Source organism: Barbus barbus, assembly GCF_936440315.1.
Source record: "Barbus barbus genome assembly, chromosome: 25".
In the NCBI taxonomy this organism is placed as follows: domain Eukaryota; kingdom Metazoa; phylum Chordata; class Actinopteri; order Cypriniformes; family Cyprinidae; genus Barbus; species Barbus barbus.
In genome coordinates, this window is record NC_136753.1 from 29938939 (window position 1) to 30003938 (window position 65000).

At 35.1% G+C, this 65000-nt stretch overlaps 3 protein-coding genes across 3 annotated transcripts in view; all 3 read right to left on the reverse strand.

Annotated features, from left to right (window-relative positions):
* Positions 1–3618: 3618 nt before the first annotated feature.
* LOC306845301 (zinc finger E-box-binding homeobox protein zag-1-like) lies at positions 3619–17683 on the reverse strand (the record flags this gene model as incomplete). The annotated part of the gene is made up of 8 exons (XM_079377998.1): positions 3619–3980; positions 5623–5967; positions 7999–8182; positions 12424–13442; positions 14564–14672; positions 14752–14948; positions 15840–16022; positions 17662–17683. 8 exons carry the CDS (start codon positions 17681–17683, stop codon positions 3619–3621), a joined length of 2421 nt encoding a protein of 806 aa, XP_079234124.1.
* A 1222-nt stretch (positions 17684–18905) lies between these two features.
* On the reverse strand, positions 18906–24114 carry LOC306845303 (uncharacterized protein; the record flags this gene model as incomplete). The annotated part of the gene is made up of 2 exons (XM_079378000.1): positions 23992–24114; positions 18906–19213 (listed from the first exon to the last, which is right to left on the reverse strand). The coding sequence occupies exons 1-2, from the start codon at positions 24044–24046 to the stop codon at positions 18906–18908; spliced, it is 363 nt and encodes a 120-aa protein (XP_079234126.1). The 5' UTR covers positions 24047–24114.
* Positions 24115–52241: 28127 nt separating this feature from the next.
* The window catches only part of LOC306845024 (zinc finger protein GLI1-like), a 56695-nt gene continuing 43936 nt past the window's right edge, over positions 52242–65000 (reverse strand). Inside the window, exons 3-13 of the mRNA XM_079377522.1 lie at positions 64594–64745; positions 64377–64475; positions 63286–63484; positions 62222–62336; positions 61172–61279; positions 60906–61043; positions 59060–59209; positions 58806–58970; positions 58318–58554; positions 56817–57120; positions 52242–56455 (exon numbers count right to left, since the gene is read on the reverse strand). Coding sequence (XP_079233648.1) covers positions 54036–56455; positions 56817–57120; positions 58318–58554; positions 58806–58970; positions 59060–59209; positions 60906–61043; positions 61172–61279; positions 62222–62336; positions 63286–63484; positions 64377–64475; positions 64594–64745 — 4087 coding nt within the window. The 3' untranslated portion in view covers positions 52242–54035. The remainder of the gene's footprint in view (positions 56456–56816; positions 57121–58317; positions 58555–58805; positions 58971–59059; positions 59210–60905; positions 61044–61171; positions 61280–62221; positions 62337–63285; positions 63485–64376; positions 64476–64593; positions 64746–65000) is intronic.

Below are 65000 nucleotides of genomic sequence, written 5' to 3' on the forward strand. Positions count from 1 at the left end.
TATAACAATTATATAAAGCATCCAAACATTCCATATTTTTAATTCCTCTTTCTTCAACAGGAACAATAAAAAAAATAATAATTATATTTTGCATAAAGAAAATATATTTTTTAAGATCATTAAGATAACATTATATTATTTTAATTACAGTTAAACATATTTCTGCAACTAATTCTAAAAGCATCCAGACATGTGGTTTTATTTATTGATATTTTTTGTCAGTAATAATTCTTTTCAGGTCTAAAAAATATTTCTGATAATTTTGCATGAAACAATATACATTTTTAAGATCATTAAGATACTATTATGATATTGTAAATGTTTTATTTATTGACAGTAATAATTATTTAAGGTTCTAAAAAATAGAAAATATATATTTTGCATTGTATTATTTTAATGACAATTAAACACATTTTTGCCATCATTTCTCAAAGCATCCATATGTTTTTTAATTCTATTTAAACAATAATAATTCACTAAGGTTCTAAAAAATAGAAATTATATTTTGCATAAAGAAAATAAATTTTTATGATCATTAAAATAACATTATAATATTCATTTACTGCCGATTAAACACTTTATGCTTGGCAAGACCTGCCGTTGTTGATTTAGTTTAAATTGACGGGCATCAGGATCGGTTCATAAGACAGTTCACACACATTATTAACAAGCAGCTAAATTATAAACCACTCGTCCCTTGTTCCATGTATGATTTATAGTTATTGAACCGTTTACTGGGTGACTTTCATTTCTTTTGTGTCGTTTGTGTTGTTTTTTGCTGTAGGAACATCATGTCTTGTTCTCAGAGATGCAGATGAGCAACATCTCTGAACCCAGAGATCATTATATATTATTAAAAATGTAAAACAACATCCGTTGGCAGCCTCTCTGTCTTGAAGCGCATGGTTTAGGCGGAGGCCTGAAATCAGAGCAGATTTGAGTCAGTCGTGTAAACGGGCTTCCCCGCCGCACCACGGTAATGCCACTTACCTCAACACCACTCATTTCATATCATTAGAAAGAAAAGCAGCAGAGTTCAAAGAAACTGACGGTGCTCCTGCTGTTAGATTTATGATCTGAAGCATGAAATATTGTGTTTCCAGAGATTCGACTTTGGTTTAGAGTGAGAGATTCAAAATGCTACCATCTAAAATAATGCTTTTTTTAAAAGCACAATAAAAACTCCAGCGTCTGTATTTTCCAAAATATGTACAACTTTATTACAAAGATTATGTATTAACATTTTAACAAAGCTTAAAAATTTTGTATAAAAATAACACTGGTGAAAATAGAGCACCGTTCTGGTGTCCAAGAAGCATTTGGTGCGACGTTCACGTTTACAGAGAGTTAATAGCAGAAAAGTCAAGCACTAAATGAATGAAGGCAGATTTAAAGCACCGTTTGCATTCTGTTAATTAAACTCTTGCATGTTTAAAGAGCAGACATTTGCATAATTGGCAGTATTATAAAGCTTCCCGGCTCATTCAGTGCAACACATGCTTTCTTTCTGCAAAGGACACTTTATGAATGGATTGCATTGCATCATGAACAGATGATTTGGTGCATCAGAGTTTGTGCAAATATTTGAGCTCGTCGGCTCTGAGCGCACAAACAGGGCAAACTTCAGTTTGAGGTTGAATGTCTGTCATTATCATCCAATTTTGCCGTTTTCCAGTTTATTAATATCACATCTGTGTTTAATCTTGATCTGAGCTATAGTGCAGATAATTATGACAGTCATTATGATCATTAACTAACCCTCGATTACTGCAGCTACACAGCGAATACTGTAAATAGCTATTATGTTGAAATATTTAATATTTCAACTATATACGGTTGTCTCGTGTCAATAACTGCTCCTGAGCTCTTAAAATGCATCAAATTCATGAAAACTTCTAGGTCATATTTCACTCCAAAATAAAAATAAACAAATAAAATGAAAACAATAATAATAATAATAATATACATAGCTATAATTTATTTTTATAAATATCTTACGGTAATGACAATTTAATGCCAGTGCGAAAAATCCTAATGGTTCTAAAAACAGGCATATTTTCTTTATGCAAAATATAATTTATTTTTTAATTATTATTTTGTATTATTTTGGTGTGAAATATGACATATACTTGGTAATGTAAATTATATTTTGTATAAAAAATTAAAGCTTTTGTTCAGAACCATTCATCATATCATATATATTTATATTATTGCTGTCAACGATTAATCATGATTAATAATTAATATAATGTATATAAATACACACACAAACACACACACAGTATATATTTAGAAAATATGTATATATTTATATAATTTATATTTCATTTATATAATTTTAATATACAAATATTACATATTTTTCTCACATATACATGTATGTGTGTGTATTTATATATACATAATAAATATAGAGTACACACACATATATTATGTAGACAAAAACTTTTATTTTGGATGTGATTAATCGTTTGACAGCACTCATCACAGTAATGAGATTGATTATTTCTGCTTTATGTTAATGAGATTTAATGTCAGTGCGAAAAATACTAATGGTTCTAAAAACAAGTATAATTTTCTGTATGTAAAATATTATTCCATATTTATTTTTATATTATTTTGGTGTGAAATATGACATTCTTGGTAGAATGTATTTTTTTAATTATATTTAGTATAAAGAAAAAAAGCCTCCTTTCAGAACCATTTCAGATTACTGCATTATGATATTTACGTAAAGCATTTTTTTATATCAGCATAATTTAAAGGTGGTCCAAACTTCATCATGTATATATATGCATTACAATAATGTACTTCTTATTTGGCTAATTTATTTATTTTTGCTTATTTAATGCCAGGGCAAAAAATCTTAATGGTCCTAAAACAGGCATAATTTTCTTTATGCAAAATACAATTTTATATGATTTAATTTTTGTTATTATTTTGATGCAAAATATGACTTTGGTAAGTTTTCTGAGATTATTCTTCTCTTCATTGGCATTTATTTATTTATTTAGTATGTTTTTTTTTTTTTTATCTAGTTTTAGGTAATAATTTGGTAACGTTCCCGACTTGTTTGTCCGTCACAATGATTTTGGGCGCTGTAGATTGTTGCTCTGGATTCTGGTGATGAATCAAGTCTTTGGACAAATGCGTGTTCATGTTTATGTGACCCTGGAGCACAAAAGCAGTCATGAGCAGCTATATCTGTAACAATAGACAACAATACATGGATTTCACTTCAATCCATGAAGATATTTTGTAAATGTCCTACCGTAAATATATCAAAACTTCATTTTTGATTAGTAATATGCATTGCTAAGAACTTCATTTGAACAACTTTAAAGGTGATTTTCTCAATATTTAGATTTTTTTGCTCCCTCAGATTCCAGATTTTCAAATAGTTGTATCTCAGACAAATATTGTCCGATCATAACAAACCATACATCAATGAAAAGCTGATTTATTCAGCTTTCAGATGATGTTTAAAAATGGACCCTTATGACTGGTTTCGTGGCCCAGGGTCAGATATTTGTGTTTGGATGTGTTTGTTCACAGTTGGGAGCTCTGAACACTAAAGAGAACGCGTCAGTGGTAAATGTGCGTTTCACATCTTTGGTCTCACTCTCTGTCAGGACTCTCCTGTTTCTGGCTTCCGTCTGCGGGTTTCTCCTCTGTTTGCTCCGTCCTCGCGCCTCCATCATAAGCGCTGTCCTCTTCCTCATCGTCCTCGTCCTCCTCGTCTCTGCTGGAGTCGCTCAGGTAAGCGGCGGGCGGCTCGGCGAGGTCCGGGTCACTGTCGCGGCTGCAGAAGGCGTAGCGGTGGTTCATGTGCTGTGAGTACGAGCCCGAGTGCGAGAAGCGTTTGCCGCATTTGTCGCACTGATAGGGTTTCTCTCCGGAGTGCAGGCGGCTGTGCTCGATCAGATGATGCTTGTGTTTGAACGCCTTCTTACAGATCTGACACTCGTGAGGTCTCTTCCCTGCAGCGAGCAAGAACAAAGACTAGTCATATTTCTGCCTGCTTATCTAATGTATATGAATATATTAAATTAATTTCATTTAGGATATATATATATATATATCATCTATCTATCCATCCATCCATCATCTATCCATCCATCCATCCATCCATCCATCCATCCATCCATCCATCCATCCATCATCTATCCATCCATCCATCCATCCATCCATCCATCCATCCATCCATCCATCCATCCATCCATCCATCCATCATCTATCCATCCATCCATCCATCCATCCATCCATCCATCATCTATCCATCCATCCATCCATCCATCCATCCATCCATCCATCATCTATCCATCCATCCATCCATCCATCCATCCATCCATCCATCCATCCATCCATCATCTATCCATCCATCCATCCATCCATCCATCCATCATCTATCCATCCATCATCTATCCATCCATCCATCCATCATCTATCCATCCATCCATCCATCCATCCATCCATCCATCCATCCATCCATCCATCCATCATCTATCCATCCATCCATCCATCCATCCATCCATCCATCCATCATCTATCCATCCATCCATCCATCCATCATCCATCCATCATCTATCCATCCATCCATCCATCCATCATCCATCCATCATCTATCCATCCATCCATCCATCCATCATCCATCCATCATCTATCCATCCATCCATCCATCCATCTATCTATCTTCAATATTTCAGTCTTTTAATTGTAAAGTTTAAAACATTTAATTGTAAAGTTTATAAATACATAAATGTAAACATTTAATTGTAAAATATATAACAAGTTGTGGGGAAGTCGTGGCCTAATGGTTAGAGAGTCGGACTCGTAATCGAAAGGTTGCGAGTTCGAGCCCCCGGCCGGCAGGAATTGTAGGTGGGGGGAGGGAATGTCCAGCGCTCTCTCCACCCTCAATACCACGACTGAGGTGCCCTTGAGCAAGGCACCGAACCCCCAATTGCTCCCCGGGCGCTGCAGCATGGCTGCCCACTGCTCCGGGTGTGTGTTCACGGTGTGTGTGTGTGTGTGTGTGTGTGGATTTGTTCACTACTCACTGCTGTGTGTGTGCACTTGGATGGGTTAAACGCAGAGCACCAATTTCGAGTATGGGTCACCATACTTGACAATACGTCACGACTTTACTTTACTTTACTTTACATTGTATGGCTCAAAATTATACATTTCTCTTTTATGACAATAATCATTAGGATATTAAGATCATGTTCCATGAAGATATTTTGTAAATGTCCTACCGTAAATATATCAAAACTTCATTTTTGATTAGTAATATGCATTGCTAAGAACTTCATTTGAACAACTTTAAAGGTGATTTTCTCAATATTTAGATTTTTTTGCTCCCTCAGATTCCAGATTTTCAAATAGTTGTATCTCAGACAAATATTGTCCGATCATAACAAACCATACATCAATGAAAAGCTGATTTATTCAGCTTTCAGATGATGTTTAAAAATGGACCCTTATGACTGGTTTCGTGGCCCAGGGTCAGATATTTGTGTTTGGATGTGTTTGTTCACAGTTGGGAGCTCTGAACACTAAAGAGAACGCGTCAGTGGTAAATGTGCGTTTCACATCTTTGGTCTCACTCTCTGTCAGGACTCTCCTGTTTCTGGCTTCCGTCTGCGGGTTTCTCCTCTGTTTGCTCCGTCCTCGCGCCTCCATCATAAGCGCTGTCCTCTTCCTCATCGTCCTCGTCCTCCTCGTCTCTGCTGGAGTCGCTCAGGTAAGCGGCGGGCGGCTCGGCGAGGTCCGGGTCACTGTCGCGGCTGCAGAAGGCGTAGCGGTGGTTCATGTGCTGTGAGTACGAGCCCGAGTGCGAGAAGCGTTTGCCGCATTTGTCGCACTGATAGGGTTTCTCTCCGGAGTGCAGGCGGCTGTGCTCGATCAGATGATGCTTGTGTTTGAACGCCTTCTTACAGATCTGACACTCGTGAGGTCTCTTCCCTGCAGCGAGCAAGAACAAAGACTAGTCATATTTCTGCCTGCTTATCTAATGTATATGAATATATTAAATTAATTTCATTTAGGATATATATATATATATATCATCTATCTATCCATCCATCCATCATCTATCCATCCATCCATCCATCCATCCATCCATCCATCCATCCATCCATCCATCATCTATCCATCCATCCATCCATCCATCCATCCATCCATCCATCCATCCATCCATCCATCCATCCATCCATCCATCATCTATCCATCCATCCATCCATCCATCCATCCATCATCTATCCATCCATCCATCCATCCATCCATCCATCCATCCATCCATCATCTATCCATCCATCCATCCATCCATCCATCCATCCATCCATCCATCCATCCATCATCTATCCATCCATCCATCCATCCATCCATCCATCATCTATCCATCCATCATCTATCCATCCATCCATCCATCATCTATCCATCCATCCATCCATCCATCCATCCATCCATCCATCCATCCATCCATCCATCATCTATCCATCCATCCATCCATCCATCCATCCATCCATCCATCATCTATCCATCCATCCATCCATCCATCATCCATCCATCATCTATCCATCCATCCATCCATCCATCATCCATCCATCATCTATCCATCCATCCATCCATCCATCATCCATCCATCATCTATCCATCCATCCATCCATCCATCTATCTATCTTCAATATTTCAGTCTTTTAATTGTAAAGTTTAAAACATTTAATTGTAAAGTTTATAAATACATAAATGTAAACATTTAATTGTAAAATATATAACACTTAACAATACTACATTTTACAAAATATTATATCTGTGTTTGTATACATAATTGTTTATATTTTTATAAAAAAATTATTTACTCATTTTATTTGTGTGTGTGTATTAATAAATAAATATTAAATATAATAAATATGATAAAAATATATATTCTATTCAATATTTTAATTATTAAATTTTCGTTTATTTTAAGTATATACAGTATATAATGCTTACGAATATTATAGTTTGTACAATATATAATTTAAAGTTTATATATATGTGTGTGATAATTTTTATATTTAAAAAAACTAATTTTAATTAAGTGACTTATTTTTTTATATGTATGTATGTATACACAAAAATATATGTACTATTTATAAATAAATATTAATAAAATATTACATAATATAAATAAAAATAAATATACTAAATTAAAGGATTAATAGAATAGGCGATTAAAGCTGCCATAAAACGGTGCATGCATGTAATGTGTTATATATGAGTTATATTAAGAACATGAAATGGTTTTCAAAACTGTCCTGAGCATCCTAGCACTGTCTCCTTCATCAAACACACTCGATTCAACTGGTCAGCTCATTAGAAGAGACTGAAACGGGTCAGAAAAGGTGATGAGAGAACATACGATGCGTGTCAGATCCGCATTATGTTCTGTAGCGGCAGCTCTTAAAGACATAGAAGCCAAAACAACCTAATAACCAGCTGCTGTGATGCCTGTTCATCAAGAACAAAAGAAAAAAGAGGATTCATCTGTATTTAGTTTAGAATTTAGTGTTTGATAACGTCATTCAATTTCTGTATATTTCTGCTGAGGGCCACAGGCAGATAAATATGACATTTATTATAATGGGTTTATGTGAAGATTGTTTTAAGTTCACTTAAATTAGAAGTTATTTTTAAAGTCTAATAAATGTTAAAATTGATGTAAAGTTGAATAGATATAGTCAATGGTTATATATTAGGGGGAAACATTTTTATAGGGAAACCAGTATTAATTGGTGTCAGTGATACTGGCCTTCAGTCATAAAAATAACGATGCCATTAAACAAATATTAAAAATATACTGTTTGTACATTAATTTGAAGATTGAATGTGAAATTATTGCAATATAAAAGTATATTTAAAAACTTTTTTTTAATCGTTTGACAGCACTAATATATATATTTGAAGTAAAGTGTTCTACTGAAATGAACTGATGTTGAGTTAGTGTTACTGTACCTGTGTGCTCATATTTATGGCGCAGCAGAGAGCTGCTCTTCTGGAAGGTTTTGTTGCAGATGTCGCAGGCATACAGTCCTTCCTCCGTCTTCTTTAGCCTCTTCCTCCCATGACCGATCTCTCCATCCATCCCATCATCCATCAGAGACAGATACTCCAGACCGCCGCGACTCAGAACTTCAGCCTGCACCGAGACAAGAAGAAGCACATATTAGTTAGATATGTGTTAGACACAGATATTAACTTAGAAATCAAGATTGTAGATTCAAATTAATATGAGTGAATATGGGGTATATTTCAAGATACAGTTTAATATTTTCACTAGTGCTGTCAAATGATTAATCGCATCCAAAATAAAAGTTTTTGTTTACATAATATATGTGTGTGTACTGTGTAAATATAAACACACTCACATGCATGCATATATTTCAGAAAAATATGCTATGTTTATATATTAAATATAATTTATATTATATATAAATATATGAATATAGACATATTATAGATGTAAATATTTTCAAAATATGTGTGTGTATTTATATATGTATATATATATACAGTATATATACATCATAAGTATACACAGTACACACACACATATATTATGTGAACAAAAACTTTTATTTTGGATGTGACTAATCACAATTAATCGTTTAGCAACACTAATTTTTTCTTTCACAGTTCACTTAAATATCGCAGGTCATTTACAGTAAAAGTGTTCATTAAAACCGTTTTATTATATAAAGTATTTTTATATATAATTTGCCATGTAATTTATTAAATATTAAATAAATACAATTTTAAAACCTGCCTGAAGTAGTTCAAACACCATAAATTCAGTTAATAACTAAATGCACGTATTTAGTTCTTGCACTTTATTTTGCATAGTTAATAAGCTGGTCATATTTATGCAAAATAGCATTTGCTATTTTATGGTTTTATCTAGAAATCTGACAGTGTATTTAAGAGACAATCACATGTATGTATGTTTGGTCCTTGTGAAGCAAATGCAAGACTATACTGTTTTCTTAATGTGACCCTGGAGAACAAACCCAGTCATAAGGGTCAATTTCTTGAAATTGAGGTTTATACATCATCTGAAAGCTGAATAAATAATCTTTCCATTGATGTATGGTTTGTTAGGATCGGACAATATTTGTCTGAGATACAACTATTAGAAAATCTGGAATCTGAGGGAGCAAAAAAATCTAAATATTGAGAAAATCTCCTTTAAAGTTGTTCAAATGAAGTTCTTAGCAATGCATATTACTAATCAAAAATGAAGTTTATGGTAGGAAATTTACAAAATATCTTCATGGAACATGATCTTAATATCCTAATGATTTTTGGCATAAAAGAAAAATGTATAATTTTGACCCATACAATGTATTGTTGTCTATTTCTACAGATATACCTGTGTTACTCATGACTGCTCCTGTGCTCCAGGGACACATGTATATTCTTGCATATTTGAAATATCCAGCATGCATGACTGTCTGCAGTGTAACGGTGAGATGCTGAGTGCAGATGTGAGTGTGTAGGCATGTGCTCTCGCTGCCCTTTGACATGAAGTGCAGGGAATTTCCCTGAGCGTGGCATGTTTGTTTACAGCTCAAGCAGAGGAAATCATTCACCTTCACATGGATGTCAGCGCAGCTGCTGCAATATGAGGCACTCTTGCATTATGTGCGTGTGTGTATGTGTATATATATATATATAGTTAACCTTTCATATTCTGCTTTTATGACTAAGAGTGTAAAATCGGTCTTTCTCATTCTAATATCATTTCATTTGACTACTTACTGACTACTAGCATTTCCAAAGAAGTTTGAAGATTAAAGCTGGATATTACATTAATAAAATGATTCTATTTTGTAATTATTGGCCTGTGCTAATTTACTGAAAGGTTTTAAACAACTGGTGCTCAAATCATCAAATACAAACTTTTTATGGCTTTTAGTTAAAATAACTTGTTTTTTAGTCAAAACTAAGTTAAATGTAACTTTTAGTAGATAAACTAAACTATATTATGAATGAATGCGACTATAAGGCATGAAGATATGAAGATATTATAAACATCATGGTTTTCTGTAAAGCTGCTTTGACTTTGTGTTATAAATCAATAAAACTGTCAATGTTGATAAATATTTAACAGTTTTCTTGCAATAAAATAAACAAAAATGTAAATCAGTAGCTACTAGGTATTTAAAAAAAAAAAAAAAAAAAAGATTGTTCCACCCCAACTTCCTGTTTCAACAGGAAATATATCTACACAGGATAGGAAGCTGCTTGTCAAGGTGTTACACTGGTCTTCTTTTTGTTGTTCTTCACATTTAAAACATAAATACATTTTATTATACATATTTAGAATACATTTTGTTATAATGAATATTGTATTTGTATTTTTATGTTTTATTGTATATATTTAGAATAATTTTTTTTTGTGATGATGAATATCCCATTTATATTTTTCATATTTTATTATACATTTTCAGAATATTTATACAATATTTGTATATTTTCTTTCACATATTTAGAATACATTTTAGTTATAATAAATATCACATTCTTTATTTTTATATTTTATTACAATATTTAGAATACATTTTTGCTATAATGAATATCATTTTTGTTTATTTTTCTTAATATTTAGAAAAATATTTGTTCTAATGAATATCATTTTTTTTATTTTATTACACATTTAGAATACATTTTTGTTATCTAATTTTACATTTTTATTAATCGTATTTAGAACACAGTTCTGTTATAGTGAATATCTTATTTGTATTTTTATAGTTTATTGCATACAGTGCCTTGCGAATGTATTCATACCCCTTCATTATTTTCACGTTTTATGTTGCTGCCTTATGTTAAACTGCTTTAAATGACTTTCAAGTCCTCTCCATAAGTATTCATACCCTTATCTGGGACAGTTGGAATTTAGCACAGGAGCATTCATATTGCTTAGATCTTACTAGAGTTTGAGTGAAAGTAACCTGTGGCAAATTAAATTGAATGGGTATGATTTGGAAAGGCACACCATCTTAATAAAAGGTCCAACAGCTGATAATGCATATCAGAGCAAAAACCAAGCCCTGAGGTCAAAAGAACAGTCTGTAGAGCTCAGAAACAGGTTTGCGTCAAGCCACACATCTGGGGAAGAGTTCAGAAAAACATTCTGCTTCATTGAAGGGTCACAGAAGCATGTCTCTGTTACCCTTAATGGAAGAAGTTTGAAACAACCAGGACTCTTTCTAGAGCTGGCCTCCTGGCCAAACTGAGCAATTTATGGAGAAGGGCTTTGGTTAGTTAGAGTGGAGACCAAGAACCTGATGGTCACTATAGTTAAGCTCCATGATCATATGTGGAGATAGGAGAAATCTACAGAAGGACAAACATCACTACAACACTTCACCGATCTGGGCTTTATGGCAGTGTGGCCAAACTCAATCCTCTCCTCAGTCAAGACAAAAGAACTGGGAATACACTTGGAATTTACAAAAAAGCACCTAAAGGACTCTCAGACTCTGAGAAACAAGATTCTCTGGTCTGATGAACCTCAGAGTAGCATCACCTGCAGAGCAGCATCCCAAAAGTAAAGTGTGCTGTAGCAGAAATGTGTGAAAATGTGTGTCTGCCCCCATCCAACCCGACAGAGCTTGAGAGGTGAAGAGATGAGGAGAAGAATGGCAGATAATTACTAAATGCTGATGTGCAAAGATTGTTGCATCAAACAAAAAAGACTCGAGGCTGTAAAGGTGCTTCAGCTAAATATTTAGTTAAGGGTATGAATACTTATGCAATGTACTTATTTTTTTTAATGCATTTACGAAGTTGTGACAATTCTGTTTTTGCTTTGTCAATATGGTCTATATGGGGTGTAGATTGACGTGGGGGAAAACATTAAAGCAGTTTAACATAAGGCAGCAACATCATAAAATGTGAAAAAATGAAGTTGTATGAATACATTCGCAAGGTACTGTATATTTAGAATACATTTTTATAAATAAAAAATATCATATTTTTATTTTTATATTTTATTATAGCATTTAGAAAAAACTTTTGTTATAACGAATATCATATTTTTTATTTTATTACACATTTTGAATATATATTTGTTATAATGAATATAATTTATAATATTTTATTATACATATTCAGAACACATTTTTGTTCAAATGAAAATTTTATACATAATAAATTTTTGTTATAATGAATGTCATCTTTTTAGTTTTCATATTTTATAATACATATTCAGAATTTTTAGTTATAATAAACACCATATTTTATTTTTATATAACATTACAAATATTTAGAATACACTTTGTAATAATTAATACCATCTATTTACAAAACATTTATGTTATAATGAATAACATGTTTTTAGCCTTTATTTCGAGTGTGTTCTGGTGTGTTTGCGCTTACCATGATCGAATGTCTTTCGTGTGGCATTCTCTTCAGCATCGACTCCGCCTCCACCATATACGCCACAGGAGACAGGAAGCCCGGACTGGGCGTGGGTGGCGTGAGAGGAAGTGATGCCAGACCGTTGTGTCCCAGACCAGCGGGGATCATGTGATTGAAGAGCGGGAAGCTGCCAAACACTGTGCTTCCGAACAGCGGCGATGCCGCATAGGCCCCGCCCACCTGCTGCCTCTTAAACATGCCCTTGTGATGCGTTAAGTTGCCGTTACACGCCAGACTCCGCGGCGTGACCGAATGCGCTTTGGGAATAGACAAGTCTAAAGGTTCGCTTTGGATGTGGTTTGGTTGCCGTGGCGACGTGTTGATTGACAGGTCCAAGCCGGGAGGAGAGCCGAAGCGCGAGCCAATGGGATGCTGGTGTTCGGGTAACGCGGGCGACATGGGGTTTTTTTTCAGATTGGCGCTTTCTTCACTCGGCCAGCGGTTATCCAGTTGCGCTGGTGTCGGTAAAGGCACGAGGATCTGCTGCGGCACAGAATGCCAAGACGCCCGGTGCGGTGACGACAGCTCTCTGTAAGGCGCGTGATTGGTTGTGGGTGATGTTTGGGTGTCGTACGGCCGAGAGAAGTTTTCAGTTTTCACTTGTTTCTCGTCTCTCACCTCCCTCCGCAGCATCTCCTGCAGCAGATGCTCAAATTTGCTGCGCGACTGCAGCAGCGGCAGAAGTGTTGTGCCCTTAAACACACCGGTCCTCAGTGCCAGATCCTCCACTGGGTCCCACGAGCGGCTCAGGACGGGAACGGACGACTCCAGGGGGAACCGAGAGCCCTTTCTCCCGCCGACAGCAGGGGGTGAAGTGGGCGAGGGGAAGAGGTACGCAGGATGGGTGTTATAATGAGCCCCGTTCCCTGTCGCGCCGCCACCGCCGCTTAGACACTTCTTACTGCTGAGGTGTGAGCTGTAGGAGCCCGAGTGACTGAAGCGCTTCTTACAGTTCGAGCATTCGTACGGCTTCTCACCTGCACAGGAGAAACACACAAATGTAACATAATTAGGGATGCAACACAATTAATCGCATTCAAAATAAAAGTTTATGTTTACATACTATATCTGACCCTGGAGCACAAAAGCAGTCATCAGTAACACAGGTATATTTGTAGCAATAGCCAACAATACATTGTATGGATCAAAATTATACATTTCTCTTTTATGACAAAAATCATTAGGATATTAAGATCATGTTCCATGAAGATATTTAGTAAATTTCCTACTGTAAATATATCAAAACTTCATTTTTGATTAGTAATATGCATTGCTAAGAACTTCATTTGAACAACTTTAAAGGAGATTTTCTCAATATTTAGATTTTTTTGCTCCCTCAGATTCCAGATTTTCAAATAGTTGTATCTCAGACAAATATTGTCCTCTCATAACAAACCATACATCAATGGAAAGATTATTTATTCATATAAATACATATTAAAAAAATCAACATTTTATGTCATAATTTACCAAAGCATGATTTTTTCCCGTGTGGCTTAGCATCTCATAATTTAAACTTTTAGTGTCATAATTCAGATTTTTATATCAATTATTTACCAAAGCATGACTGTTTTCTTAACAATTTGGTTTTCTTATGTGGCAGAAATGGACTTCCACACATTTCACTCCAATTTCAAATATATATATTTTTATTTGAACTATTTACTATCCTAAGAAGATTTATTGCCTTAATATCTTTAATTATGTATTATTATTATTATAAAAGCAAAACCCCCTGAAAAAAAAAAAAAAATCTAAATAAATACAAATAAAAACAATTTAAAAAAATAATGTCCGGAAAGGGTAATATCGCTACTTTAAAAATAACAATATGTTTTGGACACTATTTTTAGGCAATTAGGCAAATTTTCATTACTTTAACAATAACAATACGTTTATTTTATTTATTTTATTACCTTATTTTTAGGCAATTAGGGTAATTTTCATTACTTTAAAAATAATGTAAAACATTACAATAAAGAGACTTTTAGCAGATAAATAATTACGGCAGAGAAATCCTTTATTTACTTCTTGGTGAGATTCCTTTTGCAGAATCATTTGAATCCGCTTTGCTTGAAGTGATGCTGGAGTCTCTTACCGCTGTGAATGCGCAGGTGCTCTTTGAGGTGATGCTTGTATTTAAAGGCCTTTCCACACTGATTGCACTTGAACTTTCTGTTCTCCAGACCGGGCTCAGACATGGAGTTCTGGAAGAGACGTGCAATCATGAGCATGCTGTGTTTCTGTATGTGTGTGGTTAGTTATGCACGCGTCTGATGTCAGCACCTGGCTGTGGAGGGTCAGGTGGCGCTCCATATGAGCGCGGTACGGCGTACTGAATCCACACAGAGGACAAGCGCTGTCTCCTCCATCCCTGTCCTGACAGAACTTCATGTGTTCCTGCAGAGACGCGTCGCGCCGGTACGTCCGCTGGCAGTATGGACACGTCTGGACAGACGTCTCGGGGTTTAAGGCTCCACCGTCTGCACAGAGAGATTCCGGTCACTTTTTGTTTTGGGACTCATCTTTAAATAAATAAACAGTCAAAATTCAGTTTTTCAGTAGAAAGAGAGAATTCAAACAGGTTTGACATCCCAGGGAACAAATTTAGGAGATAAAAACGTTGTTAAAGTGAAATGTCCAGTTTTCATTGCAACATTATTTAATGGTTACGTAAATATTTTCTAACAACATTCTGCTAGCTTTATTTTTACCCAAAATATAACGTTATTTGAACGTTTTTTTTTTTTTTTTTCTAAGAACGTTAAAAAGACCAGTTTTCTTGTCGTGACTGTAACATTATTTAAAGGTTACAAAAACATTTCCATTCAAGTACAAATAACAGAAGGATGTTTATCAGAATGTTGATCCAAAAACATGTTCTCTCAATGTTATAAGAACGTTCATCAAATACTAATAAAGTTTTAAGAATGTTCCATAAACATTACTTTAAGAACATTTATATAAATTTGAATTAATAAAGAGAACGGTGCCTGTTAGCTGGGATGAATAAATGATGACAGAATTATCATTTTTGTCATGAAATGGAGAATCAAAATGTTTGTGATATTTATTTTACACATATGAGATGTTGTTATAGTAAAAACGCAGAAAAAGTAAAAAAAAAAAAAAAAGAAATCCACATGCAATGCTCATTTCATATGCAAAGATGTCAGCCAATCATAGCAGTGGGCGTTTACATTGACGTCTCACAGAAGACACGCCCCCTCCAATCATTCATTTCTTTCTAAAATGACCATTTATATCTAAATTTTGACTGTTTTTAATGAAAAATCATACTCGGATTATAATTGCACCCCAGGACACATTATAAAATAATTTAAAAAATGAATTGACTAGCTCTACTAGTTGACCTTTGCCCTCGGGCGACTCGTGTTCTCCGGGTGACCAGCAGACGGGTGATATGTCACCAGGAACGCCGTCTAAATGGTACGAGCTGACGGACCCGTTGCATTGCTGCGAGTGAATCGGGCTGAGCAGATGCGACACAGAGTCGTAATGCGGCGCGCCGTCCATCACACGAGCGTCAGCCTGACCTGAAAGAGACACGCGCATCAACATTATCATCACGCTACTGGATTACATTACAACAACAGGCTGAAAGATAAACAAACATATTAATAACTTATAAATGTAAGTCATATTAAAATTTAAAAACATTTTTACTTTTATCTAAAGATGATAAATGTGATCCTGGACCACAATATACAAAATAAGGGTACATTTTTTGAAATTGAGATCATCTGAAGCTGAATAAATAATCTTTCCATTGATGTATGGTTTGTTATGATAGGACAATATTTGGCTGAGATACAACTATTAGAAAATCTGGAATCTGAGGGAGCAAAAAAATCTAAATATTGAGAAAATCTCCTTTAAAGTTGTTCAAATGAAGTTCTTAGCAATGCATATTACTAATCAAAAATGAAGTTTGGATATATTTACGGTAAGAAATGTACAAAACATCTTCATGGAGCATGATCTTAATATCCTAATGATTTTTGTCATAAAAGAGAAATGTATAATTTTGATCCATACAATGTATTGTTGGCTATTGCTACAAATATACCTGTGTTACTGATGACAGCTTTTGTGTCATAAATATAAAAGCACACTTTTATTTATATTTTTATTTATATTTATAACTTCTAACTTTTGTTCAGATAATATCATGTATATTTTATTTTTTTAAATATATTTTTTAAATAGTTTTAAATATATTTAAATGTGTAAATATTACCTAAATTTACTGTTTTTAATTACATTTTTAATATTTTGAGGGGAATATAATGCCATAAAGGCTTGCTTTTATTTAGTCCAATGTCAATTCGTGTTTCATTTCATTTTAACTTTACATCAAGTCAGTGTTAAAAGTAATATGTTTGCATGTTTATATTAACATTATATTTATATAATGTTAATATAAACAAAAAGATCATGTACATGCAATTAAAAAATACAATAAAAATGTATAAAGTAAACAAACATTAAAGTGCAAAAAGTTAATTTATATAGTTTTTATATTTAATTTAATATTTTTTATATTTAAAATAATAAAAAAAAAATCACAAAAGATGCTTAAAAATAACAACAGACACAAAGAATGAAAAAAAATGATGAAAACATTTTCAACTAATATCTTTTCCGGTCTGACATGATTTAGTCCAGATTAAAATGTAAAAATGAGGTGATGAAGTGTAAACAAAAATAAACATCAGGTCTTCACGTACTTGTTCGGCTGTATATATTTAAATGCTGTTTATCTTTTTTATTGCTTACATCACAGTTATTAGTTTCCTTACATCAGCCTGTTGTCTTTCATGTAGATCCGAGATGTAGTTATTGTGATTCTCACAAATGAAATACGAAGGATGCTTCAGCTTGAAGAGAAAATAGCTCGAATGTTGCAGAAATCCTCCCTTGAAACCAATAAGACTAAAATACAAGCAGAAGCGCGCGAGGAGGGATGCCAGCGCTGCGCTGCGACGCAGGACCAGTTCTCAAGTGTTTGCAGATGTTGGCATGGGCTTTCCAGCGCTCTCTTTCTCTCATGTGGCCGTGGAAGAGTCCGCGCTGTAAATAGTCTGTTGTAGGCGAACCCTGAGCGTTTGATCTCCGGCGAACAAAAGAGAAATGCTCACACTCTCAGTTCTGATTTCAGAGGAGAACCGTCACCTCGTTTGATGTGAGGAAACATTACGAGGCTTGATGAGAGCAGCAGTTTTGACTGAAAGTGCATTCTCAGTGAGATCAGACTCATTACATTCATGATGATAATTACTCTTTAATGTGTCATGTCTGTACTGTGTGAAGCTGACGCGAATGTAGGCCGCTCACTCATCTTCCTGATCACATCTGATGAGTTTAAGTCAAAATTCTGAATTCTATGTAGTACAGATCTCTTCAAGGGTGAGGAAAACACTAAAACTGGGTTTTAATGTCACTTAATAATGCGATCCTAGCATACTACTTACTGAATATTGCATACTAAGTATGCATACTGCTATTTTCTAAAAATAACATATGAAACACTACATGACCTCAATATGAGAATAGCATCCGGTCGTTATTAATATACAATTATTTTTATTTTGCATTTTAAATTTTTGTGTTTTGAATGGATTTTAGGTCACTTTTTATGCTGTTCAGAATTAAATCCTACTATATTACTTACTGAATACTGCACACCAAGTATGCATACTGCTATTTTCTGACAAATAACGTGTGAAATAGTATATGACCTCAGTATGAGAATAGCATCAGTCATCATTAATAAAATATGTTTGTTTTTATTTTAAATGTTAATTTATTTTTTTTGACCTTAGTATGGACCAGTTCTAGGGCGAGAAAACAATGTGGGGTTTTAATGTCAGTTTAGGTTAATTTGTTCAGAACACAATACTATACACCCTTTCAAGGGTGAGAAAAACACTAAAACTGGGTTTTAATGTTACTTTATGCAACCCTAGCATACTACTTACTGAATACTGCACACTACATAGGTATACTGCTAAAAAAATATGTGAAGCAGTATGCAGTATGCAACAGTATTGTGCTACATTGTTGTCTCATGTACTCAACATGAGTCTGGAATCCAGTCATCGATGTCAAAAATACTTTTTAGTTTGCATTTATAATTTTTGTACTTATTACGGATGAGTTCAAGGGTGCGAAAAACACTAAATGTTTTTAAAACTAGGTTTTAATGCCACTTTAAATCCCTTTGTTCAGAATGGAATCCTAGCATACTTCTTACTAAATACTGCACACTAAGTATGCATACTACTACGCATAATATAAGATGGTAAACAGCATACTACAATAGTGACTGGATGTAATAAGTACACTTTATAGTGTACTTCATACAGCTTCTTTGTTAAAACTGTTCTTGATGTTTCAATATAGGTTCTTCAGATCTCTTATTCTGGAGTATAAAAAGGATTCTCCTGTAAAAGCCTGTTTTTGGTTTTATTGGAGTCTTTATTTTGGAGTTGTTTTGCGTGAAGTGCCTGCTGGAGTGACTTACGGTGTTCAGGGTCTGCGGCCGGGATTTTGAGCGGCGTGGTGTCGGGCCAGCTCTCCGCACACGGGACGGGACTGCCGGGCTCTGTGCCCTCGCTGGGTGTCAGACTGACTTTATCCTGAGCATCTCTGCTGTCCAGAGCCTCCATCCCCCAAACGCTGCCCTCATCCTCGCCCTCAGAGCCCAGGCAGCGCTCCAGCTCCCCTGAGAAAGCACAGCATTAGCACTGACATCAAAATAAAAAATAAAAAATAAAAAATGCATTACAAAAACATCTCAGAAACTGATCACACGTTGTCTAACGAATGACTTCGCAGACTTTATTATCTTTGCTCAATATCTAATTCTGACTAATTAGAAAGTTTAAAATGAATTTAAAAAGTGCATCACAAAAATGTCTCAAAGTGAATTTCTATCCATTTATAAATTCATTTATTAATTGTAAATAATATTATTTTATTACCTCTGCTCAATATCTAATTCTGTCTAATGTGAAAGTTTAATAATTAATTTTAAAATTCATTTAAAAAGTGCATCACAAAAATGTCTCAGAGTGATTTTCTTTTCAATTTTAAAATCATTTATTAATTGGAAATAATATCTTATCATCCTTGCCCAATATCTAATTCTGTCTAATGTAAAAGCATTGATATTTTTCAATAAATAAAAATGGCATTGCAAAAATAGCTCGGAAATTGATCACACTTGATTAATTTAATTTATATTTGTAATTATTAACTTGGAAATAATATTATTTTATTACATCTACTCAATATCTAATTCTGTCTAAAGTCAATTTTAAAAATAAATTGCATTGCAAAAATTGCTTGGAAATGGATGAAATTCTATGCTAATGAATGACATTCACAAAGTATGTGTCATTATTGATTTTTTTCCCCATTTTTAATGTTTGCACAGACTCATTCAAAGGTGAGAAAAACACTTAATGGTTTTTAAAGGTCACTTTGTTCATGCAATCCTAACATATGCTTAAGACTGCACAGTAAGTATACATACTACTATTCTCTCTCTCTCTCTCTCTCTCTCTCTCTCTCTCTCTCTGTATATATATATATATATATATATATATATATATGAAACAGTATGCAATATGCAACAGCTTCAGACCACAGTATTTATCAGTTTATTAATGTATACATTATTTATTAACTTGGAAATAACTATAGTACTAAAAAATGTAACAAATTTTAATATCAACAATTAACCTTGATCCCAGCATTACATGAAAAGAGCTGCAGGAATTTAGTATATGCTGACTAACAGTTTTAACCCTAGATGTCAACCAAAGAGTTAAGATTAAGATCTTGTGAAGGAAAAAAAACAGTTAACATTAAACGGAATAGATAAAAAAAGCATGACAAGTGTGAAGTTCTCTGAAAGCACAAGTGCAACGGTTTTAAAGCAAAGGAGTGAAAATTAAATTCATGTCAGTGAAGGCTTTTGAAATGATTCCTGTAGCATTAGATATATGAATTAATCCTCATGCACACACACACACACACACACAGATGTGTGTTTAATGTTTGAATTTTTATTCTGCCTAATCGCTTAAATCTTGTAAAAAGTCACAAATGTGCAACATGAACTTGATTAAACGGAGAACAGGCTGTGATTTACATCAGCTGTCTTTTATACATTTATAAATACACTTGAATGGATTGGCAGCCGCAGACTCACGGCATTATAATTTTCCCAAATGGGAATTGGGCTGTGCAGTATTTTTGGGTGAAGAGCGCATGAGAAAATGAAGGCCTGAAAGCTGTTAGGACGGCAGATAGTTTTATTTAAACTGCGAGCGAAAGAAACAGGCATTTTTTCTTTGTTTCAGAGTTCACTTGGCCTGACGTGACGTGTTAGTTTAATACGTGTTCCCTGTGAAAGCTATTTTTTCTTTTTATGTATTCATCAAGAAACATATGACTGCGTATATCTGTGGGCGAAGCGGAATTGAGAGCGAACGCTTTCACATCGTGAAACTGGACATTATTTGTCATGCTGGCCTAATTACTGGAGAAATCCTGCATTAGTAATACGACATTTGATCATCAATGTACTTATGCTATGAATCATCGTTTAATTTGATCAATTTTTTATTATCAAATCATTGCTACACTCTATCAGGTTTAAAATGCTCATTTTTCTTAGCATTATTTTTTAAACAGCAGTAAATGCAACACAAATATATCACAAAAACGCCTTTCTCAGTGTTTTTGTGATGCAAATGTATTCATAAACATTAAAAAGCAGTAAATTTATGGATTACTTACATGACATATTGCTGATTTGTGTACTATTCTGGTTTTGTTGGACCACTAAGACTGTTGCTTTTAATCATTAATATTTTCCATCATTTCTAAATTACTTTATATGTCTTCTAAATGAATAAATGTAAATATAAACTACTAAATGAATGCAAATCAAATATTTGTTGGCACTTGTGTAAAAGTATTAGGAGCTGAACTTTTAAGTGCACACCAGTGTAAAAAAAAATAACACTGGCATTTATTATTAAATATTTTCATTATCAGATCACTGCTGCAATGTTTACAATCTCTAAACATGTTTAAAATGATCATTTTTATTAGCAGTATTTTTGCAACAAAATAAATGCAACACAATAACATCACAGAATCACTGTAGAATCATTGTTTTTGTGATGCAACTGTGTTTTAATTTAAAATTGCATGAAATATTGCTGGTTTGTACTATTTTGTTTTTGTTGCACCACTAATATTGTTGCTTTTTATCATAATCATCCTTCATTTCTAAGTTTATTTGCATGTGTGCTAAATGAGCAAATGTAAAGACATGATTAATGGAAATTAAATAAGTGTTGGCACTCAAATAAAAGCTGATCTTTTAAGTGCACTCGAGTGTAAAAATAAGAGTGGAGTTAAAGCAGCTTGCAGGATGGAGTTGTGGGTGATCGTTCATCATTCTGACGCTGAACTCTGAGTTTATTAGCATCTCTCTAATCAGTTGGTACAGAAGCAGGGCAGGAAGCTACAGTTTCAATTCGACCGTAATGGAACAAACAATGCAGCGCTGACGCATGCAGGAGTGTGTGTGTGTGTGTGTGTTTGTGAAGACCCACTGCTGCTCACGTATGAGTAATACACCTCTGCTCAATGTACATGTCAAACACGTGCTGTTCCCACCGGTTCACTGCAGATGCAAACACACACACACACACGCACACACACACACACGCACACACAAACACACACTCCAGCACCCATAATGCATATGACCAGGGCCTTTCCAGTTATGACTGTGCAAAACAGGGGCAATCAAACCCATCGGCAAAAATGAGTGTTAAGCTAAGCTTTCATTTCACATGGAGAAACAAATTGTTATAAGTACTATCTATCTATGCATCTATCTACACCACCAGTTAAAAGTCTGAAAGATCTGTTTCTCGTGATCTTAAAACATGTTCATTTTAATCTCCTGGTTAAATTAGTGTAGTAGATATGTTTTGTGTATGTGTGTGTGCGTGTGTGTGTGTGTGTGTGTGTGTGTATATGTGTGTATTTACATATAAAAAAATATACAAATATACAAATTACATATACAAATTACATTTGTGTGTGTACTTATATTTAGTAGATATATTTATGTATTTATTATATATATTAAATGTATTTTATTTAGTATTGTATTACATTTATGTGTCTGTAATATACACACACACACACACACAATCTTATATATAAATACAAAATTCTATCTATTAACCTAAAGGGAGCAATCCAAGAGAGAGAGATTAACTAAATTATTTTATAGTTTTTTTACAAGCATAAATATGAAATATGAACACGTTGTCATGTGTAGTGAAGGAAAAGCAAGTCCGTTGCTAGTGTTTATAAGCATCCCATAATGCACCTGTCCAGAGAGTCTACAAAAATAAACTCAGATTTCTGTATGTTTGTAGATCGACTTTTTGATATTATTTATTTTTTGCACGCTAATTTTGCATCTAATCTGAGTACGAAGATCATTTTTAATGCATTAATGTGGCATATCTTTAATAAGCGATGTGTCATGATGAGCGGACAGAGACTGGTGCCGTGGCGCTGGGGTTTCCCTGGAAGAACACAGAACCGGGTCTGCTCCGCATTAGGCTGTAATTTGCTTTATGAGTGAGGGACCGTGGCCTGCATCATCATCACGCTGGATGGCTCACTTTATCTCTCTGCATCCAAGCACATTCTTCACTCAGGCTTTTATTTCACTCATAAATCTCTGTAGAGCCGCAGGGGGCCACAGATCGAGAGAGAGTCAGTAAAACACACATCAGATGATGCTTTAATGGCACACAGCATGGAAAATACGCACTATGACAAAATAATTATAATAATATATTTAAAACATGTTTGATGATTTAAAAATTGACTTTATTTATTTTATTATTTATTTAGTTTATTTCTCTTTGCCTATAAAGCACACTTGTGTTAGTCTGGCCTTTGCTTTTTTATGTTAATATTTTTCTATTTATCCTTTCTCATCTTATTTTACTGAAAGGCAAAATTGTCTAAAACATGAAATCCTGCATTTATAAAAAACTGATAAAAAATCTAATCAATGCACTGAAGTTTTAAATTTAAAGTTAAGAAACGAATATTGGCCGCCATTACGAGACAAGCACATATTCTGCATCTTCAGATGGAAAAACCTGATGTAGATATTCTAATCTATATTATATCCACACTATCATTCTACACTCATTTACTCCACAATCTGACCTAAAACATGCATTAAACCATGAATTATGAGTAAGAAAGCACGCCTTAAAATACAAAAAGCCACATGTCAGAAGGAAGCAGCATCATGTGTCATTTTGACTTACTAGAACACACAGCTAGTTTAAAAGGTCAAGCTGTAATATTGTGATGAGCAACAATGAGAGAAAATACTAAAGGTTACAGTCTTCAAGAGAGCAAAACCACACTCAATCTTACCGTCGGCGAGGTCACGTGTGCTGCGATCCGTGATTAGTATCCTTTGAGCAAACATCCAACAATTCGAATGTCTCAAAGAAGTTTAACAACACAGCGAGAATTATCTGACTCGGCTATTTTCACACTCTGACAATGAGTCAGAGACGCACCACATCACAGCTTCAACACCTCCCACGGCACACACACTACACAGACGTCACTCGCAGGGGTCAACCCTGGACAGAACGCAGATCCCGGTTGCTGTTTGCTTCAGCTCGTGTCCCCGTGCGATTCTCATAAGTCACGCAGGTGGTCAGTCATCTCACACACGCTCTGATAAGCTCTGATAAGAGAGAGCTTCCTCCGCTCAACCAGCATCACCTTCTCTCAGAGAGCCCCTGATGCTACTGAGTCAAGAGCCCAGTGTGTTTCACTCAAGTACTGTATCAGTGTATGAGGAGGAATAACGCTACACAAACGGGTCAGCAGTTGACACGCTGACAAAATTTACAGGTTCAACTGTAACTGTATTTGCTTCACCCTTTTCAAGAAATTAATAAAATAATTATACTGATTATGACATTTAATCATATTGATTATTTCATTATATTTATTTAAATACATATATAATATACATTGCATTCACTTATTTAATTATTTACACTGATTATAACATTATATTGATTGACATTTGATTATATTATTTCATTATACACACACACACACACACACACACACACACACACTCACACACACACACACACACACACACACACACACACGTTGGTTTTTGTGGTTTATGGGGACTCTCCATAGGCGTAATGGTTTTTATACTGAACAAACTGTGTGTGCTATTGCCCTACACCAACCCTACACCTAAACTTAGCCCTCACAGGAGACTTTGTGCATTTTTAGATTTTCAAAAAAACACCATTTAGTATGTTTTTTAAGCCTTTTGAATTACGGGGACATAGGCAGTGTCCTCATAAACCACCTTCATATTGTAATACCTCTGTCATACCCATGTCATTATACACATTTGTGTCCTCATAAACCACATAAACATGCACACACACACACACACACACACACACACACACACAAAATCGTAATTATTTAATGATTATTTCATATATTCACACCTAGGCCTTCAGTGGTGTCCTACATGAATGAATCCACCTCTTAATACCATCATAATGATGCCACGGCTATAGAAACCATAAATACTGTACAGAAATGCAGTATAACAGGGCATTGCATCACAGATGTGTATCTCATGTAGCAAGAATGAATGCCATTACTAAAGCAAGAAAACCAATTAACACAATTCAACAAGTCGTCACAGCTGCTCAACATACATCATCTCTAGCTGAAGAATACATAATATATAAGCAACATCAAGAATCATCTTAAGTAAGAGTAGCGAGGTAAATTGATGTAAAAAGCAGATCATGTGATAAGAAAAGTTTGAGATCTCTTCTGAAACACTAGGTCTTTTCAATAGGACTAAAAAAAAGCAAATTCTTTAGAAGACTCAGATATTTAAATGACATTTGCTTGTGACTGCGATATTAACAGGGTTTTCATAGTGTGTGGGAAGCTTTCACAGCGGCTTCATCAAACGTGTGTTTGTGTTCCAGACGTAATATCAGTTCCAGGTCTGATGCATCATGGGAACCCGTAAGAAGAACGACAAGATGCTCCTCCAAGACAGCAGTGAGATTAATGGAGAGCAAACAAGTCTCAGAAAACACCCAGAAATCTCACGTGTCTCCTCTAGGGCTTCAGAAGAGATCTCAACAATGATTCGACCAGAAACAGATCTCAATAACTGCTATTACTGTACCTCATCTGACTCATTTGTGCTTTTACTTCACCTTGGGGATTTTAGGAGAAACATCTGAAACCAAGCTGATAATTCAGTAAAAGATAGTGACTTAAAAGCAATAAATCTTTCCTCTAGTAATATTGTAGTGATCGTTTGTTTATGCATTTGTCTGTTAAAATGGAGCAGCTTCTCAAACACTTTCTTTCTTCTCATCAGTAGACATTGCATGCCTAGTTTGTTATAACACAAATAAGTATCCAAAAGTATCTGACCACTTCTAAATGTGTTCTGAAGGATGTTTTCTCTTCACAAGCCACACTGTTCTTTATGTTTGCGTCTCAAAGTGTTTGAATCAGGTGTTTTCAGTGAATGTGTGAAGTCAGTTCTCACATGTGACCAGCTGTGGAGAATCACATTAACTGGCAGCAGCATCCACTAACTAACCACTAACCACACTGACTGGTTTCTAGTGTTTTAGCAGTTAAAACCAAACAAATGTCTTTTTCCAAAAATGTTTTGCTTTTGAAGTGTTTGTGCATCTTTCTTTACCAAAAAATGACATTTGATATTTACTAGTTAAAACCCAACAAATGTCTGTTGTTTTTAAAGTGTGTTTCTGCATCTTTCTTTACAATAAATGACATGATATTTACATTTATGCATTTGGGAAATGCTTTTATCCAAAGTGACTTGCATTGCATTCAAAGTACACATCTACATTTTATCAGTTCATGTTTCCCTTGGAATCGAACCCATGACCCTGGTGTTGCGAGCTTTGTGAGCTACAACAAAAAAACCTTTTTAGTGTTTGATATTTGATATTTTAGCAGTTAAATAGCAGTAAAAAAAAAACTGATATTTTTAGCATTTGAAACCCAACAAATGTCGTTTTCTGTAATGTTTTGTTTTTTTACAGTATGTTTGTGCATCATTCTTTACAAAAAAATGACATTTGGTATTTAATTTTTAGTAGTTAAAACCCAACTAAATAGTAGTTAAACTAATGTGTTATCAGTTAAAACCACATTGTAAAAAAAAAAAAATTGAACAAACTTAAAAGTTTAAGGCAGCCAGCTTCAACAGATTTTTGAGTTTTCTCAACTTGTTGTTGTATAAACTTAAAACAACAAGTTGAGAAAACACAAAAATCTGCTGAAGCTGGTTGCCTTAAATCTTTGAAAAGTTTGCTCAACTTTCTTTTTTTTTCACAGCACAGTTTAAACAAATGCCTTTTTCTGTAATGTTTTGTTTTTACAGTATGTTTGTGCATCTTTCTTTAAATTATATTATGCTTTATATCATATCTGATAATATTCAGGAATTTTTAAAGGTGACAAAATGTACTTTTAGGGCTGATATAAACTTGAAATACGATTATTTTAAACAGAAAAATCCTTCACTCACTTTCATGTCTGCTCTTTTTTAAACCGTGTGACTTTTTTAAGATATTCTGATGTAAACTCCATTGAGTTTCACTGTATGTACAAAAAAACACCAAGACTTTTTAAAAAACAATATCTATCGGAACATCTTGAGGATGAGTAAATGAGGACAGCATATTCAGACTATTTCTGGTGATTAAGCACATCATTTGTTATGCATGATCAGATCGATTACAGTAAAAACACCTCTTCTTGAACTAAAGAAGCACCCTAAACAGACATAAGTGAAGTACATATCAGGTTATCCAATCCGTTTCCAAAAATAATTTCCTGACTCCTGATCGATGTTCTCATCTGCATTGATTGAGATGCTGTTTTAGTGACTGCATGACTGCATGAGTTGCTCTGAGAATGCAAAACGCTCTTCATCAGGGTTGGCCCCGCTGAATCACAAGCTTCAGGGTTTACGGTAAACGCAGCGGGAAGAGCACCTTCAGCTCCGAGACGACCAGCCGAGCGCAGAGAAAGCCAGACTCCAAAGGTGTGATTTAGCAAACAACAAAAAAACACCTGAAGAGAAAACGTGCAGTGAGGAAAGTGTTTGCACGCAGATGAAAGGAGTAGGATGTGTGTGTGTGAGAGAGAAACAGAAAGGGAGAGACGCGGGACCCCTGACTCAGATGGTGAGAGATATTCAAACGACAGCAGCGGAAATTCCCTGCGCCGAAGGCACGATGACAAACACGGCGTGGCGCTGTGCTGCATGACAGCGTGCTATAACACACAGATCTCTGCTATCAGACGACTCTTCTGTTGATTTCTCTGCTATAGAAACCATTCAAACGTAGCATGAAATGGTTTGAGCTAAACTGGTTTGAACTGACCTAACCTGGCTTGTTAGAGGTTGTGGGTGAAAAGGGAAATGATATCAGTAGATTTTATCATGAAAACAGCATCACACACACACTACAGTTTATGGATATATATAAAAAATGAAATGCAAAAATTTATTAATATACACTCACCTAAAGGATTATTAGGAACACCTGTTCAATTTCTCATTAATGCAATTATCTAATCAACCAATCACATGGCAGTTGCTTCAATGCATTTAGGGGTGTGGTCCTAGTCAAGACAATCTCCTGAACTCCAAACTGAATGTCAGAATGGGAAAGAAAGGTGATTTAAGCAATTTTGAGCGTGGCATGTTTGTTGGTGCCAGACGGGCCGGTCTGAGTATTTCACAATCTGCTCAGTTACTGGGATTTTCACGCACAACCATTTCTAGGGTTTACAAAGAATGGTGTGAAAAGGGAAAAACATCCAGTATGCGGCAGTCCTGTGGGCGAAAATGCCTTGTTGATGCTAGAGGTCAGAGGAGAATGGGCCGACTGATTCAAGCTGATAGAAGAGTAACTTTGACTGAAATAACCACTCGTTACAACCGAGGAATGAAGCAAAGCATTTGTGAAGCCACAACACGCACAACCTTGAGGCGGATGGGCTACAACAGCAGAAGACCCCACCGGGTACCACTCATCAAATAGGAAAAAGAGGCTACAATTTGCACGAGCTCACCAAAATTGGACGGTTGAAGACTGGAAAAATGTTGCCTGGTCTGATGAGTCTCGATTTCTGTTGAGACATTCAGATGGTAGAGTCAGAATTTGGCGTAAACAGAATGAGAACATGGATCCATCATGCCTTGTTACCACTGTGCAGGCTGGTGGTGGTGGTGTAATGGTGTGGGGGATGTTTTCTTGGCACACTTTAGGCCCCTTAGTGCCAATTGGGCATCGTTTAAATGCCACGGCCTACCTGAGCATTGTTTCTGACCATGTCCATCCCTTTATGACCACCATGTACCCATCCTCTGATGGCTACTTCCAGCAGGATAATGCACCATGTCACAAAGCTCGAATCATTTCAAATTGGTTTCTTGAACATGACAATGAGTTCACTGTACTAAAATGGCCCCCACAGTCACCAGATCTCAACCAAATAGAGCATCTTTGGGATGTGGTGGAACGGGAGCTTCGTGCCCTGGATGTGCATCCCACAAATCTCCATCAACTGCAAGATGCTATCCTATCAATATGGGCCAACATTTCTATAGAATGCTTTCAGCACCTTGTTGAATCAGTGCCACGTAGAATTAAGGCAGTTCTGAAGGCGAAAGTGGGTCAAACACAGTATTAGTATGGTGTTCCTAATAATCCTTTAGGTGAGTGTATATATATATTTATATATATATATATATACTCCACCGGGCTAGGACACCGGCAAAGGATATAAGTATCGCTTTTTATTTTATTTATTTATTTTTTTCCTTAATATGTTTACTTTTGAAATGTTGTTGTATGCATTTGTCAATTTAATTTAATTTCTGTATTTTCTTAAATGTGTGTGTATAGAGTATTTACAGAGTGTTAACTTTTAGTTTTAGTTACTTTTTCTTATTTGTAAGTCGCTTTGGATAAAAGCGTCTGCTAAATGACTAAAGTAAATGTTTTCATTTGTTGTGATTGAAAATCAGGGTTATTCCACTAATATCACACAGAATTTAGGGTAGTGTGCACATTGGGACGCAGGCAATGATTTCTTTCCACGCTGCGATGATGGCAAAAAGTTGGGGTCAAACTTTATCAAATGATTATTTTGCGTTAAAAAAAAAATTAATGCATTAAAATTTTAGATTAATCACATGTGTTAATGCATTACCATTGACAGCCCTAATATATATATATATTAGTGCTGTCGAACAATTAATCGCAATTAATCGCATCCAAAAAAAAAAATGTTGTTTACATTATATATGTGTACTGTGCATATTTATTATGTATATATAAATACACGCACATACAGTATATACTTTTAAAATATATACATTTATAAAATATATTTCACATATAAACATAACATATTTTTCTTAAATATATGCATGCAAGTGTTTGTATTGATATACACATAATAAATATACACAGTACACACACATATATTATGTAAACAAAAACTTTTATTTTGGATGTGATTAATCATTTGACAGCACAAATATATATTAATAGTGCATATATTGCATAAAATGTGTATGTATATATATATATTACAATTACTATAATAATTACATTTTTTATTAATAGAAATGAATAATTAAATAATAAAAATATTTTTAATTTATAATTTTTAATATTGTAATATGTTTTTGTATATTTATATAGTTTTATATATTAATATATATATTTCATTTTCATATAGTAATGAAATAATATTATGTTGATTATAATTCTAATGACAAAAACATTGTATATAATTATATATAATCATAATGACAAAAAAGTGGGCATGAAAGTAAATGTCATCCTATCCATTATGCAAATGAATGTTTATTGATCAAATTATGTTTGTTTCTTTCATGTTTCTCTTTCTCTTTTTTTAATTGGCCTGTCATTTTTTATCAAAATATCTCTGGATCTTTTCTCTGGTGACATAAGCATGACTTCTCCGATCGTTTTGTTCACTTAAACACTGCATTTTTTCTTACAATTGACTCGCATCTCAAAATCCAGTCCACAGCCGATTCACAAAACCAGATTTTATTCTGATAATCAATTTTAAAAGATCGGTTACTTCCCTTCATTGCGACTTAATGCCAGCAAAACAAAAATACATGGATCAAAATCCCTTTACGTATATTTTTTGTTTTGGTGGCTCAAAGTCAAGAATGTGTCGTCACAGTTCTATGATCTAAAGCTACATTATGAGGTAAAAATAGTAAGAAGACGTGTGATTTAAGACAGATGTTTTCTTTAGTAACCACTTGTGTCTTTGATTTTGATTTGATTAGCTCACATCGTTTCATGACCTTCATGCAGGTCATATTATCGCTCTTACGTTGTAATTTAAACCATGTATTTTACATTGCAATTAATAAAAAGATGACGAGCCAACTGTTTTATTTGCACGCCAAAGGCACTTTTTTTCTTGCATTTGGTGAGTGTTTTTGTGGTTTCTGTGATCATCTCTGTGATGTGTATGCACATCGAGAATATCACCTCTGTCATCCCACGCTTTTCTGTCATGAAATGTAATGCATGAGCGTTTAAGTGTCTCACAAATCCTCAGAATGTTTATCAGTCAAAAGCATTGGATGTGTGTATAAAGGCCTCTCCAGTTTATTGCTTTTTCATCATTTAGACACAAGTGAGTCAATTTTTGACATGCATAAGTTCATATCAAGATCTCTGACCTCTGATTGCATACAGTTTGAGAATGCATTTAATGTCATCGCTTCTTGCAATTTCAAAGAGATCTCATTCGTGAATTTTCTCGCAATCATGCTGCAGAATGTTTCGGTGCTGTGTATCTGTGTGCATGCATTTTTTGTGTGTGTGTCCATGCATCTGTGTTGCATGTGTGTGTGTGTGTGTCTCTGGTTAGCGCTACAGTCCAGGAATGTCGCAGCGAGTCTATGATGGCAAACACACACCACATTCTGAATCAAACCAATCCCTCGTCATTACTGTCTTGTCTCAAATCTCTCTCGCTCTCATACCGCACTATAAATACCTTTGCTTCCCCCCCAAATTTGTTTTCCTGGTCAATTTTTTCCATCTCTCGATGCAAGAAAATGTTTGCAACATCTTCCAGGCTTTCTGATGTGGCTCTTTATTTTGTACATTCGCGCAGACCGCACAATAGCGGTCGGTGGATATTAAAACATTCTCAGGGCCCGGCGCGAGAGGGCCGTTTTGAAGTTTTAATGGCGGGTGGGGGCTAAATAAAGCTCCTCTTTGAGCTGGATAATGTGAGAGTCGGTTAGCTGCACATCAGTTGTGACATTCGCTGAGAAATTAGTGTTGGGGTTTCACAAATATGCCTGCTATCCTGCTCCGGCTTTTACGAACTCAGAAAGCATTTCTACCTCGAGTCATTAAAGAATCCGCAATCTCGCAGCTTGTGTTGTTTAATGCGAGGAGCTCAAACCACTCGCACTGAGAAGAAGAAGAACATCAAATGACTCGTGTGTGTGATCTTTGCAGGCCAGGTTTCTATGTTCCTCGTGCTCAGCATCGACTGAGCGCCACCTTGTGGAAATGTTTGGATGTGTAAGAGGTCAGATCAGATTCTACAGCACACAGAAGTGTTTTTAATTAAGCAATACTGTTACTTGCTGAATTAAATTCATACCATCCTACAAAGAATTAAACTCAGTGGAAAACTACAAAAAATAAACAAATAATTAGAACGAGTAATATTTAAAAACATTAGGTGGTTGACATGGATGCATACAGCACTGTTCAAAAGTTTAAGCTCAGTCATTTTTTTATTATTGTTAATTTTATTCATTTATTAATTAACACTTTTTTATTCATCAAGGATGCATTAAATTAATCAAAATTGACAGTAAAGTCATTTATAATGTTCTAAAAGATTGCTATTTCAAATAAATGCTGTTCTTTGAACTTCTTATTTATCAGTGAACTGTGAAAAATATTGTGCAGCACAGCTGCTTTCTTCATTGATAATAATCAGAAGTACTCTTGAGCAGTAAATCAGTATATTATTATGATTTCTGAAGATCATGTGACACTGAAGACTGGAGAAATGATGCTGAAAATACAGCTGCGCATCACATAAATAAATACAGTTTAACACATATTCACATAGAAAAAATACACTTTAAATTGTAATAATATTTCAAAATTTTTACAGTTTTTACTGTATTTTTGGTCAAATAAATGTAGCCTTGGTGAGCAGAAGAATGTTTTTTCTAAAATATTAAAAATAAAATTATTATATGTATATGTGACATCCGTGTCACCGACAAATCTAAAAGATCCCTCTTTTATACACACAGCTGGATAAACTGTGTAAATGTGTGTGTGTGTGTTTATATATATATATATATCTCACAGTTCACATTCGTTTGATTTGATTTCATTTGCGTGTTAATGAGAATCTAAAGTAAAGTCTTAAAAACACTAATTAAAGTCACAGAAAGTGCAGAGATGGCAAAAAACTAAAGGAACTGTGTGTGTGTGTGTGTGTGTGTCTGTGTGTGTGTGTGTGTGTGTGTGTGTGTGTGTGATTGCTGATACTCTCGCCAAAAAAGAGAGAAAGAAAAGTGGAAAAAAGAACTAAATAAAAATGAAATTGAGTGGGTTGGAAAAATTGGAAGTTTAAAAAGGCAAACGGGGTTTTTAAGAGAATCTTTGATGTGTATCACTGGAGGACTGTGTGTGTGTGTGTGTGTGTTACTGTAAGTCAAAGCAGAAGGGCTCGTGGGCCGTGTATGTTTGATGTGTGTGTGATGTGGTTTCGGGGGGAAGGGAGCTGTGTGTGGCGTCAGAGGGACCAAACGGAGCGCAGGAGTCTCTTTCCCCTCCAGTCGCATCCAATCGTGCGCGCGTGTGTGTGTGTGTGCATGTGCGTGTGTGTGTGTTACACAGATAGTCACACCTCAGTGACACATCACTGCTCATATACAGTAAATCAGTGCCAAATAACTTCATAATCAATAATATTTCCTCTCTCGTCATCGCTCTGCCATCAACCACAGACATTTATGTGTTTTAAGGAAGGCCCAGTTTTGTCTCTCTGGTTTGGCAGCGATTAAAAAAACGTGCTTTTCCGATCCGATCCGCGCTCAAATCCGCTGGAAAGGCAAATCACAAAATCTCAATTGTTTCTTCTAAACTTCAGATGTTCAGATGTTACGTCTATGAAAAACACACATCCCAGTGAATAGAAATAGGTTCAGAAATGTGTTATGAAAATGTTATTTAAAAAAAAAAAAAAAATTATATTCTGAGTTCTGGGAATGCTGAATAGAACATTCCATTTGCAAACTTTATGGGAACGCTACTTTTAAACGTTCTCGGAATGTTCTGAAACAAGTTTAAAAACATCAGATGAACGTCCAACTAAACATTTCTGAAAAACATTCCGTGAGCAATGAATAAACAATGCTTTTTAAAAACAATATTGAAGACCACATAACTTTGAACAAACGTTCTATTAACGTTATGGGAATAACGTTTGTTTATAACGTCTCTGTTATCTGGGATAGGTCCAGAAGACCTCAGATGATGCTAACCCTGGAGCAACACGAAACTGTTTGATTACGTGTAATTTGTAACTAACTGCATGATTCTTACTGTACATTTATGCCATAGTCACCACTAATAACCTACTACTGAATATAATGTAGAAACTTAATATTTTCTGTAAAGCTGCTTTGCAACGATTGGTATTGTGAAAAGCGCTATACAAATAAACTTGAAATTTAAATATTAAGATGCAATAGTCCGAGATCTCATTACTGAAACTTTTCTCATCAGATATCTACAGTATATCTTACTGTACAACTCATTTGTGACTAGTTCTATTCCTCCTGAGTAATTCTATTAGAAACACAAATGCAAGCTGCATTGGGTTTATGTCCGATCATCCGCGTGTTTGATGTTGCTATCTGTGATATAATCGCTGACTTCCTTTCTCACGACTCGACTTCCTGCCGTCAGATCCCTGGACTTATCAAATCTGACCATATTTATTAACACATCATACACACTCGCTCCTGACAGCAGAGCTGGAGATATGTGATGTGTGCAGGAGAAACGGCAACACAGATCTGCTCCAATTCTCTTCTAATAACCAGACGTTCCAGTTAAAAGTGTTGGCTCAGTGCTTCGTCTTGTTTCGCTTTACTTCAAATGTCCTCACCAGTCAAAAATGTCCTTGTTAATACAGTGAAACCTGTAGAAGAGCAGGAGTTCACTTTTGAAAAGGTTCAGGAGTCATGTTTTTGGTTTTGTGGGAGCATTAACTGTTGCAATTACTTACTATTTTTGCTTATGTCAACGCAAAATGTAACTATATTATCACCCAGCTCTATTCTGCTAAATGCAACTATGAGGCATGAAGATATAAATATTAACATCATCATTTTCTGTAAAGCTGCTTTGAAACATATAACAAATATAATATATATAATTATATGGATATAACAAATATAACTGACTTCATATGAAACCATAGATTTTGTGATAGATCCTCCTCACTCATAAAGCCTCAGAGGAGTGTGTGTGTGTGTGTGTTGATTTGTACCTGTTGACTACAGGTACAGCGTGAGGGAGGTTTAGGGAGTCTTTCTCGCTCCTTCAGTCTCTAAGCTCAAGGTCTTTATGTGCTTTATGTGATACTGAGCTGAGCTTGAACCAGTCTTATTGTGATCGGTTCATTAGTGCAAGTTATTCTGAAGAAAAAATAACGTCAAACAACTGTTCATTTTATGCTGTTTTCTGCATATGTCACAAATTGACCAGGGTTTTAGATGCCACAGATATTATTACAACAATGTTATAAATGTTTAAAATATTATTTGAAAATTATTTGTGTTAAATTTATTTTTTTATTTGTTTAAGTCATAATTATTTATTAATACATATAATTTTTAATATTTAATATTATATTTATTTAATTAATTTAAGCAATGTACATTTATTCTAATCAATTTATTAATTAGTTGAATTTTATTTGGTAATATTTATTTATTGTTACATTTTTTACACAGTTTTTCAACTCTTCTAAACTCTTGTTAAAACCTCTGCACTTGACAACTAGCATGCTTTTGACAATTGCATGATATCACTAGTTGCATTTATGATTGCAATTATGATTTCTGTTCATAATGATACATGCACGTTTCCTGACGGGTGTCGGATTAATAGTTGAATTGCACGTTCTGTAATGAACATGGTGCTGCTTTCACACTCAGTGACGAACACAGCCTTCCTTTAATTAAATGAGTGATTCATTTTTAAAGCATCTGACCGGGATGTGATTGAAAGTCAAGTCTAAAAAATTATGAAGACAAAATGCTGAATACTCACTGATGAATCATTCACAGTTAGGAGAGATTAAAGTATTGATTTCGTGTATGAACTAAAGGGAACGACTGGAATATAATGTGTTTTGTTTTACCACATGACTATAAGAAGTCGTCGATCCAGGGCAAAACCAAATGAAAACTTCTAGTTAAGATGAGCTATTCCATTACATACGACCTCTCTCTCTCTCTGTGTGTGTGTGTGTAAATTGAGCATGGCAGTTCGCTACCACAAGACTCAAACAGGCAAACAGACTTCACTCAGAAAAGATACACTGTTTATAGCCCCGTCAGTCCATCACGACACATTGCACACAAACAAAACTCTCTACGGGTCTATGCGCTTGTGTGTTTACTGTGGTGGGTGAACTCTAAATGTGTGTGTGTGTGTTTTAAGTGGCCGGTGCTGCATAGGTGTTTTTATTTATCCCTATTCTGACAAGCAAACAACAATATCAGCACTGCAGATGCATCAGTTAGGTGAGTATCAGCGCTTCATCCTGCGTTAAAGCATGGCACAAGTCAACTGTTTACTTCACAAACCGTCATCTAACTTCAAAAACAAATCCACAGGAAAATTGTATCGCTTAGAGCTCTTTTACAGCTCAGGAGACTGAATGCACTTTGTCTCAAATGCTTCTCCAACAACTCATCAAGAGAAATAGAAAGAAATAGAGCCTCTATTTGCTCTCCATTCAATAACTGAGGTTTTGAGTTGACACATGTGATTTTTCTGCCTCAAAATTCCCAAATGCAAATGCCAAAGCAATTTAATGCTGCAGGACATTTTAAGTGTGTTTCTGTTTTTTATAAGACGCTGGACTTAATGTGACCGAAGCTGAACATCTGAGTCACAGCAGCGGCCACACACAGACATGACCTGAGGAAATGCATGGAAACCACAGCCTCTCACGCACACGCTTAACACACGCTTATCATGTACAAGAGACAGTAACATGAGTGTGCTTCTCATGTATGAGAACTGTACTGAGAAATTCAACTTTTCCTGCTTTAATTAAGACCAGAGCTGATGATGATGCTCAGCTAATGAAAATACGTTCTAACGTTCCCTTTACGTTACGAAAACGTTATTTCTGAATGTTTTCGGAATGTTCAAAATGTCAAGTTCCAAAAAAAAAAATTCTCGGTTATACGAACGTTAAGGGAACATTACATTTCCTAATTTTGCAAACGATATGGGAATGTTACTTTTGATTGTTCCCTAAACATTCTGAAACAAAGAGTAACATTTAAAAAACGTTAGACCTACGTCCAACTAAATAGTGTTTTTGTGCTACAAAATGTGTTGGGAACATTATTAAAGGCCAGATAACTCTAAATGAAAATTATATTAAAATTACTATAACTTTACTTATCATAACGTGGAGAGAACCTTGCCAGAACGTTCTGAGAACGGTATACACAGTACAACAGACAGCAGAGATTTAATATGAAAATTATTTAAATGTTTTGTATCCTGTCCCTTTTACTCTTCACATTGTTTATCGAACCCCTGGGGCAGTGGATCAGGCAAAATTAAAAAATAAAAGTTAATAACATCAGAGTCATTGGCTGAGCTATGGGCAGCATTACAAACTTTTGGGTCTTTTTCAGTATTTAAATTGAATATTTTAAAAACACAAGTATTGACCTTTAGTTATTACGGCGGCGTTTTAGTGGCACGTTAAAAAATTGTTAAAAATCTAAGATTACGAGATTAAAGTCGTAATATTTCAAGAATAAAGTCGAAATACTATAATAAAGTCGAAATTATGAGAATAAGTCGATATATTGCGAGAATAAAGTCAAAATATTACGAAAATAAAGTCGAAATACTACGAGAATTAAGTCGAAATTACCAGAATAAGTCGAAATATTATGAGAATAAGTCGATATATTACGAGAATAAAGTCAAAATATTATGAGAATAAAATCGAAATACTATGATAATAAAGTCGAAATTCTGAGAATAATTCGAAATATTACTAGAATAAGTCGAAATATTTCGAGAATAAGTTGATATATTGCGAGAATAAAGTCAAAATATTATGAGAATAAAGTCTAAATACTATGAGAATAAAGTCGAAATATTATGAGAATAAAGTCTAAATACTATGAGAATAAAGTCGAAATATTACGAGAATAAAGTCAAAATATTTCGAGAATTAAGTAGAAATTACGAGAATAAATCGAAATATTACGAGAATAAGTCGAAATATTACGAGAATAAATTGATATATTGCGAGAATAAAGTCGAAATACTATGAGAATAAAGTCGAAATATTACGAGAATAAAGTCAAAATATTTCGAGAATAAAGTCGAAATACTATGAGAATAAAGTCAAAATATTACGAGAATAAAGTCGAAATTGTGAGAATAAGTCGAAATATTACGAAAATAAACTCGAAATACTACGAGAATAAAGTCAAAATACTACGAGAATAAAGTAAAAATATTTCGAGAATAAAGTCGAAATTACGAGAATAAAGACGAAATTACTAGGATAAATTTAAATATTACGAGAATAAAATCAGTCAAAATACTACGAGAATAAAGTCAAAATATTTAGAGAATAAAGTCAAAATACTACGAGAATAAAGTCGAAATTACAGGAATAAAGTCAAAATATTATGAGAATAAAGTCGAAATTACGGGAATAAAGTCAAAATATTACGAGAATAAAGTCGAAATATTTTGAGAATAAAGTTGAAATTGCAAGAATAAAGTCGAAATACTATGAGAATAAATTAGAAATCACAAGAATATAGTCAAAATACTACGAGAATAAAGTTTAAATATTTCGAGAATAAAGTCAAAATACTACGAGAATAAAGTCAAAATGCTACGAGAATAAAGTCGAAATTACGGGAATAAAATCAAAATATTATGAGAATAAAGTCGAAATTACGAGAATAAAGTTTAAATATTTTGATAATAAAGTCAAAATACTACGAGAATAAAGTCAAAATACTACGAGAATAAAGTCAAAATTACGAGAATAAAGTCAAAATATTACGAGAATAAAGTCAAAATTACGAGAATAAAGTAGAAATTACAAGAATAAAGTCGAAATACTACGAGAATAAAGTCAAAATACTACGAGAATAAAGTCAAAATTACGAGAATAAGTCGATATATTGCGAGAATAAAGTCGAAATTATGAGAATAAAGTCAAAATACTACGAGAATAAAGTCAAGTAAAAATATATCGAGAATAAAGTCGAAATTAAGAGAATAAGTCGAAATATTACGAGAATAAATTGATATATTGCGAGAATAAAGTCGAAATACTACGAGAATAAAGTCAAAATACTACGAGAATAAAGTCGAAATACTACGAGAATAAAGTCAAAATACTACGAGAATAAAATCGAAATTATGGGAATAAAGTCGAAATATTACGAGAATAAAGTCGAAATACTACGAGAATAAAGTCGAAATTACGGGAATAAAAGTCAAAATATTACGAGAATAAAGTCGAAATACTACGAGAATAAAGTCGAAATTACGGGAATAAAGTCAAAATATTACGAGAATAAAGTCGAAATACTACGAGAATAAAGTCAAAATTACGGGAATAAAGTCAAAATATTATGAGAATAAAGTCGAAATACTACGAGAATAAAGTCAAAATACTACGAAAATAAAGTCAAAATATTACGAGAATAAAGTCGAAATACTACGAGAATAAAGTCAAAATATTACGAGAATAAAGTCGAAATACTACGAGAATAAAGTCGAAATTACGGGAATAAAGTCAAAATATTACGAGAATAAAGTCGAAATACTACGAGAATAAAGTCGAAATTACGGGAATAAAGTCAAAATATTATGAGAATAAAGTCGAAATACTACGAGAATAAAGTCAAAATATTATGAGAATAAAATCAAAATATTACGAGAATAAAGTCAAAATATTACGAGAATAAAGTCGAAATACTACGAGAATAAAGTCGAAATTACGGGAATAAAGTCAAAATATTATGAGAATAAAGTCGAAATACTACGAGAATAAAGTCAAAATATTACGAGAATAAAGTCGAAATACTACGAGAATAGAGTCGAAATTACGGGAATAAAGTCAACATATTACGAGAATAAAGTCGAAATACTACGAGAATAAAGTCGAAATTACGGGAATAAAGTCAAAATATTATGAGAATAAAGTCGAAATTACGGGAATAAAGTCAAAATATTATGAGAATAAAGTCGAAATTACGGGAATAAAGTCAAAATATTACGAGAATAAAGTCGAAATATTTTGAGAATAAAATTGAAATTGCAAGAATAAAGTCTAAATACTATGAGAATAAAGTCGAAATTACAAGAATGAAGTCAAAATTATGAGAATAAAGTCAAAATTACGAGAATAAATTAGAAATCACAAGAATATAGTCAAAATACTACGAGAATAAAGTTTAAATATTTTGATAATAAAGTCAAAATACTACGAGAATAAAGTCAAAATACTACGAGAATAAAGTCAAAATTACGAGAATAAAGTCAAAATATTACGAGAATAAAGTCGAAATTACGGGAATAAAATCAAAATATTATGAGAATAAAGTCGAAATTACGAGAATAAAGTAGAAATTACAAGAATAAAGTCGAAATACTACGAGAATAAAGTCAAAATTACGGGAATAAAGTCAAAATACTACGAGAATTAAATCGAAATTACGGGAATAAAATCAAAATATTATGAGAATAAAGTCAAAATACTACGAGAATAAAGTCGAAATTACGGGAATAAAATCAAAATATTATGAGAATAAAGTCGAAATTACGAGAATAAAGTCAAAATTACGAGAATAAAGTCAAAATTACGAGAATAAAGTCAAAATTACGAGAATAAAGTCAAAATTACGAGAATAAATTAGAAATCACAAGAATAAAGTCGAAATACTACGAGAATAAAGTCTAAATATTTTGAGAATAAAGTCAAAATACTACGAGAATAAAGTCAAAATACTACGAGAATAAATTAGAAATCACAAGAATATAGTCAAAATACTACGAGAATAAAGTTTAAATATTTTGATAATAAAGTCAAAATACTACGAGAATAAAGTCAAAATACTACGAGAATAAAGTCAAAATTACGAGAATAAAGTCAAAATATTACGAGAATAAAGTCGAAATTACGGGAATAAAATCAAAATATTATGAGAATAAAGTCGAAATTACGAGAATAAAGTAGAAATTACAAGAATAAAGTCGAAATACTACGAGAATAAAGTCAAAATTACGGGAATAAAGTCAAAATACTACGAGAATAAAGTCAAAATACTACGAGAATTAAATCGAAATTACGGGAATAAAATCAAAATATTATGAGAATAAAGTCAAAATACTACGAGAATAAAGTCGAAATTACGGGAATAAAATCAAAATATTATGAGAATAAAGTCGAAATTACGAGAATAAAGTCAAAATTACGAGAATAAAGTCAAAATTACGAGAATAAATTAGAAATCACAAGAATAAAGTCGAAATACTACGAGAATAAAGTCTAAATATTTTGAGAATAAAGTCAAAATACTACGAGAATAAAGTCAAAATACTACGAGAATAAAGTCGAAATTACAGGAATAAAGTCGAAATTACGGGAATAAAGTCTAAATATTTTGAGAATAAAATCAAAATATTATGAGAATAAAGTCAAAATATTACGAGAATAAAGTCGAAATATTTCGAGAATAAAGTCAAAATATTACGAGAATAAAGTCGAAATATTTCGAGAATAAAGTCAAAATATTACGAGAATAAAGTCGAAATATTTCGAGAATAAAGTCAAAATATTACGAGAATAAAGTCAAAATATTACGAGAATAAAGTCGAAATATTTCGAGAATAAAGTCAAAATATTACGAGAATAAAGTCGAAATATTTCGAGAATAAAGTCGAAATATTTCGAGAATAAAGTCAAAATATTACGAGAATAAAGTCGAAATATTTCGAGAATAAAGTCAAAATACTACGAGAATAAAGTCGAAATTACAGGAATAAAGTCGAAATATTACGACTTTAATCTCGTAATTTTAGATTTTTGTTATTTTTAATGTGGCACTAAAAAGCCGTCGTAAATTATAACCCCCCAAACGAAATTAAAAAAGGATTATTCCTTAAAATGGGATCTTAAATTTATTAAATATTTAGGAATAAATATCCCCAAGAATATTAACAATTTATAAAATTTATTAAACCAAATTTTTTTTTTTTGTTTTGTTATAGAACCTGTTTAATGTTTATATATAAATATTGTGTCTACATCCTCTTTCTTTTGTAAATAGTTGTTGTATAAATTGATCTGTTATTGCCATGAAGATCTTTTTGATAAAAAATTCTCCCGATCAGGGAATATATGTTGGAAATACATTTTGTCATTATATGTTGGAAATATGTTGTCATTTTCAAATGCTGTGAAAATGACAAATATCATAAACAGGTGTTGTGAATTGTATCTCTTTGCAATAAAATCTTTTAAAAAAATTTTTTGCTTCCAAACAAGGTATAATTGTCACACTCGAAATGTAACACGCAAGCACGGAACGAGGAATTCACAAACGAGTGTTTAATAATCCAACAGGGAGCATAGGAGGCACAGGAAACACAAGGAATGACGTTCAGAACCGACAAACACTCACAGAAGGACTGGGGCTTTTAAACATAGGATAATAGGGGAAGACGACGAGACACACCTGGAATCAAATGAACACAATCAACACGAGGGAAAAACTGGGTCACAGGGAACACATGGGGAGCAAAACACACACAATCCACAATCCTGACAATAATATAATAAGATCATTTTCACTTTAAGTGCACTTTCACTTGTTTATATAACATACAAAGCATAAAAGTTTTAAAAAGAATGCATTTTTAATATTAATAATGTTGGCTTTTTGATGAATTGCTTTTGTTTGCTTTGTATAACAGCATCTGCTAAATGCATAAATGCAATCACATTTTTAGCAGAAATAACTATATTGTGCTATATACAGTTAAACAGCATTAAAATAACTTATATTTTGATCTTAATTTAGTCAGCAATCATGCAATGAAACACATCTTTTGAGAAACTTTTACTGTCTCAATTTCTAAAACTTTAAAATGCAATGCATTTTTTTTATCAAATTTTCAGCAGAAATAACTATATTGTGTAAAAAGCGTTAAAATGGCTAATTAATTTTGTCAACTATCTCACACATCTTCTGAGCTACTTTTACTGTCTCAATTTCTAAAATGTTAAAACAAAGTTCATTTTTTAAATAAAATTTCCAGCGGAAATATCTACATTGTGATATATTTACAGTTAGACAGCATTAAAATTACATATACTTATAGCATATGCATATAGCATATCTTCTGTCCCAATCTCTAAAAGTGTAAAATAGAAAAAAAAACAAATTTTTAAAAACATTTTAGCAGCAATAACTATATTGTGATTTATACATAAATACAATGTTAAAATGACTTTTGGTCCTAATTTATTTTGTCAGCTATCTTGCACATCTTCCGAGACACTTTTATTGTCTCAGCCACTAAAACTTTAAAATAGATCATATTTTTAATGACATTCCCAGCAGAAATAACTATACTGTGATATATATGGTGTTATAATTTGGCCCTGATTAATTTAGTCAGCGATCTCACACATCTCCTGCACCACTTTTACTGTCCCAATCTCTGGTCCTTTCTTTTATTTCTCCTCTTTCTCTCTCCTGCTGCGTCTGACGCCTCAGCTCTCTCGTTTGGGGAGCGCAACTAATAAAGCTTGGAGCCTGGACTCCTCGCTGTCTCGCTCTCGCTCTGCTCAGATCTCTCTGATTTCTTGCCCAGTTCTCTTCTGTTGTCCAAAATGACAAGCGACTTTTTCTAAGTCTCTCTCTCTCTGTCTGTCGTTTTCTCGCATTCTGCCCACTGTGACAAGACTGTGCCAGAGAAACACACACACACACACTCGACAGCAGACACACAGCTGGACCCCAGCTGCCTACAAAGGCTGGGGTTTGGAAATCAATGAAGGCGAATGAAGAAAAAGGGAAAAGAGTTTAAATAAATTGGCACTTGAAAAAAGAAAACGCAAAGAGGCAATCGAGAGAGAGAAAACACGCGCAGAGAGACAATAGGCAAGGAAATTAGCTGTAACTGCAGCACTACGTCAAAAGCGAAGGTCAAAGACCATCCGTAATCGCAGATAACAAAGATGCAACGTTTCAGATCGGATGACATCTTGCATTAAGATGTCTGAAATCTGATATCATCCAATCACAAACTTGGCTGGAGTTGTGACAAACGAGAGTGATGCGGCCGCCACCCTGGAACCGGTGGGTTTTATAACGCATCACTATATCCGTATTCCTCCGTAGAGAAGACATTCCTCTCGCTACTGAGGATGATGTTGTCGGGCTGAACAACATCTGCGGTTCTCATGCTCATTTTGCAAAGCGTTTTATGTAGCTGGTCAGATGAAAACGCTCGGTCTTGAGTGACACCAGAAAAACACAAAACAAAAGAACGGAAAATGTTTCGCATCATGTTTTAGGACGGATGCAATCGCCCAGCTAACAAGCATATGCTCGAAGAACATATTGCTAACATTATAAAAATGTTATTTCACTTTTTAAAATGTTTTTAAAACTTTTTTCTTGATCATGTGAACATTCCAAACATTCCATTGTATCTTTTTACAACATTGTATCATTTCATAACATTATGAGAATGTTACTTTTGAATGTTTTGAACATTCCGAAACAAATAGTAACATTTGGAAAATGTTAGGTGAATGTCCACCTAAAAAGCTTCGGAAAAACATTCAATTAATGATGTATAAAAACGTTTGAATGCTAATGCTTTGAGAACAATTTTAAAAGCAGATAATTTGAACAAACATTCTATTAATGTTACTGCAAGAACATTTGTTCCTAACTTTGAGATTTATGTTAGTCACAGTTCTGAGAATGTTCTCTGTTAGCTGGACTATCCCACTGTCCACTACCAGCCACATTATACAAAAGACACACACACACACACACATGTTTGTTTTTGTAAAAAGTGGGGACATCCCAGGTGTTATGTTTTTATACTGAACAAACTGTATGTGCTATTGCCCTACACCTAAACTTAGCCCTCACAGGAGACGGTGCATTTCTACTTTCCCCCAAAAAACTCACTCTGTATGATTTATAAGCGTTTTGAAAAGTGGGTACATGGGTCAATGTCCTGAAAAGTCACCACCTTGTAATACCTGTGTCATTATACAAATGTATGTCCTCATTTGTCACAAAAACACGCAAACACACACACACTCTCTCTCACACACACACACACACACACACACACACACTCTCTCTCACACACACACACACACACGTGCACATGCTGATGATCATTAATCTGAATCTGCACTGTTTAACACTTAATAGTTGAGAAATATGCTGTTGAGCCATGAAACAAGCAATGAACGCGTCAGAGAGCTCTCACTGTGTTTGCTGCGATTGTGTTTTTTCATCACAATCATATGTTCTGCATATGCACACACACACACACTTATTTCTGTTAAAGAACAGAAAGGGAGACACAATGTAAGGCTGCATTACCTACAACAGTTTGCATGTCATCGCTCAATGTTTTCCAATATTTGTTGACAGTGCATCTTTCATTCTACAGTGACTCCAAAACCTCTATGGACTCTTATGTCACACTTCAAACATGTAAAAGTCATTGCATTAGAAATTAGATTTCAAAGCAAGTGTCATTTATTGAAAAGACAGATGCACAAACACACCTTACAAATAAAATATTTGATAAAAAAGATGCTTGAACTGCTAAATCAACAGATATGTATTGCGTCTTAAGAAATAGTAATCAGTCTTACTTTTCCAATTTCTATGTAAGGGACTCAAAATGTCCAGTCTTAAAAGAAAATTTAATGAATTACGTGTAAGATTAGTCTATACTCTTAAAAGTAAAGGTCGAGTTTCTGCAGCAATCCCATAAAAGAGCAATTTTTGGTTCCCCAAAAGATCCTAAAAGAACCCCTGTTTTTCTTAGTCTAAAGAACCTTTTTTCCACTATAAAGAAACTTTTGTACAATGTAAAAGTTCCATGGAGCCATCAGTGCCAATAAAGAGTATTTATTTTTAAGAGTGTAAGCATTGAATGCAACCAGTCTCTGACTTCGTACATCTATTAAAGACCAGCTGATTCAAACACGTTCAGACTCAAACATGGAGAAAAGTGATGCTGCAGCAGAGAAAACATCCGGCAGCATTTGACTGATTAGATGATGCTTGTCTTTGATAGGCATTTTTAAATGACTTATTTGCACTGATCATCATGTAAACTGACCATCGGTGGAACAAAAAGGCAGCTGGAACTCAAAAACGTCCTATTTTATGTTGCTTTCGTGCATAAGCGGCTAATAGAGGAATTAAGGAAGCACGTTTATTATAGGGTCACGTCTCACATCTCCTATATATATATATATATGAACACAGTGTGAGTGTTTCTGTGTTCTGCCCGTTAGCTCTGGGCATCACACACGGGTGCGAGGTTGACAAAAATGACACTTTTCTCGCATTCAAATGAGGAAGCTCTCAAACCACACACACATATACTCAAATACACACCGTCCTGCATGTATGTCAAACAAAACGCCTTCAATCATACGGCTGTTAAGATACACAATCACTCAGATGCAAAGCACTTTCACACTTCTTCTAAACCACTAACGTATCAGATCTCTGGAAAGTGCAATAAGCGCCGGGAACAACTGTCTTGGATTTGAGCTTGTCTTGTGTTCGTGGGTATCTACACACAATCTATAAACAAACGTGAAATGTGAAACTAATTCCTTTGTTGAGTGTGACTTTTGTGGGGTATATGTATAAAACAAGTGAATATTTGAGACCATGAGAAGATGCTTAAAGCTTAAGAACTCTTTTAGGCCCATCAGAGCAACTTTTCTTCAAGAAAACCAAAGGTATTCAGTTCATTTAGTCTTATTTACTGAGAAGTTTAAAAAAAAATCACATTACTAAAATGGAAATACAAAATAATAGAGCTTTTTGATTTGAAGTTAAATTTAAATGCAATTTAAATACACATTTAAATTAAGCAACTGTTTCAATTATTGAATGCAATTTTGTCCCTTTTTGAAGGACAACGCTTTACAACAATCAGAACTGGAGTGAATTTCAGAACAAAATAGCATAAGCCTAAATAAACAGTGAGTGTAGTTTTGAATTGTGATTACAAAATTATATAGCCTTATTGCTTTTATTGTAATGCATAAGTTGCTCAAGTTAACAATAATAATACTAACTATAATTAAAGTCAGCTGTAATCTTCTTAATAGATATAAAAGCCTATTAAATAAGATACAATCACTTTTCTACTTAGCCTATTGATTTTTTTTTTTAGAATATAAATAACGTTTAATTTAATTGACAAATACAAATCGAAACAATCATTTGCACGAGGATGTGAGGAAGTGCAACACATAAAGTGCAGCTGAATGTTGTAAAACTCAATGAGAATGTGATGCTGAGGACTGCAGAAACGATGCAAAGCGGACCACAAGTTCTGCAAACTTGAAAGCTGACAGTCAAAGCAAGAAAAAAATAATGTAGGCTACTAATGCATTAAAGTAATATAATATTCGTGGAATAATAGTTTAGGAAGTGCTGATGTCTGGTAACGCGTGCAAACGTCGTGCTAATCTGGTTTTTCTAGCGGAATGAATGAGCGCAGAAATAAACACAGACAACTTGGTCACCACTAACCTTGGTTTCTCCGCGGGTTCGCCTGTTTTCTCCGCTTTCCTCGGCTCCTCTCTGCCATGTCTCGGCTGTATTCGGCCGGTGAACGCGGATAAATGAGCTCAAACGCGCTCGCGATCAGCAGCGGCTCTGGTGATGTCATCGGAGGCAGGTCTGGTGTCAGTCAGCCCAAACTGTAAAGTGTGTTCAAAGAAAGGAGCATTTGCGCACTTAAAAGTGTGTGATTTCCTAAGGTGGAGTTGCTTTTTTTATTAAAGAGATCATTTTGCTTATGCATATTTTTTTTCTATAAGTAGGCCATACTTAAACGCGTAGCTATAATATTAGGTAGGATATGCATTTTATTGTTCCTATAATAGTGTGCGTGCGAAAAACTTGATCAAATTAAATATATGCATGTAGTTTAATAAAAATAAAAAAAAAATGCAGAAATGATGCAAAGTGGCGTGCTTAATTATTTGGGGAGCTTGCCTGATTAGAAGAGAGGTGAACTGCATGATGGAATCACTGAATCATCAATGAATTGACTGTAAAGCTGCTTTGGCACAAAAGCGCTATATTATAAATAAAGGTGACTTAATGCTTGTTTTTGAATTTAAGAAGCGTCAGAACCTACTCTAATTTTAGGTTTGCAATTATATTTTTGATCGCAATCCATATAAAGCTGTAGGCTACACGTAAATGCATTACCTTTAAAAACAGTTCAACGCTGCAAGCGGTGTTTAAGGCGCAGGTACGCTACGCGTTTATTGGGAGCGAATCGCACCTGTTCCCGCATCAGCCTCTTCTCCTGCTGATCTGTAGGAAGTATTGTATTGTCACGTCTTTTGTGCGAGTAATTGAACGGTAATCTGTTTAGCAACTGAAAAAGAAAAACATGAGAAAACTCAAACACACCACATTCTCACGCATGAACGCGCAATGTCATGATAATTCCGCGCGACAGGGTGGACCTTGATCCCTAAGCTCCGAAATAATGGACTTTTTCTGCTTTAAATGATGTTAATGGTTAAGAGAATCTGTTTTCTATTTAATGGCAATCTTACTCTTGTTAATTATTGTTATTATTAATAATATTACTATAATTTTGTTGTCTTGCAGTAACACAGATATATCTCTAATAACACGCCATCGGTGATATATTATAATATCTTTTGCTCTTTGAAAACTATCGATTATGTTCATATTGTCTTGATTATGTCTTGTTTCTATAAAAATGGTTTGCATAGTTTACTTGGATATTTTGTTTAGCATACACGTCGTAAATTACGTGGCAAAAACTTTGTAGTTTCTTTTATACCGGATTTTTGCAGTTATTTTAACGTGTTGTGTACAGCTTTACAAAAATACTGTAGACAAAACATTACAGTCATATCAAAATGTAGCCTAATACTAGCCTTTAATTTCCATTGAGAAACAGAATGATTAGCTACCATATTCATATGGTTTTTACACAGTATAAGGTACTTCAAACTAACAATGTATTACCATGGTACTTTTTTTGTTATAGAGAAGCCTGTGCATTTTAAAGGCATTTATCAAATTGCTCAGCTTGTTGTTCTGCCGTTAGGATGCCAACTGTTTGTTAATACAATCTTACAAAATACTGCATTGGTACCACAGTATAGTGATGATATCAGAAGGTAATAGTGTTGTAATTTCCATTGAGGAACAGAATGATTACCATATTGATGTACCATGGTATTTACATAAGGTACTATGCCTGAACCATGGTCATTTTTAGTAGTGAATCCTGAGCATTTATTTAAAAGGCAAAATGCTAAGCTTGTGTTTGTTGTTTCTAATGGACATAAAATAGAGGGTTTCAGGTGGAGAAAGCCCAAGAAAAGGAGAAGGGATGAGAGGTCACAGTCCTTTTGTCCAGGAGAGTAAAGGAGATGGAATGGGTCATAAACCTACACCCTGCTGTGGATCTTGGATGAGAGGAGTAAAGGAGGACACAAAGAAAACCTCATTCACCACTTCACCTCTGCCCCTGCAGATGATAGTAAGAAAGTGCTTTTTACATGAACCTTATAAACAAGGTACCGTTGTCTTTTTATGTGCAGACAAAGAGTGCAGTTTACTGTGTGCAGTGAGCCTAAGAACAGTCAATAAGTGCAAGATTCTGGGCACCAAATGGTCCCAAACACCTCCATACTCACTGAGGGACGCCCTAGGGTGGGGTGTCCCGTGGGGTTTCCAAGCACGCACGAGTTTGGCAGGGGTTCAGAGAAGGAGCAAAGGGAGGAGTCTTCCTTAACAGCATATTAAACAGGAGTTAATTATATGCCAACCTTTGTGACAAAGAGAATAAAAAGCCTCGACTTGAATGGCGAACCAAGAAAAGAAAAGTCATTATGCTGGTTTCACTTCTTTGCATGTGAAAACCTCAGCGCTTATTTTGCCATTTCCATTTGTATCAGCAACCTCAGCTCGGTAGATTGTGGCTTAAGTCAGGCTGTAGATCAGAGCGCTGTTAAACCTCTGCACTCTCTCTTTAGAAATCAACTCAATGCTACATTCTGCAGATGTTAATTATAGAACGACTAGTGCGTTTCCTTATGGCAAGCCGTTTTGACTTTTATTGCTTCACATGATATGAATTCTTGATATCAACAATTCAGTTTTCACTAGTAACAATGTTAATTCTTGATATCTGTAATTGTATTTTCACTAGTTAAATGTCACCATAGGCTGCCATTCAAAATCAATTGTTGATATCAAGAATTTAATTGTCACTAGTGACAATGTTCATTTCTGATATCTGAAAATGTATTTCTGATATCAACAATTTAGTTCTTGATATCAAGAATAGACATTTTTACTAGTAAGAATTGTATTTCTGATATGTGAAATTGGAATTTCAACTAGTAAGAAATTAATTCTTGATATCAACAATTGATTTTGAATGGCAGCCTATGGTGACATTTAACTAGTGGAAACTATTAACATTGTTACTAGTGGAAATACAATTACAGATATCAAGAATTAACATTGTTGATATCAAAAATAGCCATTGTTACTAGTAGAAATCTAATTCCTGATATCAAGAATTAACATTTTAACTAGTAAAAACTGAATTGTTGATATCAAGAATTCATATAATGTGCAGGAATAAAAGCCAAACCGGCTTGCCATAGTTTCCTATGCATTTGTTCAATGAGAATTGAAGTGTAAGGGTTTGCTCTGATTGGGGTTTCAGAATTTATATGCATCACAAAATAAACATCATTTATTTTTGTTTAATGAATTTAAATAATAGCAAACTACATTTTTTGGCAAAAAATGCAAACAGTTTGAAAAATGACAACACGCAGAGGAATCATTCATGTTCATGACACAAACAGCGCGGGACGTCTTCAATACTCGAGGTAACCCTAAGTATAAGCAAAAGTAAAGGGATCCTTGCCTGAGCAAAAACCACTAATGATGAAGGAGGGATAGTGCGAGATGAGAGATGGCTGACGGTGGTCAAATCAGGATGGAAGCAAGGTAGAGAGCGAAAGGAAGAAGCAGAGACGATCAGTCAGTTATGAAGCAAATAGCAGATGGGAGACAGGGAGAATTGAGTCAGCGGAGTTGGCGATGGTGATGTCGAGGGCAGGTCTTCATTGGATTCATGCCGCACACAGCATTAGATCCGTGGGGCCAAATCAGGGTACCAGGGACCAGGAGCCACAGCATTATAGACTCAAACACACACACACTGGCATGTAGTCTAGGAAAATCTTTCTTTTGATCTTATAATCAGGGACAGGGAAAGGGCAAGTATGGAGAGGATTAGCTTTGTCACAGAGATTTCAGTATTAGTGAGCAAAAATGTTCTCTTTGTAACTAAAGGAGGAGGGATCTAATAAGCCAGTGTAACATAAACCCTGTGTGTGGCTTTGAAGACCTCACAAAGACCATGAGCTGTGGTTTTGACGCCATCTAGAGGACATTTGACGTGTTTCTACCTGAAAAAATAAAGGTGGCATGTTTGAAGCATTCAAAAAGCACACAAATGCGTCATGCTTTTGTCTGATTTTGTTTCTATTAAGAGTAGTGCATGGATCAGGATTATTATAGTTAACTAAAACCATGAAAAAAAACTTACGTTACTTAAAATAAAATAAAATGAAATAAAATATAAAAATACTTATTTCAGCTAGTTGCAACATTTCTCATTTTCATTTTTGATGTACTAAAAGAACTAAATCTGAAATAAAACTTAAAAAACAAAAACTAATAAAAATGACAAAACAAAACAAAATGACTTAAACTTTAACTAAAATTAAAATGAAAAAAAATCTATAAATAAAACTAATTCAAAATATAAATTAAAACTATAATGATACTAAAATAATGCACAAAGAAACATAATACAGTACATCATTTTCTTCCATCACAGGCTCTGTTTATTTATAAACTGGTATAATATAGTACTTTTGTACAAAAATGTAGAAAACGGTACGCAAAAATATCACTTCCTTGTAAATAGATGAGATAAATGCTAATATCATAAATCTGTTACTACTTTATGAACTTTTGCCAGCAAAAAGGTTTGAGTGAACTGTGACAGATATAAAAACACACAGAAATGCAAAAACCACAAAATGTTTTTTTTTTTCTTTAAAAAAGAGGAAATGATACAAAAGAACATCGTTACATTTTTGCAGCAATATGGAAGCACATGACGTCTAGCAGTCTATGCAAATGATGTCTAGCAAATATCAAGAGTGGACTCGTCTCAGTGCCGGTCGTCTTTGGTATGCCACAGAAAGTGGAAACACTGGGATTTTTAAAGGGTTGCAGCCCTCGATAACACTTAAATGATCAAATGATACTTAAAACGAGTTAAGCACAACGTAGACAATGTGTTGAAATAACAGAGGACTCAAAACCAAAAAATAAAATACCTGCACTGTATGTACCTTTCATACTATATGGAACCTTTAATTAAAATTCATCACTTCTCCTCAGCTCAGTGCTGTTGTCAGTGCAATGCATATGCATGCTAGCTTGGGTTACATAGCGCAGCGTAGACTAAAAGAAATCTTACAAAAACCACTCAGTGCCGTTACCCTTTAACATATCTGTCTGAAAGCAGACTAGTCAAATAATCAGAAAACAAACACTAGAACTTTGTAGTAATATTATGACTCAAAGGCTCCTGTCTAGACCTAGAGATAGTTAACAAAGCTTCAAAATACTGTTCTGTAATCTGCCATTATGACAGTTAGCGATGCGTTTTAGTGAGAACACTCTTTCTCCTAAGCCCAAAGTATATTCATGTACTCTTTACCCTCAGCGTGTGCAAACACATCCTTTGCACTAACTAGTTGGTCCACAAGGTGGCGACATTGGTTGTTTCATGGTAGAAAAAAACCCGAGATGGAACGACAAACTACTGGAGACACAAGAAGAATATAGAAACCTGCTAGTTTAAAAGACAACAAAGCCGTTTGTTTTTATTGCTCATTACTTCTGTAGAGAAATAGCACAGACATCGGCAAAGATGAAACTGTCTAGTGCACATGTGTCGGCCACCTGTGTTTTTGTGCATTATTAAATGGATTATACTTTGAAAGGATATGCATTCTGCTGTACTCATACATTAAGTGTTCGTATACTTTGGGCTTCATACTGAGTTTATCCATCTGTAAGAGTATTTCTATCTGACTGTCCATATGTCTCATGAGGAATCAAAGAGGCCACATTGGTCAAAGGCACTTGAGTCCTGTCTTTACTAATACTTCTAGAGAACGTGCCAACCAGATTCTTCCTTTACACATTCACTCAATTAGTATTTCAGTCTTCTTATGTAGAGTTCATGTGGCTTTTGTGCCAGTCCAAATCTGTATATGTATCAAAACGTAGATTTTCTTTATACTATCTTGCCACCATTTACAATCCAAAGCTCATATTTACATTTTAAACAAGATTTCCATCGTAAACAGTCTCACAGTAGTGACCGGAATGCCCCTTCAGTAATAGTCTTTAGGCCTCTGTGGTAATGGTCAGCAACATATTTTACACAATTACAAAACTATTATGCAAAATCTCTGAGATCCCATGAAGGACACCATCGGTACTTGGCGTATGAGCAAGAAAAGGATGTCCAGAGGAACATTTAGTGTTGAAAGGGCAATAGAATCTACATGCTCACTTTGGCCCAATTATATGTATAAACACTTTAAGACAATTTGTTCAAATACTTGTTCTCTCCAGCAAGGGACGTCAACATTGAGGTCATGTCCCCGATTGCCATATTGGAAAGGGTGATGGAGGTTTGGGGTGTGGTGAGACGGGAGGAGGTCTGAGAGGAGCACTGGTGATGTCCAAGCAGTGGGTTTATTGGACTGTAAGATGAAGGTTCTGGGTCATCAATGATGGAAGCAAAGTCAATCTGAGCATTCTCCAAGTCCAGGTTTTCTAAGGCATTGGACATGGGTGCAGAGTCCGAGTAGGCCATCCAGGCAGGCTTGGTACTAGGGTCTATCCCTGTCAGGTGCTGCTGGGCCAGGCATGGACCATCCAGAGTCTTCTCTATGTCGTGGTGCATGTGTATCTGGCCTGAGTAGTACATGGGGTTGTTGTTATTGGTGAAGTTTTCCGAATGCTGCTGCTGTTGCTGTTGTTGAACCGGTGGGAGACGGACTCCTCTCCTGGGACTGGCGTTGGAGTGGACCGGGCTCAGGTGAGTTGGGCTGCCCAGGTAAGCTCCACCTGTCTGCTGGGATAGGCTATTTTGGCGACTCAGAGGCTTTCGTCCCTGAGGTGGTCGTGGCGCCATATCCGGCCCGTAGCAGGGTCCCTGCATCCCAGCGGTATGCTCCTTGATGGAACTAGGAACTCGATTCTGTGGTGGGCTCATCAAGTTCTGATTCGGGTAGCCTTGGTAGGAGTTTCCAGGATAAAGGTTCTGGTTAGCTGGTTGATCTCCTCCCATTTCCATGCCATCAGGCTTCCCAGAGAGACCATCGACTACCCTTTGCTCCTGCTGCTGTTCCCAAAGGAGCGCTTGCTGGGACTGCACATAATTCCTCACCATCATTTCCTTCATCTGATGCATTGGCGTCTGCGACCTACGGCTTTCCGCCAGTGCAAGATTTATCCCTCCACCGCTCGGGAACGATCCCGCCTGGCTCTGCTGTGGAAGACCGACTTGTGTTCCCATCTGGTCATGATGGAAGTCACAGTTCGCATTGGAGGACCTGCCCATGATAGCCTGACCTGACTGCGGTGGATACGCCTGTATATTCGCATTATGCCGATGCTGGTGTAGAGGTTTAGTGTTCTGGCAGGAACTGGATCCTCCCATGGATGAATGGAACTGCTCTGGTTTTACAGTAACTCTTTGATGGCCAGGGTCAGATATAGGGTTGTATACACCCTGTCGAGGATAATGTTGTCCTTGCATGCCTGCACACTGGTACTGCATGTCGGTCTGAGGGCTGTGGAGCTGGTTGGCCTGTCCCCAGGGTCCTGATCCATCACCCTGGTTGGGATAATGTGGACCGGAGGGGCTAAGCTGACAGTTGCTCATGCCGAACTCGGCTTGCTGTAGAAGATTGTTCGCAATGTCAGCCTGACCCATTATCCCGGTGGCACAGATCTCCTCACGCTGGTAAGGACCTTGCATTTGAGACTGGTAGACTTTATCCATGCAACTCAGACCTTCTTGTCCGGGAGACAGTTGACTTGCATTGTGAGGGTGGTTGCATTGTTGAGGTGGCTGGTAGCCCATGTAGGCTCGATCTGCACCTTGGATCATGTTGCCTTGCTCTCTGCCTTCGGCAGTATCATGAGGATCCATGGCCATGGCCTCCATCATGACATTTTCAGTGATGCTCGGTGGACGAGGTGAGTACATGTGCCTGCTTAGAGTGGCATCAGACCCGCACTGTTGCAGTGCATTGCGGCGACTCATAAGGGACACGTTGCTCAAGCTATTAAAGCGTTGCACTTTGGGTAAACTCTGCGGATCGGCAACAGAGCGTACAGGGTCGCTGGCACGCCTCGTGTTGTTCCCGGGTGCCTGATGTGGATAGATCACTCCTGTGCCGTATTCGGCATTAGCACTGTGCCTCCTCATGCCGCCTTTCTGCAGAAATGGAGGAAGAGGTTGGCCATGGCATTCCCTCAGGAATCTTCCAGGGTTGCCAGGTTGGTCCATGTTGGGTAACGGGGTTGGCGGTGGGCCGCCTGTTGCTGCTGCATATTTAGCTTTCAGACTATACTGCTGCGCAGGAGTCAGACTCGGTAGACCTGGCAACCCCCCGGGGGTATGATTCTGGCATGATCTGCCTCTTTGGCTGTTCTGAGGAGACAGCGGGTCGCCGGGAACATCGGTCCCCATTACGGACTGGCAGTGACCCACTTGGGACACATCACTGGAGCGTCTGCTTGATAAGTAGGGTGAGACCATAGACGAACGGCGGCTCACTGTGTAGGCAGAGCTGAGGCTGCTGGTGCCGCTGCCCCGCCGGTCATTTGGTGGGCAGGGCATTCCCATCCCGCTAACTCCGCCCAGATCCGGGGCAGAAAGCTCCATTACACGCCGGTTGGAGAGCAAGGGTGAAGGCGCACACATGCCTATCATCTCTCCTGTTGCTGAAAGGAGCAGAGAAGGAAGTTAGTATGAGAATTATTCAATGGCAGATTTTCAGGAAAAGTATGGGTTTGATTACTATAAAACATAAAGTAAAGACCTTAATATGGAGGACCAAGAGTGCCACTTAAAAATAAAATGAAGAATCAATTTATGACTGCTTTTGTTCTCCAGAGTCACATGTTATGTTGTGCATTTATCTCACATAGAATTAAACTGCTTTAGCATCATTATGATGAACATTTTTCATCTAATATTTGTTATTGCTGATGAAATCAAAATACCATTTGTCAACAAAACCTTTCACCAGATTGACACTGATTGCAAACAAAGAACAAGAGCTTGATTTGCTTAGTCTTTTACCTGAAAGAGCCGGCAGTTTATTCCCTGCGCTCCGCCCAGGTGGTGTTGGCCGCCGAATTTGCTTCAGTTTGTCGATCTTTAGGTTCTCCAACCTCTTCAAGGCCTGAACCGACATGCACATTCCCCCCGAGCCGCCGGACTCGGTCACGCCGGTGTTCCCGCTCTCCTCCTGTGTGGTCAGGTCCTCCAGACTCCCTGCCGCATTGAGGTTCATCTCCACACCACTGTCGTTGTTGTTGGCGCTCCCTAGTGGAGAACGTTCGCTACTACAGGATGACTGGCCGCCAGGGCTTGGCTGGGATTTCTAGAAATGATTCAAGACATATTGTAGTTATTATGCACACAGTTATCCATTACAATGGATCAGGCCCGGCTCCAGAATCAAATCACTGAGGGTGCTTCTTAAATTAGTGAGGGTGCTCTAACATATATATACATATATACTGTATATATACACTGTAAAAAATCCAACTTTCGAAAACTTCTACTAACCAATGTAAAGAAGTAGCCTGAACAAAGAATTGTTAGTAGGATAATTCAGTTGAATTTTTGGTGTGAATTGAACAAAAATACTCTAAACATGTCGCTAGTAAAAGTTGTTGTTTACCTTACTTAGATACATAAGTATTTGTTCACAACATATCCAAATGTTCTCCCAACTTTTCAAATTGAGTCACCTGAACAAACAATTTTACATTGAACAATATTGCAGCATGCATTGCAGCTTGAAAACATTTTATGTTAATTATTATTAAAATATTATTGTTTTAAATTTTACTGGCTTAATTTATGCTGCTGCTGTTACTGTCAGGTAGCTCTCATGTGGATCAGAGTTCATATTCTTACTTATTTAAAATTTAAATAGTCTTAAGAGGCAAATACTACCCATATTATTGGTTGTTCTGACAGATTTTATAACACTTTTATTCAATAGATGAACTACTGTTTTTAAGTTGACGGTTGCTAGTTGAGTTAACAAGTTGAGTGCGATAGGTTGCCTTATTTTTTTGAGTTAGGTCAACTTTTTTTTTTTTTTTTTTTTACAATATATAAATATATATATTATATATGGTGCAAAGAGCGCTTCATTTATAATCACTAAAAAGCTGTCACTCATCTTAGTTTATCGCAATCTCACAAAGATACGTTATTATCAATAGTTCTCTACGCTGCACACAAATCTCTTATTTACATCGCATCTACACTTTGTTATAATGAGGTGATTCACAATACCTGAACAAAAAAGTGGATTCTAACTTAAGCGCCTCTGATTCAAGAAATCAACAGATATGTCTGTGATTAGCTACATTGCTCAACGCTGCAAAAACACGTTGAAATAGAAATCTATCTCCAGAGCGCGAACCATAACGCAATGGATAGTTTGCTAAAATTGCAATAAAATGCCACTAATATAGCTTTAACTGAGGGTGCTTTTGATTTCGTTTGAGAACCGGGCCTGCAGTGGATAGTCAAGAGAAAAAGAGGGCAAAGCTTGTCTTACCAGTGCAGTTTCTGGAGCGAGTAATTTGCAGTCCTCTCTGCTTCTCTCCTCTTTTTCTATCAGAAGTTCAGAGGTCTGACCTGCAGGGTTCAGACCCAGAGGACGTGGTCCGGTGTCTCCGCGGTGCTTTTTAGTGATGTGAGCCTCAGGTCCGTGTACTGTCTTCACATGCTTCCTCAGAGAGCTCGGGTCGGTGTAACGCTTCGTACAGCCGGGGATCTTACAAACATACGGTTTCTAAAGGACAGAAACAGGAGAGCATGGTTGGCATGTAATCTGCAGCTGTAGCCAAACGTTTGGAAACAAAGTTAAATTTATGCATTGTTAACTACAGGCTTATTGCTTTTTTCAGGTCATGTGGTGAATTAATTCGATAAAGAATATCAGGTTAGACTGCATTAAATGTATTGAGGCATGTTTTGATGCTGTATTTATATTATGAAAAGTGGGAAAAGAAAAGCAATAAATAAAATAAATTAAAAGTTTACCTCATTGGAGTGTGTTCGATTCTGGTGCTTTGCGCGGTCTGATGCGTTGGAGAAAGCCTTGTTGCAGCCCTCGTGTTCACACACATATGGTTTCTCACCAGTGTGTGAGCGCAGATGAGTCTTCAGGTTCTCCAGACGCGAGTACGCTTTATTACAGCCTTCAAACTGATACGCACAAACAGAAACATTTATGTTACATTGTTGTCAAGAAGGATCAAACACAGATATGGCTGACTGTCTGAGAGTGTATTCACAGTGCACTTGTGAGGTTTCTCTCCCGTGTGTCTGCGCATGTGGACCACTAGCATGTACTGGGCCTTAAAGGGCCGCTGCTCTCGAGAACAGTCCATCCAGTGACACACAAACTCCTTCTTCTCGCCGTGGATGTGCTCGTTATTGATGTGCTGTACAGAAAATCAAAGGAAAATCAGATTAAAAAGCATGACAACAGACAAGAGATCCAAAAAGTTGCTGGTGCCAGTGTTATTTTAGTATTATGTATGTATCATAGTATTTATTAGTATTTTAAATTAGCTTTTTTCAGTTTTCAGTTTTTTTTGTAGTCTTGTTATAAGTGCTCGTCATTTTATTAGCTTTTTAAAATATATTTATATTTTTTCATTTCAGTTCACTATTATAGTATTTATTTATTTATTTTAATATTTTCATTTTTCAATTTAATTTGAGTAATTTTGTTACGTGCTTCAGTCTTTTTTAGCCTTTATATATACACACACAAACACACACACATATACAGTATATACTAAAGTAAAAAGTCGTGACGTATTGTCAAGTATGGTGACCCATACTCGAAATTGGTGCTCTGCGTTTAACCCATCCAAGTGCACACACACAGCAGTGAGTAGTGAACAAATGCACACACACACACACACACACCGTGAACACACACCCGGAGCAGTGGGCAGCATTTATGCTGCGGCGCCCGGGGAGCAGTTGGGGGTTCGGTGCCTTGCTCAAGGGCACCTCAGTCGTGGTATTGAGGGTGGAGAGAGCGCTGGACATTCACTCCCCCCACCTACAATCCCTGCCGGCCGGAGACTCGAACCCACAACCTTTGGATTACGAGTCCGACTCTCTAACCATTAGGCCACGACTTCCCACTATATACTGCATATATATATATATATATATATATATATATATATGAAGAGTTTGTTTTTGCAAATGAATTCATTGTGCATTCACCAATTAATCTCAATCAAACCGCAGTTTTGATTAGGTAAAACATTACAAAAAATACAGATAACTAACACAAAACACAATAAAAACATGATAACATAATAAAAAAACATGATTTTTTACATTTTTAAACAACGGAGTTACCAGTTTTGGCAAATAAACTCTTCTTATATATATATATATATATATATATATATTCTGTTTAAGTTTATTTTATTTCAGTTTAAAATTATAGTATTTATTAATATTCTGAATTAGCTTTTATTTTTATTTTCTCAGTTTCAATTTAATTAAATTTTTTAATTAAAATTTTTGTTGTTTGTTCTCCATTTTTATTAGCTTTTTATATTTTATATTTGTATTTATTATTATTATATTTATAAATGTTTTATATTAATTTTTACGTTATTTTATTTTAGCTTTTATTTGTATATTTTCAGTTTTCAATATAATTTTAGTTTAATTTTAGTAATATTTGTACTTGCACTTAAACTTATTCATTTCATTTTTTTATTTATGTTTTGCAAGTTTAGGTTTTTCATCTAATATTTATATTTTATTTTATTTCAGCTTTATTTAATTTACCTTTTTTATTTTTTGTAATAGCAAAATAACATCTGCCTGGTGCAACGTGCCATTTTTGAATCTTAATGCAAAAACTAATGAGATTTCAGAGAAAATTATTAGCGAACGAAGGGTTAATTTTCCTTTTATCACATAAGTCTATCATATGACTTCAGAAATCTCGCTATATACCATAAAAGTCATGCATACTATGGTTATGATTTTTACAAGAAACTATTCCTTTTACGAAGATGAAGTTTTTTTGTGAATACAGGTTTGAAACGATGCCGGTGAGTAAATGACTCTTTGAAAGGAATCTCTTTTTCTCTGTCTTACATGCACGAGTTGCTCCTGAGTGTCGAACTCTTTGCTGCAGCTCTCCCAGTGGCAATTGGTCTCGTAAACGGCCTCTGGTTCAGGTTTCTCCTCCTTATCGAGATCATCTCTGCCTTCCAGTAAACCCAGAAGAGGATCCTGCAGAAGAGGAACAAAGCGCAGGAGCTCATATCTGAACAACATAAACATGGACCCATTTTACTGCAACCGAAATTTGGAGGATGTGAATCCATTAGTCAAGCATTAGACAATGTTTTGAAGGCGACCTGGGTTCCAGTTGAGGATGGACTCGCCACGTCTCCCTCCGAATGCTCCTCCAGGTTCTTGATGTTAATGCTGTCCATCACGCTGCCCAGAACAGGCTCTGTCTTCAGCTGAAGACACACAGCAGGGTTATTATCATTAACTAAAACTAAAACATTTTGATAATTTAAATAAAGGTCAAATAAAATTAATATTAGATGAAAAACATATTTCTAATTTTCATTTAGATTAAGATGAAGCACGAAAATGACTAACTGAAGAAATATATAAAATTGCGAAAGCAGAAATAAAATCAAACAAATAGTAGTATAAAAAAAAAAAAAGCAAAATGACCAATTTCCATTTTAAGTTACTAAATACAATTTTTATTTATTAATTTATTTATTTTACAAAATAAATAAATGACTAAATAAAAAACTAAAATGTAACTAAAACAAAAAAATAAAAATCAAACCCAAATAGTACTATTCAAAAACATTATACAATAATCTGGCAAAATCATTACAAATTGTCATTTAGTTTAAGTTAAAAACTAAAATTACTAACTGGAAAAAAATGTAAAACTACATTTGAACTAAAACTGAAATAAATCCATTAGTAGGATTAAAAAAAGAATAAAAATGGCAAAAACTGTACTTTTTTCATTTATTTTAAATTAAGCACTAAAATTACTAACTGGGAATAAACTAAATATGAATTAAAACTTTCATGTCTATCGTTGTATCATTCATTAACTTTGATGTAGGATTTAGAAAGTAATTAGTAATAAGCAATTAAATACTTGGAGAGAGTAATTTGTAAAGTAATCTAATTACCCTGTTGAAGATGTATTTAGTAACTAGTAATTACTGACTTTTTTAGAGTAACTTACCCAACACTGAGAATTTTGCTATTTTAACATATATTGTAAACAGAATTTATAGCAATTTGCACTTGGTGTAAATAGCATACTGTTGAAAAATACTGCTATTTTCACTGCCAATTTAAAATATTAACAAAAACTATAATAATATATAAGTAATACTAAAATATCGAGAGAGCGAGGGACTCACGTGTGTGTGTTTGGCCGGAGCGTGGAGTCGGGGGTATGATGCAGCGAGAGAGCCGTACATGTTCCCCTGCGGTCTGCAAGAGTAGTTCATGGAGCTGGAGAAACCCAATAACGGACTGAAACACAAACATCCCATATTATAAATATTATAAACCTGAGAAGAGATGAAGCCACATTTTCAAAAAAATTTTTTTTACAATACCAGTCTTTTTTATAGACCCTTGAACTTGGCAAATAGGACAATATCTGTATTATGCCATCAGCCCATTTCGTGAGCTAAATTGGACATTAGGCCTTGATATTAGAGATACTACCATAAGGAAAGCCACATTGTGAGCAAGTAGATCTCTATTAATTCATGTGCATCCATGCTCTCACCTTATTCATATTATTTTACTTTATTCATTGTTAAAAGCGCTATATATGTAAAGGTGATAGTAAGATGGCAGTGATGCACCAAGGAAATAGGTTCGGACCACAAAACCAGTCATAAGGGTCAATTTTTCGAAAATGAGATTTATACATTAACTGAAAGCTGAATAAATAATCTTTCCATTGATGTATGGTTTGTTATGATAGGACAATATTTGGCTGAGATACAACTATTTGAAAATCTGGAATCTGAGGGAGCAAAAAAATCTAAATATTGAGAAAATCTCCTTTAAAGTTGTTCAAATGAAGTTCTTAGCAATGCATATTACTAATCAAAAATGAAGTTTTGATATATTTACGGTAGGAAATTTACAAAATATCTTCATGGAACATGATCTTAATATCCTAATGATTTTTGTCATAAAAGAGAAATGTATAATTTTGATCCATACAATGTATTGTTGTCTATTGCTACAAATATACCTGTGTTACTCATGACTGCTTTTGTGCTGCAGGGTCTCATATACCAAATATAAAGCTAGAAATAGTGCCGTATGAACTATTAATGTTAAATATGGTCTAAAATAAGATCTACTGAGAGGCTTGGAAATGGAGTATGGAATTTTAAAATGGAAAATGTGTAGGAAGCGTGGGAATATGAGTGTAATTGAAGTGTTAATGATGAATCTCCACCTCATGCTGCCCACAGACAGATGCCCATACGAGCTGGCAGCGTTCGGCCCGCAGCGTGAGTTCACAAACGCCACCAGAGAGTTGGGCGAGGTGCGGATGACCGTCTGCAGGTCCACACTGGCATCGGACAGCGGCGAGATGGACAGCGCTCGCTTCTTACTCAACTTCAGCACGGAGCGAGGCGTCGAGAAACAAGACGCTGCCGGATACAGATAAAGATCATATTCAACATTTCATTCATGATTTTTAAACACTTCAGAGTGAGGTTCAGTTAGCTAGCATGCATTAGATATCATCAACTAACACTGAGCCATTTTATTGCATTTTAAATTAAAGTAGTCAATGCATTGTGAATAAACATGAATTAATTTAGAATATTAGAATTTATTTAGAATATTTATAAAACTCTAAACATTTAGATAAGGGTTTTCCAATCAGGGTTTGTGAGTTTATGAAAAACTAATAATTAATTAAATTGTAAAATGAATAGACAACCAAAATGAAACTCTTAAATTTTTCAAATTTTAGTTTGGATAAATTAACCATAAAATATAAAAATTAAAACAAATTAATTATTATTTTTTTTAAAACAGCAACCAAAATGAACCAATTACACTTTTAAAATCTCAACTTGGATACATTTATTTTTCTTTATGCAAGGTTTCCAGAATTGGAAAAAAAGCTAACAATAATAGTAATAATAATACAAATAATAATAAAATAAAAATAAATAAACTTTAAAGCAGGGTTTGTGAGCTGATGAAAAGCTAATAATCTAAATAATTAAATAAATACAAATTCAAAACTAATCAAAATAGACTAAAAAAACTTTTTATATTATTAAAATGTGATGTTAAATTATTAAAACATCAACCTAAAATCTCAGGGAATCCCTCTTTGGGAGTTCATGTATTATGAACAGACATGAATTAACAATGAAAAATAGTATACTTATAAATTAATCGAGATTAATCAAACGTAGGGTTTTTTCTCCTAAAATAAAGTTGTCATGTTTTAGAAATGCTAAACGGGTCGCATCATGTTGAAGTCGTCGAGTGAAGGGTTTATTGAGACAGAGTTTGTCGTCTCACCGTCTCCTGATCCCATGTGTTCAGATCTCGGCTGGTTATGCATGAAGTTGTGATGAGATCCCATCATGCTCTGGTTACAGTAGGGGGCGCCACTGACACCTAAAACAACAACAACACTATTATTGCTTTTAACACAGACTTTATTTCCTCAGACTGGCAGTTAATGTGAGACTCCTCATCTGCGTCTGATGAGTGAATGATAATGACGAGCGCTCACTCTCAGGCGGAGGCATCCCGCGGTGTCCCATCATGCCGTGCGGCGGCCGCATGTAGGGGTCCATACAGGCTCCCGGGGTCATGGAGGGGTTAAACATCCCTCTGCTGTGGGGTGACACCTCGCTGTAGGGCGATCGCACTGACGGAGCCAGTCTGCACACACAAACACATGCACTATTAATATTTATACAGAAAACAATTTTAAAAAATTATACATACACACATACTTCTAATATTTTTATTATATACAAAATTAAATATATTAATAAAATTAAATACATGCATATAGAGTACATCCAGAGTGTAGAAGAAAATGCAGTAAGTTTAATAATAATAATATATATATATATATATATATATATATATATATATGCGACTCTGGAGCACAAAAGCAGTCATGAGTAGCAC